At 47.4% G+C, this 70,451-nt stretch overlaps 3 protein-coding genes across 4 annotated transcripts in view; 1 reads left to right on the plus strand and 2 right to left on the minus strand.

The window, feature by feature from the left end:
- Nucleotides 1–32,158: 32,158 nt before the first annotated feature.
- dnd1 (DND microRNA-mediated repression inhibitor 1) lies at nt 32,159–42,863 on the plus strand (the record flags this gene model as incomplete). The annotated part of the gene is made up of 5 exons (XM_079249704.1): nt 32,159–32,179; nt 38,239–38,344; nt 39,635–39,960; nt 40,150–40,282; nt 42,379–42,863. 5 exons carry the CDS (start codon nt 32,159–32,161, stop codon nt 42,861–42,863), a joined length of 1,071 nt encoding a protein of 356 aa, XP_079105830.1.
- A 994-nt stretch (nt 42,864–43,857) lies between these two features.
- On the minus strand, nt 43,858–55,786 carry hars (histidyl-tRNA synthetase). Of its 2 annotated transcripts, XM_079249641.1 has the most exons (14): nt 55,625–55,761; nt 53,697–54,039; nt 53,526–53,615; nt 52,821–52,940; nt 52,646–52,741; nt 50,481–50,606; nt 50,303–50,410; nt 50,131–50,229; nt 48,129–48,222; nt 47,916–48,043; nt 47,570–47,842; nt 44,742–44,858; nt 44,268–44,414; nt 43,858–44,179 (listed from the first exon to the last, which is right to left on the minus strand). In XM_079249641.1, exons 2-14 carry the CDS (start codon nt 53,799–53,801, stop codon nt 44,120–44,122), a joined length of 1,563 nt encoding a protein of 520 aa, XP_079105767.1. In that variant the 5' UTR covers nt 53,802–54,039; nt 55,625–55,761; the 3' UTR covers nt 43,858–44,119. The 2 variants fall into 2 exon arrangements, with proteins under 2 accessions (XP_079105767.1, XP_079105768.1); XM_079249642.1 differs by lacking the exon at nt 53,697–54,039 and having other exon boundaries at nt 55,625–55,786.
- Nucleotides 55,787–62,497: 6,711 nt separating this feature from the next.
- Nucleotides 62,498–70,451, minus strand: part of LOC306763037 (protein-arginine deiminase type-2-like) — a gene marked incomplete at both ends in the record, with an annotated part of 11,524 nt that continues 3,570 nt past the window's right edge. The window contains 12 exons of the mRNA XM_079249705.1: nt 62,498–62,731; nt 62,826–62,963; nt 63,408–63,487; nt 63,585–63,678; nt 64,946–65,093; nt 65,190–65,341; nt 65,985–66,092; nt 66,402–66,513; nt 66,757–66,860; nt 68,327–68,514; nt 68,686–68,838; nt 69,216–69,333. Coding sequence (XP_079105831.1) covers nt 62,498–62,731; nt 62,826–62,963; nt 63,408–63,487; nt 63,585–63,678; nt 64,946–65,093; nt 65,190–65,341; nt 65,985–66,092; nt 66,402–66,513; nt 66,757–66,860; nt 68,327–68,514; nt 68,686–68,838; nt 69,216–69,333 — 1,629 coding nt within the window. The remainder of the gene's footprint in view (nt 62,732–62,825; nt 62,964–63,407; nt 63,488–63,584; nt 63,679–64,945; nt 65,094–65,189; nt 65,342–65,984; nt 66,093–66,401; nt 66,514–66,756; nt 66,861–68,326; nt 68,515–68,685; nt 68,839–69,215; nt 69,334–70,451) is intronic.

Here is a 70,451-nt window from a genome sequence, read left to right on the forward strand (position 1 = left end):
ACTTGAGGTTTTTATTGTGGCATCATGAAAGGGTTTGACATGTTTTGGAGGAGGCTCAAGTGTTTTGGACCATTTCCTTAGAAGCATGACCCTCAAACGTGGAAAAAAACACTTCCTGTTGTAAGTGGGCGGAGCTTAGGTCTAGACCAGCAATGGTCACATTAATCTGTTCAGGACTGATCCCTTATTAATCCCTATAAGTTTTAGGGTGATCAGATCAAAATTGACAATTTTATAGTGATTTATGATGTCACGCCGCCGCATGGAACTTCGCCATGGCGTCACGGGCACGCCGTGCAGCGTAGAGCAACGTCCTTTATCAGATCTCTTCACCAACATGTTTTGTGATGCCTGAGTGAATTTGGGCCATGTGGTGTCCACCAAGCCAGAGTTATGGGTGTGTGAGCAAAAAACAACACTTTTGACCTCCAGGGGGCGTGGCTATTTCATAATCAAAATATTGACATATAGAACTCTGTAGGAGGGGACTGCCATCATATCTAGCAAATGTGGTGCAGAAATGTTGCTTTATGTGGGAGTTATATCCGTTTAATTTTTCATGGCGAGACATCAAACTTTGAGGCCCCGCCCCTCGTAAACTAAGTCTCCTATTAGAAGAAATAACACAACATTTAATCACACATGCCTCCTGAACATCCTGAGCAATTTGTGGCTCAGTGGGATAAAAGCTCTAGGACGAGTTCGTTAAAATGCGAGGTGCTAAAACGCCAAAATATTGACTTTGACCTAAAATGGCCGCCTTCCTGTCGACATTTCACCATAACATTAAGAGGATTTTTTGTTTGTCCTGTCATGTAGATCATGTGTATGAATTTTCATAATGATTAACGACATGCAGTGGCGGGGCACCTAAAATAGGTGGCGCTCTCATTCAGTTTCGCCCAAACATTCTGGAGCACCTCAAAATATCAAATTTTTCGTATTCCCTTGGGGGGGTACGCAAAATTTGGTGAGTTTTCGAGCACGTTCAGGCCTCCAAAAAAGCACACGAAGTGTCCGAATAAAAATAATAAACACTGCAATTACAATAGGCCTTCGCACCGCCAAGGTGCTCGGGCCTAATTATTCTCCTCCATGAACATGTATGTCAAAGATCTCATATATTCCAGGCAGATTACTTCGCTCTCAGACTGCGGGTCTACTTTTGGTTCCAGAGTCTCAAAGTGTACAATGGGAGGCAGAGCCTTCAGCTACGAGACTCCTCTCTTATGGAACCAGATCCCAGTCTGGGTTCGCGAGGAAGACTCTTTCTCTACCTTCAAAATGAAGCTTAAAACCCTCCTTTTTGATAAATCTTACAGTTGGGGCGTCGAGTCATCCCGCAGTAATGCTGCCAGGCTTAGACTGCTGAGGGATGTCACATGATGCACTGAGCTCTACATCTCTCTGCTCCTCATCTTCCATGAAGAAACATGACAGTATCAGCATGATTAACATGTTTCTCCTCTTTCTGCAGGTCTTCCTGGATAAAAGCTGCAGTGCATACTGGTCACTCTTTCCTGCACTATCCAGCCCAACTGGTCCAGGCAGATGACCACCCTGCCAAGGCCCGGTTCTACTTCTTCCTGTTAAAAGAGGGTGTTTTTCTTTCCACTGTCACTCTTACAGCTCAAGATGGGGGATTGGATCGAAGTCAAGATTTGATGCAATCTGTTGGTTGTTCTTCGGCTCCTGATGATAAATTGTTACAAATTGATTCGGTTGAGCCTAATCCTGCCAAACCAGGGTCAATCTGTTATTGCTGTCAAAGCTACTCATACCGTTTCATATTTTATATAACAGAAAGCACATACATCAATAATACTGAAGGACATCAAATCAATTAATAAAAACAAAAAATGAATGTAGATATTTAAAAGATGAATAAAACACATTTTTTAGATAATATTTCTGTTAATATCTGTATTATTATCTGTATGAGTGGTAGTGGCTCAGGTGGTAGAGCTGCTTGTTTTGTGACCTGGTGGTTGGCTGTTTGGGTTCTGCTCCCCTACGCTGCTGCAGCCCTGAGAAGGATTGTTCTCTCTAAATGCAGAGGGTTGCATCAGAAACATGTGCCAATTCACCTGAGCAATGATTCACTGTGGCGACTCCTTCAAAGGGACAAGCTGGAAGAGAAACAACAACTTTATAAATATCTGTGTAAAATATTGAATTTGGTCCCCCAACAAAATCAATTCAAATAAAAATTAAAACCGCAGGCGGTGATATAGGCCCTCGCACCATGGCGCCGCTCGGCATCATGCCACCGCCTCCCCTGGCAACATCCTTCCCATGCCTCTCTCAACCTAAAGTGCAGCCAGACTGCACTTCAGACCATTTAGGTTTTATGAAGGGTCACTTCCTGTCACCAAAGGGCGGGGCTAACTTATCATCTAATTATTGACATGCACAAATGTGAAGGATATGACTGGCATCATCTGTAGCAAATTTGGTGCAGGTTGGTTGTTTTTTGGGGGATTTATGTCAGTTTTTCTTTTTGTTGCATCACATCTGCTTTGCTGCCCCGCCTCTTCTAAACGATATCCCCTATTAAAAGAAATAGCACAACTTTTAATCACACATGTCTCTTGAGCATCCTGACTCATTTGGGTTAAAGTTGGATAAAATTCTTGGGAGAAGTTCCTCAAAATGCATGGTAAAGAAAATGACAGAAATGACCCCAAAAATGGCACCTTTTTCAAAATGGCCGACTCCCTGTTTGATTTAGCCCATATGTCCAAGAGACTTTTTTGAAGGTACTGGGAGCGTCTACAAGTTTCCCGAATCATAACCATGTCAGTCAATGTAGTGGGCGGGGCTAATTAATTAAAATATTGTAGGGGGCGCTATGGAGCCATTTACTATCTTCTCCACTATATTGTAATTTTACTCTATTAAGGACTTTACTGTCATAAGTCATGGCAAGTATGGTGAAGATCAAAGGTTTCATGGCTTTGTTACAGGTACTTCCTGGTTCACGATATCAGACACTTGTTGTTGCCAAGGGGTGGGGCTAATTCATAGTCCCATTATTGCATTGTACATTTTGTTCATCATGGGACTGGCATCAAATGTGTCGATTCCTGTGCTGATATGTTGTTTTATGTGGGAGGTTTAGCAATAAGTCTTTGTTAATAAGACATCAAACTTTGAGGGCCCGCCCCTCCTAAACTAAATCTTCTATTAGAAGAAATAACACAACTTTAAATCACACATGCCTCCTGAGCATCCTGTGCAAGTTGGGTGTCAGTTGGACAATATCCCTAGGAGGAGTTGTTTAAAATGCATGGCAAAGAAATGACCCCAAAAATGGCGCCTTTTTCAAAATGGCCGACTTCCTGTTGAATTTAGCCCATATGTCCAAGAGACTTTTTTGAAGGTACTGGAAGGTTCTCCAACTGTGCTGAATTTTATCCATGTCGGTCCATGTAGTGGGCGGGGCTGATTGATTGAAATTTTGTAGGGGGCGCTATAGAGACATGCTCCATGTATTCCATTATGTTTCAATGGGGCTTAGTTCAGGGCCTTACTGTCATCAGTCATGGCAAGTATGGTTGCGGTCCAAGGTTCCATGGCTTGGTCACAGGTACTTCCTGTTTCATGGCGTTGGACCGCCATTCGCCATGTCCCGTTTAGCGTAGCGACTTGAGGTTTTTATTGTGGCATCATGAAAGGGTTTGACATGTTTTGGAGGAGGCTCAAGTGTTTTGGACCATTTGCTTAGAAGCATGACCCTCAAACGTGCAAAAAAACACTTCCTGTTGTAAGTGGGCGGAGTTTAGGTCTACACCAGCAATGGTCACAGTAATCTGTTCAGGACTGATCCCTTATTAATCCCTATAAGTTTTAGGGTGATCAGATCAAAATTGACAATTTTATAGTGATTTATGATGTCACGCCGCCGCATGGAACTTCGCCATGGCGTCACGGGCACGCCGTGCAGCGTAGAGCAACGTCCTTTATAAGATCTCTTCACCAACATGTTTTGTGATGCCTGAGTGAATTTGGGCCATGTGGTGTCCACCAAGCCAGAGTTATGGGTGTGTGAGCAAAAAACAACACTTTTGACCTCCAGGGGGCGTGGCTATTTCATAATCAAAATATTGACATATAGAACTCTGTAGGAGGGGACTGCCATCATATCTAGCAAATTTGGTGCAGAAATGTTGCTTTATGTGGGAGTTATATCCGTTTAATTTTTCATGGCGAGACATCAAACTTTGAGGCCCCGCCCCTCGTAAACTAAGTCTCCTATTAGAAGAAATAACACAACATTTAATCACACATGCCTCCTGAACATCCTCAGCAATTTGTGGCTCAGTGGGATAAAAGCTCTAGGACGAGTTCGTTAAAATGCGAGGTGCTAAAACGCCAAAATATTGACTTTGACCTAAAATGGCCGCCTTCCTGTCGACATTTCACCATGACATTAAGAGGATTTTTTGTTCGCCCTTGCATGTAGATCATGTGTATGAATTTTCATAAAGATTAACGACATGCAGTGGCGGGGCACCTAAAATAGGTGGCGCTCTCCTTCAGTTTCGCCCAAACATTCTGGAGCACCTCAAAATATCAAATTTTTCGTATTCCCTTGGGGGGGTACGCAAAATTTGGTGAGTTTTCGAGCACGTTCAGGCCTCCAAAAAAGCACGCGAAGTGTCCGAATAAAAATAATAATAATAATAATAATTAAAACCGCAAGCGGTGATATAGGCCCTCGCACCATGGCGCCGCTCGGCATAATGCCACCGCCTCCCCTGCAAACATCCTTCCCATGCCTCTCTCAACCTAAAGTGCAGCCAGACTGCACTTCAGGCTGTTAAGGCCTTATGAACGGTCACTTCCTGTCAACAAGGGACGGGGCAAACTAATAATCTAATTATTGACATACAGAAATGTGAAGGACATGACTGACATCATCTGTAGCGAATTTGGTGCATGTTGGTTGTTTTTTGTGGGAGTTATGTCAGTTTTCCTTTTCATTGCATCACATCTGCTTTGCTGCCCCGCCTCTCCTAAACGATATCCCCTATTAAAAGAAATAGCACAACTTTTAATCACACATACCTCTTGAGCATCCTGACTCATTTGAGTTAAAGTTAGATAAAATTCTTAGAAGGAACTTCTCAAAATGCATGACAAAGAAAATGACAGAAATGGCCCCAAAAATGGCACCTTTTTCAAAATGGCCGACTTCCTGTTGGATTTAGCCCATATGTCCAAGAGACTTTTTCGAAGGTACTGGGATGGTCTACAAGTGAGCTGAATTTGATCCATGTCAGTCAATGTAGTGGGCGGGGCTGATTGATTGAAATATTGTAGGGGGCGCTATGGAGCCATTTACTATCTTCTCCACTATATTTTAATTTTACTCTATTAAGGGCATAACTTTCATGACTCATGGCAAGTATGGTGAAGATCAAAGGTTTCATGGCTTTGTTACAGGTACTTCCTGGTTCATGATATCAGACACTTGTTGTTGCCAAGGGGTGGGGCTAATTCATTGTCCCATTATTGCATTGTAGATTTTGTTCATCATGGGACTGGCATCAAATGTGTCGATTCCTGTGCTGATATGTTGTTTTATGTGGGAGTTTTAGCAATAAGTCATTGTTAATGAGACATAAAACTTTGAGGGCCCGCCCCTCCTAAACTAAATCTTCTATTAGAAGAAATAACACAACTTTACATCACACATGCCTCCTGAGCATCCTGTGCAAGTTGGGTGTCAGTTGGACAATATCCCTAGGAGGAGTTGTTTAAAATGCATGGCAAAGAAATGACCCCAAAAATGGCACCTTTTTCAAAATGGCCGACTTCCTGTTGAATTTAGCCCATATGTCCAAGAGACTTTTTTGAAGGTACTGGCAGGTTCTCCAACTGTGCTGAATTTTATCCATGTCGGTCCATGTAGTGGGCGGGGCTGATTGATTGAAATTTTGTAGGGGGCGCTATAGAGACATGCTCCATGTATTCCATTATGTTTCAATGGGGCTTAGTTCAGGGCCTTACTGTCATCAGTCATGGCAAGTATGGTTGCGGTCCAAGGTTCCATGGCTTGGTCACAGGTACTTCCTGTTTCATGGCGTTGGACCGCCATTCGCCATGTCCCGTTTAGCGTAGCGACTTGAGGTTTTTATTGTGGCATCATGAAAGGGTTTGACATGTTTTGGAGGAGGCTCAAGTGTTTTGGACCATTTGCTTAGAAGCATGACCCTCAAACGTGCAAAAAAACACTTCCTGTTGTAAGTGGGCGGAGTTTAGGTCTACACCAGCAATGGTCACAGTAATCTGTTCAGGACTGATCCCTTATTAATCCCTATAAGTTTTAGGGTGATCAGATCAAAATTGACAATTTTATAGTGATTTATGATGTCACGCCGCCGCATGGAACTTCGCCATGGCATCACGGGCACGCCGTGCAGCGTAGAGCAACGTCCTTTATAAGATCTCTTCACCAACATGTTTTGTGATGCCTGAGTGAATTTGGGCCATGTGGTGTCCACCAAGCCAGAGTTATGGGTGTGTGAGCAAAAAACAACACTTTTGACCTCCAGGGGGCGTGGCTATTTCATAATCAAAATATTGACATATAGAACTCTGTAGGAGGGGACTGCCATCATATCTAGCAAATTTGGTGCAGAAATGTTGCTTTATGTGGGAGTTATATACGTTTAATTTTTCATGGCGAGACATCAAACTTTGAGGCCCCGCCCCTCGTAAACAAAGTCTCCTATTAGAAGAAATAACACAACATTTAATCACACATGCCTCCTGAACATCCTGAGCAATTTGTGGCTCAGTGGGATAAAAGCCCTAGGACGAGTTCGTTAAAATGCGAGGCGCTAAAACGCCAAAATATTGACTTTGACCTAAAATGGCCGCCTTCCTGTCAACATTTCACCATGACATTAAGAGGATTTTTTGTTCGCCCTAGCATGTAGATCATGTGTATGAATTTTCATAAAGATTAATGACATGCAGTGGCGGGGCACCTAAAATAGGTGGCGCTCTCATTCAGTTTCGCCCAAACATTCTGGAGCACCTCAAAATATCAAATTTTTCGTATTCCCTTGGGGGGGTACGCAAAATTTGGTGAGTTTTTGAGCACGTTCAGGCCTCCAAAAAAGCACGCGAAGTGTCCGAATAAAAATAATAATAATAATAATAATAATAATAATAATAATAATAATAATAAACACTGCAATTACAATAGGCCTTCGCACCGCCAAGGTGCTCGGGCCTAATAATAATAAACGCTGCAATTACAATAGGCCTTCGCACTGCCAAGGTGCTCGGGCCTAATAATAAACACTGCAATTACAATAGGCCTTCGCACTGCCAAGGTGCTCGGGCCTAAATATCGCTTTTTGGGCCAAATGTTACGTACGGTAATTAAAATGCAATTAATCATGATGATTTAATTACAAACCCTGTAATTAATTAGATTATTTTTAATTGAGTTCCACCCCTAGTAACTATATTAATTTGTAATCTATCAACCTGAGATCTCATGAGAATATTTGTGGGATGAATGAGGAAATTCATAAAAAAACATTTCACTTATCCAGCATTGCCATTTTGGAGCTGTTGGAGGAACTTAGGATGGAAATGGAGCCACGATGAGGAGTCACGCAGCGACACAAAACTGCTGATAAGTCTTCACTTTTTGCATCTGCGCCATTCCAGTGTGCAGTAGCTGTCATAGCTGGGATCCCCCAATCCTGGTTTTCAGCCAGATGGTTTCTGTGCACTCTGCCGTCAGTTACTGAGACCAAACAAGTTTCTTTTCGCAGCAACTGGATTTCCCAGAGAACCAGGAGCAAGGGATTGCATCCATATGCAACTTGTGCCCCCCACAGACGCTGAGCAAGTGCACAGAAATCGTAGACATGCGATAGCAAATTGTTCATTGTGTCTGAGATGCCAAAGGCATAATTGCCAATGTCGTGGCAAAATATCCCAGGTCAGCATATGATTCTTTTATTATGGAAAAACAAACAAGGAATGTCTAAGCTGTGAGCTGATGTTTTGAGATGGCTGGCCTGTAGGTTTATGTCAGTTCATGAAATCCTTAGAAAATAAAATAAATGAGGCCTACATTAGAAAAAAGAGACTGAGTCATATTCATACATGTTGTCTTTTTTAAGGTGACAGTAGATACACCCTACACCCCCAACTGTTTTTTTTTATTTTGTTCACCTTTTAATGTCTTTATACTGTCTTTTCACTTCATCCCCCTCCTCCTATTATTTTACAGACAGCATTAGTCTTTTCATAAATTTGCTTCCATACAGTGTTTCTTTGTGTGTCAGCCAGATTTTTCTGCTGTAGGTCATGTTTTCTCTCCAAACTCGCCATCCTGCAGACCACAAAATGTGCAAACCCTCATTGGGGAGTCTGCAACACGTTTTCACCTGCCGCCTATTTATGCAATCCCTCATGGTAAATCACTCTCAAACCAAGTTTCAGCCCCACTTGCAAATTTCTAGATTTCACATACAAATTACTGCTTGTGAATTGGGATTTTAGTAGATCATTATTTTTTGTGTTTGTTGCAGGAAATGAGTCTCAGCAACACAAATACTAAAGCACTAAATCAGATATAACATGATTGTATACACAGAGATACACTCTAAATACAAATAAAACATAAAATTGATAAAGCCCAAATGACACCATGGCCTTAGGTCAGAGGGCACCTTAGGTCTCAGGATGAAGACGTAACTGGGATTTTCCTGTTAGAACGAGTCAGAATGTTTCCTTTGAATAACGTGTGAGAGTTAGTTACAAAAAGCAAAATAACGTGTGTTTGTGGCTCGGCTGAACCTGAAATGTAAGCATGAAAGAATGTGCCCACAGACAGGCATATGAACACCTGCCAGCATTCTCCAAACCGCCTTTGTTGTGTCCCACTACACATTTCACCGTGACATACAAGAAACGCCCACAGACTCACAAGGTAGAAACAATAGCAGCCTTGCTTTCACAGCTTGAGAATATCCAGGCAAGAGAGGATTAAATGAGGAGCCCACATACCTCCCATCCTCCTCTTTCACACCATGACAGCATCTCTGGTGCAACTGGTCAGCAGGTTTGGATGTCAATCAAAGGTTCAAGATTACCGGGGGGTTGGGGGGGGCGATTACTAATTCTACTAAAAATAATTCAATGAAGGCATCAGACACCAGAACAACTTTATAAATGGTACTTAATACCAGTGAATTCCTGCTGGAGATAAGCAGGACATGGTGCCTCAATACCGCATATACTGTGGTCATGTTCAGCACCTAATGGCTGGTGGAATAACACTCATCAGATTATATCTGAAGTCCTGCACAAAAAGCTTCAAATCTCTGCAAAACTGTCCATCAACCATGGAGCTTCAGGACAATATACTTTTCATGTTTTCAGAAATAAATGGATTATTCTGGCTCTTTCGGCAGCCAGATGGAGCAACCATCCACCAAATCTGCTCTGTGCTGTTCATACAAAAAAATGACAAATAAGTCATCCCGAACAGTAACAGTAACAAGGGGGCTGCAGAAACAGTACCATAAACCTTGCTGTTGATCAGAGCAATACCATTGTGTTGGAAGATGCACCTTAAGAGCTCTTTGTTGCTCAAAATGTCACGCATGTTCATGACAGCAAACGAGTGTGCTAATACTAGTTTGAGAAGCATTGTTCAACAGACAGAATCAGCATCTGGTCTGTCTTACACCATGCCATCACAGCTGCAAAGCATTCAGAGTGACCATTACTACAGTCACAGGGTCTCCAAGAAGGAAAGCTACTGCTATAGAGGGAGCTTTGGTTGAAATTCCAGGAATGCAAGGAGAAGGACGGTAATAGTTTCTTTGTTGAGATCTGTGACAGAAGTTCTTCAGAGGAAACTTCTAACATCAACTGAATGTGCCTCTTCATGATAACATAGATGATGTTCCCAGAGAGGTGTTTCAGAAAATGAAAAAGAGAAGTTCAGTGTTTACTGAAAAGTTAAAGCAATTGGCAACTACACCGCACTTGTACGCTCTAAAGGCCTGTGACTATGTCTGAGAAACTTTCACATGGCTTTGCTGCATCCTCAGACCACTTGCAATGGTCCAGGATTGTCTCTGCAGATCCTGGTTTTACTGTTGCTTCGTTTATAGCTTTAAGAAGTTTGTTTGTTCTTTTTATGTTAGATTAAATGTACATTCATAATAAGTTTGATGGGTTCTAAGATCCATGGTTCTGTTAACATCAGTGCTGGAGAGATGGAAAATTTTGTGGAGATGCAAGCATTGGTCCTTGTGGTTGTTGGAATGAGTCTTGGAAGATCCTTATTGCTTACTTTCTTATCAACAGGGCAAGAGAGGGCTAACCTCATCTGACAAACTCTTAGGAGGCTTCATCAAATTGGAATTAGGGTTGTTTCTTGACATGTGATGGTCCCTCTCAATACATGGGAATGATCAGGGAGCTTGGTGCCAACCTGGACATCGTGGACATGAAATGTTCTCTTGGATCCATGTCACATGCTCAAACTTCTTCGCAATGTCTTTTCAAGCATTGGCGTTCTGGGAAGAGAAGACGGCCAGCAAATACAATAGCAGTACATTGAGGAGTTGTCCAAGCTTTGACAAAGGGAAGGATTGCGTCTTGGCAACAAACTTAAAATGGCACACATTCAGTGGCGAACTCAGAAATTAAAGGTCCGTAGCAGCATGCCTGCTGCCGAATACTGTGGTGTGTCTTCCTTAAGTAATTCAGTAGATGTGCAGCAACAGTTAGCTTCCTGCACACTTCCTGATGCTGTTTTTGATGTCCTTAACAGCCGCAATCCACCCGGTAAAAGACACAAAGTGCCCATGAAACCAAAAGCTAAAGAACATGCCATTGCTGTTTTAAAAGAAACAGCAATAGACAGATTTGTGAACAATATTTGAAGACTCAAAGGCTCTCTGAAGGTTCAAAATCCATGGAAAAGACAACAAAGACGCAGAAAAGGACTCCCGACTGGTTTAATTGCTTGCTGTAGAAGTGTGTCTGGCATCTATGAAGACTTTGTCGAGCAACCAGCTGCTGCTTGTAAACATCTTCTGACTTACAAACTCAGTCAGGATCACTTGGAGCTGTTCTTCTCTGCAATCAGAGCACATGGTGGTTATAACCCCGATGCAAGGCAGGTCTGAGGAGCATACAAGCTGTTAGTCTGAACACTTGGCTCTTAACATCTTTAAAATAATTATTTCTGGGAAAAGAAGGAGACCACACAATCTCGTTTCTACTTGCGCAAGGGGTTCACTGGGTCAGTCGCTGACAGATTAGCAAAGCCGGACCCTTCAAGCCCACTGCAACTTTTATTCAAAGAAGATATCATGTAACATTCATACAAGTTGATACAATACAATGGGTATTATGTACACAAAACGCGCATGTCCGTGTGTGTGTGTGTGTGTGTTCACTCAGTCCATGTGTGTATATTTTCTCAGTCTATGTGTGTGTGTGTTTAGTTGAGTCCAATGTTCAATGTGTGTGTGCTCTTTTCTGTAAGCAGTCCTGATAAGAACCAGATGTTTCCACTCTTGGTAAGACCACAATGTCCTTGGCAGGGCCGCTGGACTTTCCTGTTATTTGAACAGCTCTCAACTTTTTAACTTGTACATGAAGAATAATAAAGATTATGACAATATAATATTATTAAAAGATTATCATAAAATGAACTGAAAATAATATAAACATAAACTTAAAAAACCAACACAAGCGTCTCCAGGTAACTCTTCATCCATTCTTAATTCCTGCAACTGTGAACCTTGGTTGAATGTGGAGTCTGTGGAGGCCATGCACCTGAGGGTGACTCCATTTCTGACCTTCCACATGTCAACTACCTGTCTGGTACAAGGCAACAACAATCTCTTACATCACTGTGTCTTTTATCACATTGTGAAAAAGATGAAGCAGAAGATTACTTACACAGCTTGCTCAATGGCACTCACGGCAGCTGAGTCAGAATCATTGACTCTTGACATTGAAGGACCGAGGTGGGATACAGAAACCATCACAAGGTATCACTGCAGTTTGCCATGCAACAGAAATATGTTTTCAGCGGCTTCTAAATGCTAATGAGGGAATGGGCTCCATGTGGAAGAGGAACAACGGCGGCCATTGTCATCCAGGTTCCTTCTGAATGTTCAGAGAAAAATCTTTTCCCACAGCTGCACAACCACACGTTTAACATGTGTTGAAACTAATCATGTCCATATGCAAAATGTGATTAAAACATATACCACGGCAGGAGACAGAAAAGAAAAAGGAAGGTTAGATTGTCTGTAAAAAAAAACAAAAAAAAAACCTCAGAAAATTAACCCATTTCCATGGAGATTAGAGAAAAGTTGTTTTGGTTATTTATGTCTGTCATGTTGTGTGTATATGGTCTGAAACTGTGTCTGTTGTTTTGATGGACAGGTTGTACATGCCTATATCTATGTTTGTAATGTTTTTATGTTTACAGCTTTTAATGTGTTTCAGAATGTGGCTTATAAACATCTTTTTTCTGTGTTTTCCTGGAGCTAGAAGATGAAAAATGAAGAGCCTCACTTAATTGGACATCTTGAAATGTCACTTTGAGTTTGCATGAAAGGGCCCTCAGTAACATGCAGTGTATGCTGTAAATGCACAGAAATATGTAGAGCTGATCAACCTCCTTCTACTCTTACCGGAGAGTTAGAATAAAATGTTCAACATTTACTCAGAGCTGACATAAAGGGGGTATAAGTATACGCTGCAGAAGCACAGTAGTTAGTACAGCGAACCCTCACAAATAGCTGAGTGATTATCAGTTGGAGTCTGCATGATCAGGGCCAAACTGTGCAGGTTTCACTTGGTTCATAGTATTTATGTAAAATTCCAGGACCTTTGATGATTTATGTTTGGGTACAGCTTCCTCAGTTCTCATAGAGAACCCAAACTTGTTTTGATACCAATTTTAATTGTTCTGGTCTAAAGTGGAATCTTAGTTTCTTGTTTTCTTTACTGTTTTCCAGACTGTTGTGCATCATTTTCTAGCATAATTCTTTAGTTCCATTGTTAAAAGATACTTTTAAAAAATTTGATTATCAAGAAGAGCTTGTAGCCATGTATATCTTCTTGGCAAAGCAAATTTGCTCGGCTCAACACGGCAGCCACATCATCATTCTGGACAATATAAGATTGATTTTAAAAATTAGAAGACGAATACCACCCACTAATTTTTGCACTTTATAAATACATTTGAAGTTAGTTTGTTGTTCCTCATTTCTGTTTTGAAATGAAAAATCTCTGCAGTTCAGTAATGAAGTCATAACAGAGTTATTTGTTTATATGACATTGCAGAGTCTATTTGCAATGTCAGGTATTATGATGTTTAAACGATGCAGCAAAGTAAAAGCAGATAAATGATTTGACTGACGGATGATGCACCGATTGTAGAAACAACTCAGCACAACTGTTTACTCTCCATAAATAAACTTCTGACAGTATTGGCTTTATTAACTTGTATTTCTGTTGTCTCAGCAGGTCTCACAGACTGGGAGTGACAATTGACTTGTTTGACTTGTTGTGAATCCCTTGTTTATCTTTCTTCCCCATCCTCATGACCCCAACCAGTTCTTGAGTCGGGCTCTGCTGAGGTTTTCTTTCTGGTAAAAGGTTCTGGTTCCTTCCCACTGTCATCACCCACCCTGTGCTCGCTTATAGGAGATTGAATTGTAGGCAAGATATAATGCAGTCTGTTGGTTTCCTTATCAAGACTATTATGAAATGATGCAAAAAACAAAAAGTTAAATTGAAATGAATATTGCCTAACTCATCTTGTGCTATTCAAAAAAATATTATTGATTAAAAAGAAAACATTTACAAAAATCTTTATTTAAGAAATTATAATTTAAAAAATATAAAAAGTAAAATGCCTGCTTTTTGTGTAAATAAGCCCAGAGAGCTGCAGAGACAGGGGACAGGGGTTTAGGGAGGAAGAATAGGGTTATGAGCTGTGTCATGGTTACAGATGTAAAACACTTTACATCAGCTATACATTAGCCATAATAGTCAGGCCTGCCAATTAAAAATGACTCTTATAGGCTAAATTCAAAATCAGTGATCCTTTTGCTGCTTTTGGAGGAGGTCTTTAAGGAAATTTGCAATGGTTGTTGAAATAAATCATTTCCCCTACTTGTGGAATGAACTTTGACAAAAATAGCCCTGGACTGTCATGTCTGATGTGAGGATGCTCAACAATGGCACTATTTACACCAGCAATAAATGTAACCATAAGGTTGTTAACTAACTTCCTGGCCTTGTTAGTGTGGGTTGACACCGGTCCTCTGTTTTCGTCTTTGGGTGATGAAAAGGAAAATGATCTCATTATGATGATGCTAAAGGTGAAGCTGGTACAGGTCTCCTTCATCGTGTTCACCAGCTTCAAACTGCTGTCCACCCCCATGTCGTTCCCACCACAGTTGATGACCAGTAAATCAAGAACTGTTTTTCCTTGTAGGGAGTTAAAAAATAAAAAGGAGTAGAAGACCTTACTACCTACCCATCCAAGCCAGGACACCTCTCTTCAGGGAGGGTTAGGTTGCCTCTGATGGCCTCTGCAGCTCTCTGTGCACCACGCTGCATCTAGCTTTCTCCAGTTGTCCAAACGGTGTAGCTTTCTCCAGTTGTCCAAACGGTGTAGCTTTCTCCAGTTGTCCAAACGGTGTAGCTTTCTCCAGTTGTCCATTTGGTGTAGCTTTCTCCAGTTGTCCAAACGGTGTAGCTTTCTCCAGTTGTCCAAACGGTGTAGCTTTCTCCAGTTGTCCATTTGGTGTAGCTTTCTCCAGTTGTCCAAACGGGGTAGCTTTCTCCAGTTGTCCATTTGGTATAGCTTTCTCCAGTTGTCCAAACGGTGTAGCTTTCTCCAGTTGTCCATTTGGTGTAGCTTTCTCCAGTTGTCCAAACGGGGTAGCTTTCTCCAGTTGTCCATTTGGTGTAGCTTTCTCCAGTTGTCCATTTGGTGTAGCTTTCTCCAGTTGTCCATTTGGTGTAGCTTTCTCCAGTTGTCCATTTGGTATAGCTTTCTCCAGTCGTCCATTTGGTATAGCTTTCTCCAGTTGTACATTTGGTGTAGCTTTGTCCAGTTGTCCAAACGGTGTAGCTTTCTCCAGTTGTCCATTTGGTGTAGCTTTCTCCAGTTGTCCATTTGGTATAGCTTTCTCCAGTTGTCCATTTGGTGTAGCTTTCTCCAGTTGTCCATTTGGTATAGCTTTCTCCAGTTGTCCATTTGGTGTAGCTTTCTCCAGTTGTCCATTTGGTATAGCTTTCTCCAGTTGTCCATTTGGTATAGCTTTCTCCAGTTGTCCAAACGGTGTAGCTTTCTCCAGTTGTCCATTTGGTGTAGCTTTCTCCAGTTGTCCAAACGGGGTAGCTTTCTCCAGTTGTCCATTTGGTGTAGCTTTCTCCAGTTGTCCAAACGGTGTAGCTTTCTCCAGTTGTCCAAACGGTGTAGCTTTCTCCAGTTGTCCATTTGGTATAGCTTTCTCTAGTTGTCCAAACGGTGTAGCTTTCTCCAGTTGTCCAAACGGTGTAGCTTTCTCCAGTTGTCCAAACGGTGTAGCTTTCTCCAGTTGTCCAAACGGTGTAGCTTTCTCCAGTTGTCCAAACGGTGTAGCTTTCTCCAGTTGTCCATTTGGTGTAGCTTTCTCCAGTTGTCCATTTGGTATAGCTTTCTCTAGTTGTCCATTTGGTGTAGCTTTCTCCAGTTGTCCATTTGGTGTAGCTTTCTCCAGTTGTCCATTTGGTGTAGCTTTCTCCAGTTGTCCAAACGGTGTAGCTTTCTCCAGTTGTCCAAACGGGGTAGCTTTCTCCAGTTGTCCAAACGGTGTAGCTTTCTCCAGTTGTCCAAACGGTGTAGCTTTCTCCAGTTGTCCAAACGGTGTAGCTTTCTCCAGTTGTCCAAATGGTGTAGCTTTCTCCAGTCGTCCATTTGGTATAGCTTTCTCCAGTTGTCCATTTGGTGTAGCTTTCTCCAGTTGTCCAAACGGGGTAGCTTTCTCCAGTTGTCCATTTGGTGTAGCTTTCTCCAGTTGTCCAAACGGTGTAGCTTTCTCCAGTTGTCCATTTGGTGTAGCTTTCTCCAGTTGTCCAAACGGTGTAGCTTTCTCCAGTTGTCCAAACGGTGTAGCTTTCTCCAGTTGTCCAAACGGTGTAGCTTTCTCCAGTTGTCCAAACGGTGTAGCTTTCTCCAGTTGTCCATTTGGTATAGCTTTCTCTAGTTGTCCAAACGGTGTAGCTTTCTCCAGTTGTCCAAACGGTGTAGCTTTCTCCAGTTGTCCAAACGGTGTAGCTTTCTCCAGTTGTCCAAACGGTGTAGCTTTCTCCAGTTGTCCAAACGGTGTAGCTTTCTCCAGTTGTCCATTTGGTGTAGCTTTCTCCAGTTGTCCATTTGGTATAGCTTTCTCTAGTTGTCCATTTGGTGTAGCTTTCTCCAGTTGTCCATTTGGTGTAGCTTTCTCCAGTTGTCCATTTGGTGTAGCTTTCTCCAGTTGTCCAAACGGTGTAGCTTTCTCCAGTTGTCCAAACGGGGTAGCTTTCTCCAGTTGTCCAAACGGTGTAGCTTTCTCCAGTTGTCCAAACGGTGTAGCTTTCTCCAGTTGTCCAAACGGTGTAGCTTTCTCCAGTTGTCCAAATGGTGTAGCTTTCTCCAGTCGTCCATTTGGTATAGCTTTCTCCAGTTGTCCATTTGGTGTAGCTTTCTCCAGTTGTCCAAACGGGGTAGCTTTCTCCAGTTGTCCATTTGGTGTAGCTTTCTCCAGTTGTCCAAACGGTGTAGCTTTCTCCAGTTGTCCATTTGGTGTAGCTTTCTCCAGTTGTCCATTTGGTATAGCTTTCTCCAGTTGTCCATTTGGTGTAGCTTTCTCCAGTTGTCCATTTGGTATAGCTTTCTCCAGTTGTCCATTTGGTGTAGCTTTCTCCAGTTGTCCAAACGGTGTAGCTTTCTCCAGTCGTCCATTTGGTATAGCTTTCTCCAGTTGTCCATTTGGTGTAGCTTTCTCCAGTTGTACATTTGGTGTAGCTTTGTCCAGTTGTCCAAACGGTGTAGCTTTCTCCAGTTGTCCAAACGGTGTAGCTTTCTCCAGTTATCCAAACGGTGTAGCTTTCTCCAGTTGTCCAAACGGTGTAGCTTTGTCCAGTTGTCCAAACGGTGTAGCTTTCTCTAGTTGTCCAAACGGTGTAGCTTTCTCCAGTTATCCAAACGGTGTAGCTTTCTCCAGTTGTCCATTTGGTGTAGCTTTCTCCAGTTGTCCATTTGGTGTAGCTTTCTCCAGTTGTACATTTGGTGTAGCTTTGTCCAGTTGTCCAAACGGTGTAGCTTTCTCCAGTTATCCAAACGGTGTAGCTTTCTCCAGTTGTCCATTTGGTGTAGCTTTCTCCAGTTGTCCATTTGGTGTAGCTTTCTCCAGTTGTCCATTTGGTGTAGCTTTCTCCAGTTGTCCATTTGGTGTAGCTTTCTCCAGTCGTCCATTTGGTATAGCTTTCTCCAGTTGTACATTTGGTGTAGCTTTGTCCAGTTGTCCAAACGGTGTAGCTTTCTCCAGTTGTCCAAACGGTGTAGCTTTCTCCAGTTGTCCATTTGGTGTAGCTTTCTCCAGTTGTCCATTTGGTATAGCTTTCTCCAGTTGTCCATTTGGTGTAGCTTTCTCCAGTTGTCCATTTGGTATAGCTTTCTCCAGTTGTCCATTTGGTGTAGCTTTCTCCAGTTGTCCATTTGGTATAGCTTTCTCCAGTTGTCCATTTGGTATAGCTTTCTCCAGTTGTCCAAACGGTGTAGCTTTCTCCAGTTGTCCATTTGGTGTAGCTTTCTCCAGTTGTCCAAACGGGGTAGCTTTCTCCAGTTGTCCAAACGGGGTAGCTTTCTCCAGTTGTCCATTTGGTGTAGCTTTCTCCAGTTGTCCATTTGGTATAGCTTTCTCCAGTTGTCCAAATGGTGTAGCTTTCTCCAGTTGTCCAAATGGTGTAGCTTTCTCCAGTTGTCCATTTGGTGTAGCTTTCTCCAGTTGTCCAAACGGGGTAGCTTTCTCCAGTTGTCCATTTGGTGTAGCTTTCTCCAGTTGTCCATTTGGTGTAGCTTTCTCCAGTTGTCCATTTGGTGTAGCTTTCTCCAGTTGTCCAAACGGGGGTAGCTTTCTCCAGTTGTCCATTTGGTGTAGCTTTCTCCAGTTGTCCATTTGGTATAGCTTTCTCCAGTTGTCCATTTGGTATAGCTTTCTCCAGTTGTCCAAACGGTGTAGCTTTCTCCAGTTGTCCATTTGGTGTAGCTTTCTCCAGTTGTCCAAACGGGGTAGCTTTCTCCAGTTGTCCATTTGGTGTAGCTTTCTCCAGTTGTCCATTTGGTGTAGCTTTCTCCAGTTGTCCATTTGGTGTAGCTTTCTCCAGTTGTCCATTTGGTATAGCTTTCTCCAGTCGTCCATTTGGTATAGCTTTCTCCAGTTGTACATTTGGTGTAGCTTTGTCCAGTTGTCCAAACGGTGTAGCTTTCTCCAGTTGTCCATTTGGTGTAGCTTTCTCCAGTTGTCCATTTGGTATAGCTTTCTCCAGTTGTCCATTTGGTGTAGCTTTCTCCAGTTGTCCATTTGGTATAGCTTTCTCCAGTTGTCCATTTGGTGTAGCTTTCTCCAGTTGTCCATTTGGTATAGCTTTCTCCAGTTGTCCATTTGGTATAGCTTTCTCCAGTTGTCCAAACGGTGTAGCTTTCTCCAGTTGTCCATTTGGTGTAGCTTTCTCCAGTTGTCCAAACGGGGTAGCTTTCTCCAGTTGTCCATTTGGTGTAGCTTTCTCCAGTTGTCCAAACGGTGTAGCTTTCTCCAGTTGTCCAAACGGTGTAGCTTTCTCCAGTTGTCCATTTGGTGTAGCTTTCTCCAGTCGTCCATTTGGTATAGCTTTCTCCAGTTGTCCATTTGGTGTAGCTTTCTCCAGTTGTACATTTGGTGTAGCTTTCTCCAGTCGTCCAAACGGTGTAGCTTTCTCCAGTTGTCCATTTGGTGTAGCTTTCTCCAGTTATCCAAACGGTGTAGCTTTCTCCAGTTGTCCAAACGGTGTAGCTTTCTCCAGTTGTCCATTTGGTGTAGCTTTCTCCAGTTGTCCATTTGGTGTAGCTTTCTCCAGTTGTCCATTTGGTGTAGCTTTCTCCAGTTGTCCAAACGGTGTAGCTTTCTCCAGTTGTCCATTTGGTGTAGCTTTCTCCAGTTGTCCAAACGGTGTAGCTTTCTCCAGTTGTCCATTTGGTATAGCTTTCTCCAGTTGTCCATTTGGTGTAGCTTTCTCCAGTTGTCCAAATGGTGTAGCTTTCTCCAGTTGTCCATTTGGTGTAGCTTTCTCCAGTTGTCCATTTGGTGTAGCTTTCTCCAGTTGTCCAAACGGTGTAGCTTTCTCCAGTTATCCAAACGGTGTAGCTTTCTCCAGTTGTCCATTTGGTGTAGCTTTCTCCAGTTGTCCATTTGGTATAGCTTTCTCTAGTTGTCCATTTGGTGTAGCTTTCTCCAGTTGTCCAAACGGTGTAGCTTTCTCCAGTTGTCCATTTGGTGTAGCTTTCTCCAGTTGTCCATTTGGTGTCTACAGGGAGAAAAGAGCAGGTGGATTAGTTTAAAGTACTTTTAATATTCTACATCTGCAGGCCGACTGGGAAAAAGAGAGCAACAACACATAAAAAAATACACTTCCACTTGGAAGATGCAGTCTGAATTAGCCAAAACTAGTGCTTCCAGTTTCTGTTCTGTGTGACAGATGTGTTTGAGAATCCACTGACTGTATGGAGAAATCGCAGGCCGAACAATGAAGTCCTGCAGTTAATTTCACCAATATGTTAGTTTGTGTTTACAACACAACAGGTTCATGTTAGCCTGGGAATTTGGTAAACAATAGTCCGTCCTGACTGGAGTTTTAATGCTATACGTGCCATACGGTGCATGGTGGCTGCTTCGACTAGCCAGGACCGCCTCTGTTCATGTTGCCTGTATGAACTTTAATGGGATTTTCTCACAACAGTCCAAGAACAGCAGCAAAAACCTGATGCAGAAGCTTTCTGAGAGCACAAAAGGAGTCTGACAAGAACTCTCACCTGTCCAGGAGGTTTGTATGTCGAGACTAAATGAAGGAGAGCAGAGATTGGAGTGGAAGCAGGACTATTTGCATGCAGGCAGTGATGTTTCCAGGGAGTTAGCAGAGCTTAGAGGGAGAGCAGAATGAGATCTAAGTGTGAAAACGTCGTCTCACAAATAGAAAAACTCCTTGTCAGGTAAAGTCACTGATACAGCTCACTATTTCTGAACCCAGACAGTCACAAGACGTCTCCAGTTCGGTTTGCAGAACTGTTTTACATCTGGTCCGCATCCCTGCAACAACCACACATCCTGTGTAAATACTGAAAGCATGAATGAAATAAAACCAAGGACAGAGCAGATGTTAGTGATGAGGGAGCAGCTTTGAGTGCTGCATACCAACCTGAAAGAAAAGAACGGGCTCTGAAAGGTTGTACAGAGGAGCACCAGCGCCACCAACAAGAAACCTAACAAACACACACAAACAGGTCACATTCACTCATCAGCTAACCAACATCCACCCACCGCAGGAGGGAAATTACAGGCTCAGCACACAAAGCCTTTTCTCTGCTCATAAAAAGTGTTGATGTGGACCTGTGGCAGAGTTACTTAGCAACAAGCCGGTAAGAGCAGGAGTTAAATGCCACACAGAGCCACGGGAATCTGTATTAACTCCACAGGGAACCTTAGATGGTCAATAGAAATGCCCCGAGACCTTGATGCAGATCTGATTGTCCTGAAAGCAGCCGGGATGCTTATCAGCTGCATGGAGATAGGCCGCAGTAATTCAGTTAGCTCCCTTCAGATAAAAACCTCTGCTGGGAACACAACAACAAGACAGATGTGGCAGGAAGACGTTCTCCACTCAATCTTCCTCCTTCCCTTCTCCTTATCTGGCTTTGCGTCTCACGTCTCCTCCTGGAGTAGCATCTGACCCCCCCCCACTCCGTCCTGATTCCTCTCATCTGCAACCCAAGCAGAAACATCCTGCAGTGACGGCATTGTCCTAAAACATCTACAAAGTCACCAGTATTCTTCTTGTTTTTTTATTTCTGATGCTGCTGCTCCACCGGGCCTCGTCCCACCTGCAACCCCCCCCCTTCTCATGTAAACGGTTAAAGTCCAGACGCACACAGAGGAAGCGTGGTGTTCTGCTCACCTGGACATGAAAGATGTTTTTTACTCCGATGTTTAAAAAAACGTCTGGCAGGAAAAAGTTTGGAACGTAAAACACCAAGAAATATGTTTTCCATGAAACACCGAGCTCTGCTCTCCTGCAGATAAAACCACCTCGTGCTTTTTCCCTAACTCTGGTTCTGGTTCCGGTTCTGGTTCTGAGTCTGGTTCTGGGGTCTGGGTCTGGTTCTGGTTCTGGTTCTAGTTCTGGTTCTGGTTCCGGTTCTGGTTCTGGTTCTGAGTCTGGTTCTGGGGTCTGGGTCTGGTTCTGGTTCTGGTTCTGGCTCTGGTTCTGGTTCTGGGTCTGGGTCTGGTTCTGGTTCTGGCTCTGGTTCCGGTTCTGGTTCTGGTTCTGGTTCTGAGTCTGGTTCTGGCTCTGGTTCTGGTTCTGGGTCTGGGTCTGGTTCTGGTTCTGGCTCTGGTTCCGGTTCTGGTTCTAGTTCTGGGTCTGGGTCTGGCTCTGGTTCTGGTTCTGGTTCTGAGTCTGGGTCTGGTTCTGGCTCTGGTTCCGGTTCTGGTTCTAGTTCTGGGTATGGGTCTGGCTCTGGTTCTGGTTCTGGTTCTGAGTCTGGTTCTGGTTCTGGCTCTGGTTCCGGTTCTGGTTCTGTGCTGGGCTAATAGAACCGTGTGAATGGTGTTCTGGTGAGAAGGAATGGATGATTCTGGATGATGAGGAGCAACAAACGTGTTCAGTGAGACTGTCGAGCTGAAGGCTGTGTAGACCAGGGATCCCAGGTCCTGGAGGATCCAGGTCCAGGTCCAGGATGGCCAAACAAACCAGTCCACCTGACTGAGAGTGCAGATCTGAAGACTGGACCCAGACTGGCAACTTCTGTCCCATTGTGGCCGTTTTGTCTCCAGCCGTGCAAACAGTTGCCATGGTGTCATCCTGCAGAAGACAAACATCTGCTGGTGTAGCTGGGGGGGACGGGGGGGTTCTCCACCACCGTTTTGTTGCAGATACTTTAACATCCATGCATGTGTCGGTAAGCTCACAGTCCGTTGCTGCTCTAACTGCAGTGTGCAAAGAAACGAAGAGAATCCAAGTTTGCAGCCGGTCCTCACAAGGGTAGAAAAGCAGGAACACACAGGGGTTCCCAAACTTCCGCACACAGACGGCTCTTACTGAATAAAACATTTCAGACATAAACTGACTTTTCACCGGCTGAAAAGGAGCCTTCATGTGCAGACGTGACGCAGGAGACCTTGGTCTGACCTCACATGACCAGCTGGTCGTATCAGACAAGCAGCAGTAAATATCTGCAGAAAAACTTACTGGAGCTCTTCTAACTGCCTTTTCTAATTTCCTTCTCAGTCTACTCTACATTTCCTGCCAGCTGTTGTCTGTGTTATTAAAATGTTTGTTTTCACATCTGGTGTGACTTTCCTGGGCATGTTTACCTTTAAAGAGCCGCATGTCAACCTAGCAGGGCTGTGACTGCTGCGTTACTCATCCAGATAGAAACCATCAAGACGTCTGGACACAACTGGACATCTTAGCTGGTCCAGCCCAAGGCCAGGAGCTGCAGAAACCCAACAAGTCGCGGTTCATCGGCTCTCCAGACCTCTGCTGGTTACAGTCCAGAGTCTGCACCAGCACGGCTTGTGTGGAAGTTCTGTAGGAGAACAGCCGGCCGTGGCTTCATCTGAACAAACACTGCGACTGCTTCTCTTGCAGAACCTGAGCCTGGAGACTCGGTTTGGTTTCACCCTCCTGCATCTCCACACACACCTGACGACGTCTTCACACACGTCGCAGGAAGCACAACCAACCCTCGTCATGATTTATACTCCTAAAAACTAAAAGACGTCCAGAAATAAAGGCAGTGAAACTCCTTTGTGGTTCATTTCATGGTTCTAACAGAAAGGAAGAGCTTGTCTTCCAGAACTCTGACTGGTAGACAAGGTTCTGGTGGGGGTTCTGGTGGGGGTTCTGGTGGGGGTTCTGGTGGAGGTTCTGGTGGGGGTTCTGGTGGGGGTTCTGGTGGAGGTTCTGGTGGAGGTTCTGGTGGGGGTTCTGGTGGGAGTTCTGGTGGGGGTTCTGGTGGGAGTTCTGGTGGGGGTTCTGGTGGAGGTTCTGGTGGGGGTTCTGGTGGGGGTTCTGGTGGAGGTTCTGGTGGAGGTTCTGGTGGGGGTTCTGGTGGGAGTTCTGGTGGGAGTTCTGGTGGAGGTTCTGGTGGAGGTTCTGGTGGGAGTTCTGGTGGGAGTTCTGGTGGGGGTTCTGGTGGAGGTTCTGGTGGGGGTTCTGGTGGGAGTTCTGGTGGGAGTTCTGGTGGGGGTTCTGGTGGGGGTTCTGGTGGGAGTTCTGGTGGAGGTTCTGGTGGGGGTTCTGGTGGGGGTTCTGGTGGAGGTTCTGGTGGGAGTTCTGGTGGGAGTTCTGGTGGGGGTTCTGGTGGAGGTTCTGGTGGGGGTTCTGGTGGGGGTTCTGGTGGGAGTTCTGGTGGGGGTTCTGGTGGAGGTTCTGGTGGGGGTTCTGGTGGAGGTTCTGGTGGGGGTTCTGGTGGGAGTTCTGGTGGGAGTTCTGGTGGGGGTTCTGGTGGGGGTTCTGGTGGGGGTTCTGGTGGAGGTTCTGGTGGGGGTTCTGGTGGGAGTTCTGGTGGGAGTTCTGGTGGGGGTTCTGGTGGGGGTTCTGGTGGGGGTTCTTGTGGGGGTTCTGGTGGAGGTTCTGGTGGGGGTTCTGGTGGAGGTTCTGGTGGAGGTTCTGGTGGAGGTTCTGGTGGGGGTTCTGGTGGAGGTTCTGGTGGGAGTTCTGGTGGAGGTTCTGGTGGGGGTTCTGGTGGGGGTTCTGGTGGGAGTTCTGGTGGAGGTTCTGGTGGGAGTTCTGGTGGGGGTTCTGGTGGAGATTCTGGTGGGGGTTCTGGTGGAGGTTCTGGTGGGGGTTCTGGTGGGGGTTCTGGTGGAGGTTCTGGTGGAGGTTCTGGTGGGAGTTCTGGTGGAGGTTCTGGTGGGGGTTCTGGTGGAGGTTCTGGTGGGGGTTCTGGTGGGGGTTCTGGTGGAGATTCTGGTGGGAGTTCTGGTGGGGGTTCTGGTGGGAGTTCTGGTGGGGGTTCTGGTGGGGGTTCTGGTGGAGGTTCTGGTGGGAGTTCTGGTGGGGGTTCTGGTGGAGGTTCTGGTGGGAGTTCTGGTGGGAGTTCTGGTGGAGGTTCTGGTGGGGGTTCTGGTGGAGGTTCTGGTGGGGGTTCTGGTGGGGGTTCTGGTGGAGATTCTGGTGGGGGTTCTGGTGGAGGTTCTGGTGGGGGTTCTGGTGGAGGTTCTGGTGGGAGTTCTGGTGGGGGTTCTGGTGGAGATTCTGGTGGGGGTTCTGGTGGAGGTTCTGGTGGGAGTTCTGGTGGGGGTTCTGGTGGAGGTTCTGGTGGGGGTTCTGGTGGAGGTTCTGGTGGGGGTTCTGGTGGGGGTTCTGGTGGGAGTTCTGGTGGAGATTCTGGTGGGGGTTCTGGTGGAGGTTCTGGTGGGGGTTCTGGTGGAGATTCTGGTGGGGGTTCTGGTGGAGATTCTGGTGGGGGTTCTGGTGGAGGTTCTGGTGGGGGTTCTGGTGGAGATTCTGGTGGGGGTTCTGGTGGAGATTCTGGTGGGGGTTCTGGTGGAGGTTCTGGTGGGGGTTCTGGTGGGGGTTCTGGTGGAGGTTCTGGTGGGAGTTCTGGTGGAGATTCTGGTGGGGGTTCTGGTGGGGGTTCTGGTGGAGGTTCTGGTGGGGGTTTTGGTGGGGGTTCTGGTGGAGATTCTGGTGGGGGTTCTGGTGGAGGTTCTGGTGGGGGTTTTGGTGGGGGTTCTGGTGGAGGTTCTGGTGGGAGTTCTGGTGGGGGTTCTGGTGGAGATTCTGGTGGGGGTTCTGGTGGAGGTTCTGGTGGGGGTTCTGGTGGGGGTTCTGGTGGAGATTCTGGTGGGGGTTCTGGTGGAGGTTCTGGTGGGGGTTCTGGTGGAGGTTCTGGTGGAGGTTCTGGTGGGGGTTCTGGTGGGGGTTCTGGTGGAGATTCTGGTGGGGGTTCTGGTGGAGGTTCTGGTGGGGGCTCTGGTGGAGATTCTGGTGGAGGTTCTGGTGGAGGTTCTGGTGGGGGTTCTGGTGGGAGTTCTGGTGGAGGTTCTGGTGGGGGTTCTGGTGGAGGTTCTGGTGGGGGCTCTGGTGGAGATTCTGGTGGAGGTTCTGGTGGAGGTTCTGGTGGAGGTTCTGGTGGGAGTTCTGGTGGGGGTTCTGGTGGAGATTCTGGTGGGGGTTCTGGTGGAGGTTCTGGTGGAGGTGAACACCAGAACCGTCCATCCTGCCCTGATCCGGTTTTTACATCTTCTTATTGTTCTCCATCACAGATGACGGACCAGAACATTCTGATGATGAATTATAATGAATTAACATCGAATAGTCGGTGAAGGACTAAAGCTGGACGGCTCTTCTCAACAGTTTGGGTCAGAAGTGTGCATCTGGATGCCACCGAGGCCCGGAAGTTCCCGCCGTGCCGTTGTGTCTCTGCTCTGAGCACTATGTGGCTCCTTTAGCTTTAAATGCTTGCCAGGAGCTTGGAGAAATGTTGATGATCCCAGTGAAAGAATCAAACCAAGGGAACAAAGCCTCTCAGTAAAATCACGTTTCTACAAAAACTCCTGCAGTTTTTCTCTGTTTGCATAAAGAATATAATGTCTTCTCTGACAGAGGTAAAAACCACCTGAGACCAGTTGTGGACGTAAACAGAAGTCTTTATTTATGAGTTTATCTGTTTGTTTTTCCAACTTTTTTTAAACATCTTTTAATACAAACAAAAAGTATTCATGGACATTTCATGGACTTACTGTTTAGTCGTCTTCTTACATGATATTATTGTAGCTTTTTAAAAGAAAAAGGTTGAAAAATGGACCATTTTCTAGCAGAAGACAAATAAAACAATGAAAAATAATAAATAAACATCTCTCCTACGCGACTGACGGGAAAACTAAGCTATGCCTTCTTGGCATCACATACAGCCTACCTATCATGCCTCCCTCTGTGTGTTTCTCCTGCAGGGAAAGTGTGAATATGTTATCCATCAGTGGCAACGCTGCCGACTACCTCATGGCCAGGAGGTCAGACCAGGCCTGCCCCCTCCTCCTCCAGCCTTTCTGCTTGGGAGAATAAATGACTCTGCTGAAGATGGTCATCACTTATTCTGTGCTGTGGATAACCCTGCAAACAGAGTCAAGTGGCGCGGCAGTCTGTGGTTAACCTGAGGGCTCCACAGACAGACCAGTAAACTGTGACAAACGGCTCCATTTGTTGGCTTCAACAGGAAGGTTTGAGACAATCCGGCTGCTACACAACCAGGCTTTTGTCCTCCTGCTGGATCATTTCAGGTTATTCAGAATTACATATTCATACAGAGGAATACTATAATCATGTTTTTCATATCGGTTGTATCAGTCATGTTATTAAAGAGCAACCCAAACTAAGAAGTGCAAGGAGGACTACAGGAAGAAGTTAGAAAGTCAGCTCCAGCAGAATAACCTGAGGGATGTGTGGTCTGGAATGAAGAAGATCACCGGCTTCAAGTTAAAGGGGGACCAGCCTGATGGAGGTCTGGACAGAGCTAATGAGCTGAACATATTCTTCAGCAGGTTCAGTTCACCCCCTACCTCCAGCCCAACAGACCACACACCCTCCATAAGCCCACTGCTTTCCTGTCACGCCTCCAATCTGTCACCCTGCAGCTCAGTCATGGACCAGAACACAGCTTCATCTCCCTCCACATCAGGACATCCTGAGACCTCCACCTTGTTTGTCTCCTGCAATCAGGTCATGAAGCAACTTGAGAAACTGAACCAGAACAAGGCTGCAGGTCCAGATGGTGTCAGTCCCAGAGTTCTCAAGACCTGCTCAAAACAACTATGTCCGATTCTCCAGCACCTTTTCAACACCAGTCTGAGACAAAATAGAGTCCCAGTGCTGTGGAACACCTCCTGCCTTGTTCCAGTGCCTAAAAAAACACAACCAGCTGAACCAAGTGACTACAGACCAGTTGCCCTGACATCTCACATCATGAAAGTCCTGGAGAGACTCTTACTGGCTCACCTCAACAAGCAAGTAAACACCTTTCAGGATGAAGATGCCATCATATACCTGCTCCAGAGAGCACACTCTCATCTGGACCATTCAGGCAGCACTCTGAGGGTCATGTTCTTTCATTTCTCAGTGCTTTTAATACCATTCAGCCTGCTTTGTTATGTGAGAAGCTCCATAAATTCCAGGTGGATACCTCCACAACCACCTGGATCTATGACTACCTCACAAACAGACCACAGTTTGTGAGACTGAAAGGTTGTGTGTCTGAGATGGAGGTCAGCAGCACTGGTGCACCACAAGGAACTGTACTCTGGCCATTCCTCTTCACACTGTACACCTCAGATTTTACTAATTTAATTAATTCTTAATTAAATAAGTTTTGAAACGGAATCAAACTATGTGTATTTGCTCCGGTTGGAGTATCCTGAAGTCGGATCCTGGTCATGGAGAGCTTTATTTGTCAGGAAAATAATCCTAAGTTCCGTTGTTTAACAGGTGAAAAGAAGATCAAACTACTACTGCTACTTCTCACCAGAACCCTCTCTGCAGCATTCTGGACCAGATGGAGACTTCAGAACATTTGTGGGACCAACAACACTCAAAACTGTCTTCCTGCATCTCCTAGAGACAGGATCATCCTCATTCTGGGAATATTACAGAGGTGAAGGAACGTCTAGAAGCCTGTTTTATACGACAGATCCCGGTCCAGAATAACTCCATGGTTCCTCATCGTCTTATCGGTAGGTAAAACCATCCTTGGTAATTACATGAAGTTGGAAAGAGATCAACTGTATGCTGCGAATGTGTCCCTGAAGCTGGAAGTATGGAGGAAGGCTAACTGGATAAAGCAGAGGATGGTACACGTCGCTATGTTTCAGAAGCTGAGGAGACTCCTTGATGGTTGTTTTTGTGTGGAAATCAATACCAGATGAGAAAAAACCTGCAGGTCAGCAGGAATGTCTGACAAAGAAAACATTACCAGTATGCATGCTAACGGTAAAAGCTGCACAAGTTCAATTCCCACCATAAGTCAGACACCTGCGTAGATACATGCTGCCTCTCTTCAACATCTCCAGAAAGTTCTAGGGCTGCAGTGTACTAAGAAAGCAGCTTGACATCTTCTCATAAGGACTGGTCTGCATGGTCTAACCAAACTGCTGTCTGACTGGACAGGTCCGCTCGCTCTGAGCCTTTCTTACTAAAGCGTGAAGATCTGCATCAGTTCTGCCAGACAGAGTTGTCTGCTCTGAGTCAGCAGCAGAAGCATTTACAGAGCTGTGTGTCTGCATGATGGATCACTTAACACCACATGTACTGGATGGTGCTCTGCCTCCTCCGCGTGGTCACCGAGGGGAGTCGTCTTCCTGCCGTTGCTGAGCTCAACGGTCTGAGGTCGACTTGTGTCCACAACAACACGCTCCCTGCTCTTTTCTGTTTACCAACCAGTTCATCTGCACATCACATTTTATGGTCGGGACTCTTCAAGGTGCTTAGAATAAAACAAAAAGGGTTTCAGCACGGTGCAACAGAAACATTAACAATAAGAGAAATGAAATTAAAACAAAGATCTGTCTGTTTCACCTCCAGCATAAATCTCTTCACATGGATCTTCTCCCGCTTCATCATCACATCAGCTGCTTCTGTTCCTCTCAAAGGTCTGAACTCATCTTCGCTTCTGTGAATGATTTCATTCATGAACATCGCCTTTTACAGCCGTCAGGAGCAAGAGACCACTTCTGTGTTTAAGCCGTGTTGATGATCTGCTGCAGCTTTGTAGCCATGTAAATCCACTGGGCTGAAGAGCAGGTGACTGTGATGCTGGAGAAGACAACCTTCCATGACCTCTCCATTGTGTCGATGACTTAGAGGAAACTTCTCCGTCTTTCCCAGAAGTCTGGTCAGGTTTTTGTCATTAGCTTCTAGGTGATTTTCCTTCTTTTAAACTCTCCTGTTCTGTTTTCATATCATTTGTTCATAATGCTGTCATAATGATTTCAGACCCTCCCCTGTATCAGCTGATCATCCTTCTGCTCCTCCTGCCGGGAAGTTTAGCTTCTGATCCACTCCACCTGTTGCTGAAAACCACAAGATGTTCAGACTGTTTCTGGGTTCCAGGTGAAAAACTGAACCCTTTTAATATAATCAGGGGAGAAAAACTCCGGGTCAATCTGCATGAATGTCTCATGACTATTATGTTTTAGTAAAATGAATAATGTTTTGGCTGCACGGTGGCGCAGTGGTTAGCACTGTGGCCTCACAGCAAGAAGGTCACTGGTTCGATCCTTGGCTGCTTTGGTCAGTGGCCTTTCTGTGTGGAGTTTGCATGTTCTCCCCGTGTATGTGTGGGTTGTCTCAAGGTACTCCGGCTTCCTCCCACCATCCAAACACACGCATGATAGGTTAATTGGTCACTCTAAATTGCCCCTAGGAATGAGTATGAGTGGTTGTTTGTCTCTCTGTGTGTTCCTGCAATGGACTGGCGAGCTGTCCAGGGTGTACCCTGCCTGTCACCCAAAGCCAGCTGGGATAGGCTCCAGCTTCCCCACGACCCTGAATTGGAATAAGCGGTTCGGAAAATGAATGAATGAATAATGTTTCTTGGAACCTGTGTGTGTTGAATGAAGAGGATATAGTCATTTGTTTAGTATTGTTTATTCTTAGTTTAGTCTGCAGTAAGGCTTGTATACCATGACAGTTTGCTTTGTGTGGTTTTATCCACCACTGCCACCTGCTGTTTGTATTTAGACATTACACTCCCATCATGAGTCAGAAGGAAGACCTTTCATGTCTTCTGCTGGTGGGGGAATAATTCCTGCTGGGAGACCGTTGTAAATTCATCCACCGGCCTCAGACAACGTGTTGCTAAACCCTTTAAATGTATGAAATCGATTTTTCCTCAGAGGAACATTGTGTTTAAACATGAACTGCAGTTTCTGCCATTTGTTCTAAAAATTTGTAATTTTACTTAATTATCACAAAGATTATAAAGTCTACAGGAACACAACAGTAGATTGCATTTCAGCAGCTTCACGGGAACGCTAAAAACCTACCCAACGGCGTTTCACAGGAACGCGAAGAACCTACCCGACGGCGTTTCACGGGAACGCGAAGAACCTACCCGACGGCGTTTCACGGGAACGCGAAGAACCTACCCGACGGCGTTTCACGGGAACGCGAAGAACCTACCCGACGGCGTTTCACGGGAACGCGAAGAACCTACCCGACGGCGTTTCACGGGAACGCGAAGAACCTACCCTACGGCGTTTCACGGGAACGCGAAGAACCTACCCGACGGCGTTTCACGGGAACGCGAAGAACCTACCCGACGGCGTTTCACGGGAACGCAAAGAACCTACCCGACGGCGTTTCACGGGAACGCGAAGAACCTACCCGACGGCGTTTCACGGGAACGCGAAGAACCTACCCGACGGCGTTTCACGGGAACGCGAAGAACCTACCCGACGGCGTTTCACGGGAACGCGAAGAACCTACCCGACGGCGTTTCACGGGAACGCAAAGAACCCACCCAACGGCGTATCACGGGAACGTGAAGAACCTACCCGAAGGCATTTTAACAGAACAAGAACCTACCTGACAGCGTTTTACAGGAACATGAAGAACCGACCCGATGGCGTTTTAAGGGAACGTGAAGAACCTACTTGACGGCGTTTTAAGGGAACGTGAAGAACCTACCCGACGGTGTTTTAGGTGAACGTGAAGAACCTACCCGACGACATTTTAAGGGAACGTGAAGAACCTACTTGACGCCGTTTAAGGGAACAAGAACCTACCTGACAGCGTTTTACAGGAACATGCAGAACCTACCTGACGGCGTTTTAAGGGAACGTGAAGAACCTACCTGACGGTGTATTAAGGGAACGTGAAGAACCCACCCAACAGCGTATCACGGGAACGTGAAGAACCTACCCGAAGGCGTTTTAACAGAACAAGAACCTACCTGACAGCGTTTTACAGGAACATGAAGAACCGACCCGATGGCGTTTTAAGGGAACGTGAAGAACCTACTTGACGCCGTTTAAGGGAACAAGAACCTACCTGACAGCGTTTTACAGGAACATGAAGAACCTACTTGACGGCGTTTTAAGGGAACGTGAAGAACCTACCCGACGGTGTTTTAGGTGAACGTGAAGAACCTACCCGACGACATTTTAAGGGAACGTGAAGAACCTACTTGACGCCGTTTAAGGGAACAAGAACCTACCTGACAGCGTTTTAAAGGAACATGAAGCACCTACTTGACGGCGTTTTAAGGGAACGTGAAGAACCTACCCGACAGCGTTTTAAAGGAACATGAAGCACCTACTTGACGGCGTTTTAAGGGAATGTGAATAACCTACCTGACGGTGTTTTAAGGGAATGTGAATAACCTACCTGACGGCGTTTTAAGGGAACGTGAAGAACCTACCCGACGGCGTTTTAAGGGAATGTGAATAACCTACCTGACAGTGTTTTAAGGGAATGTGAATAACCTACCTGACGGCGTTTTAAGGGAACGTGAAGAACCTACCCGACGGCGTTTTAAGGGAATGTGAAGGACCTACCTGACAGCGTTTTACAGGAACATGAAGAACCTACCTGACAGACTTTTGCTAAACTTTAGGCTATTTTTTTTTTCTTCAGTTTGTAGAATAAATTTGTTTCCAGTAAAACCAGAATTTTCCTTAAAGAAGAAATGGAAACATTTCTGGATTTTCTAAGTTTGTTCAGCTTCGTTTGAAGGAGTCTTTTAGCAGCGGGTTAGGGTCTGTGAAGGCCCCACGTGGAGGCTTCTGGCCAATAGAAGAAGAGCTGCAGGTGAGTCCTCGCGCGCAGAGGCGTCAGAACCCGTCCAGACGAGAGCATGGAGAACAAGCTGTGTCAGGTAGGTTTCTTTGTGTTTCTGACCAAACTACAGCTGTCTGGGGGAGAAAACCCGCCGATGCGGTGGCGCGAGGCCAGTAATCAGGTCGCTGCCACGTGCAGATGGTCGCGTGGTGGAACTGCAGGTGTCCGGTTCTTCCCATGGACCCCAGGTGTCCGTGGTCTCTCTGAGGGGCGTAAATCTGCAGTGTTTGCCAGAGGAGCTCGTTTCCCCGCTGTTGGTGAAGGAAAAACGGCTTTCTGCTTCAGAACTGATCTGTTTTTACTGAGAAGCCACAAAAACGCGACAGTTTTCTACTAAACCAAACACAACCCAATGTTTGGTCGCACATAAGAGAACAGGTTGCTCTCTGGCTGAAGAGATAGCGTTTAAAGATGAGTTATTGTATTGTATCCATTCAGAGCAGCCATTAATCATCTGGGAGAGGTTTAAGATGGTGCAGGCTGTCAGGTGGAGGACACCACCAGAAGCATCTGGATACACTCTCTACCTGCTGAAAACTCAGTTTCTGTTCCTACAGACCTGTTTACCTTCCAAAGGACATGTTGTTCAGGTCACTGTGTTCAAAGCTACATTTTACCATGAAAACTAAAGGCTGTTTTTATTTTATTTATGTACACACACGTCAACATGCAGACATTATTTTCTACCACCAGAAGCAGAAATAACTCGCAGATCAACAGTAAACAAGACTTACATTTCATTACATATACAACAAGATGTAAAATATTTAAATATATGGACAAAGACATGGCAGAAACTATTTACATATCTGCAGTTTTCCTCATTTCTGCTACTATTTACCTTCTATCCTCACTAAACCACCTCCAGCTCAGCTGCGTTTGTGCCGCTTCCGTGTAGCAAAACATGAGGAAAACACACGATAACACTGATGACTGTATGAGCCGCCATAAATAACATGTCATGTTGCTTTTCTGTCTTCTCATACAGTTCTTACAGAGTTCTGTTTGCAAGGTATCATCTTTACTGGTGTCCTGCAGCATGAAAACTAGGAATGAAATAGAAAATAAACAGTTTTTATGAAACTTTGAAGCAGTTTCTCCAGTAACGTTGATAAATAATAACCAGCTCTGTGTTTTATATTCCAGTGTGGATTGTTGGATTTAGAAATCAGTCTAGTGAATCACTGCTTACATCCACAGTCCATCCTAAATGCTGCTTTCCGTGTCAGACGCAGATATTCAGGACATTAGGACTCGTTTCATGCGAAACACGCATCTGCTGGATTTGGCTGTAGCTGCTGTGGTTGTCCTGTAGGTGACAGGAGAGATTAAATGTGTCCCCAAGTGGTTTGCACAAGGATTCTGCTGGTCTTCATACTGTCTCACCTCTCTTCTAACCAAATCCATGTAGCCAGCATGGTGTTCTGTTCAGCTACCAGTTCCTCTGCATCTACATCCCGTCCTCTTGTTACCCTCCACCATCACAGCGCTGGGTCCATTTCTTCCACTGCTACATGCAGACTGTCATGTGGGCGATCACAGTTTAGGCAGTGTGACGATGTACTTTGTGCAGGCATTATATTTCAGCTTTATTTGCATAGCTGTCCTCTCGGGTCGCTTTACAGCTGGGCGGCTGTAGCTCAGGAGGAACAGCAGTCGTCTTTCACCTGGACAGTTGGGAGATCTTGGGATATATCGGGGAATGTAAGACGCTTTGGATAAGAGCGTCTGCTAGACTGACTGAAGACTAGACGCATTGTTTGAGTCAGTTCATAGTAAACATCCCAGTTAAGGAAACCAGCAGGTTGCAGATTCAGTCGTCCATCCTGAGCTGCATGAGGTGTCAGTGGAAGGGAAAAACTATATGAAGGTAAAGACTGTGCAGTCCTACCACAGAGCATCGCCAACTTCCTGGCTTTATTCCAGCCATAGAGGATCATTATTTTCCTGCTTTTCTCAACACTTGTTGATCTTTGGCTGCTCCTGATTGGACGTTACCGTCAGTTTAAGCTCTCTGATTGGTGGAAAGTCTGACAGGAAGTGTCTTCATCATCATGTCCAGGTGGAAATAGAGGTCTCTTAGCAACATGGTAGTGATGGTGATGAAGATGTGATAAATAATGGTGACCTTTTAGTAATATCCCGATATTTTTATGGCATGTCACGATATACGATATATATCTCAATATTTACCTCAGCCTTGAATGAATGCTTTGGTGCATACAATCACATCAGTAAGATGATTTTGTGTCTCCATTAAAACATAATTGTTCATACTGCATTAAGATATGCTGATTTTAAACATTCATGCCAAAAGGATGAAATTGTAACAAAGCAAACTGATCAAAACCGTATTTATTGAACAGTTAAAGCAGTGGCAGAAACATGTCATTTTAAAACAAAATAAAGTGCCTTTGCATGATGTAATAAATGCAACGTATGAAAATAGGTGCTCTAGGGGGGACTTTTCAAATGATGAACTATTATAAGGCTTTGCTTTATGGATACGTTTTTGAGTTGTCGTGTATTTTTTTAATCGCAGAGTTTAGCGTAGAAATCAGTCTTATAATCCAGGCAGAATGTCCTCGTATCGTCTCCAATAAACGGCTTCAGACAGTTTTTAATTCAGGGTTTGATTCCCACTGCTTTCTGTACTTTCTAGAGACATGAGGAGCTAGATAAATATGCTTGTGTCACACACAGTGGATGAGGTGAATAAGTGACAGAGGCTGTGAATGTAATCAAATAGAATGAATTATTTTTGCGTGACGTGAAAAACTTTGTAATTTACGTCCCACTCTGTAATCCAGAGCGGGATCAGTGGTGGATTTGGCTGTTCATTGTGACTGTAGGTGGAGTCGTGCAGGTGTCCTCTCTGCTCCTCTGACTGGCTGCAGCTGCAGCCGGAGCGACTGAGTGTTTTAGGACGGGGAGAGACTCTCCTTCTGACAATAACTTTACAATATGCGCTTTAAAGTCAGTCGCCAAAACACCAGGAAAGTCTCCAATAATTCCTGTAAAAGTTGCTAGATTTGTCGCTAGTCGCTTTTCACAAAAAAAGTCGCCAGATTTAACGAGAAAGTCGCCAATTTGGCAACAGTGGCTCCACGCTGCCTCTCATGACGTAGCACGTAGCTCACGTTATGTACGTAACGAGGTGCGCTTGCTTTAACTCTCTGTGCAAAGCGGTGCAGAGTCGAGGAGGAGGGAGGAAACCCCGCCCACAGCTAAAAACACCTGCGTGACAACAGGATACTCGAATATGACGAATATAGACATTTTCTATATCGCACAGGGGACTAGCCACGATATCTCCAGTATATTCGATATATCGCCCAGCCCTAACCCACACTCAACCCAGTCCAGGTTGAAAACTACCGGCCGGTCTCACTGGTGTCGTTCTTGTCAAAACTACTAGAGCGTGCAGTTTTCAGTCAGGTCTCACAGTTCCTCCATGATGAAAACCTTTTTGATCCATGTCAGTCTGGCTTTAGGCAGGACCATTCCACTGAAACTGATCTCCTGTCTGTTACTCGTTCCTTACGGCTTGCCAGATCCACTGGTCAAACCTCAGCCCTGATACTCCTAAACCTGTCTGCTGCTTCTGGCACAGTGAACTATCAGATTCTCCTCTCCACTCTCTGAGCTTGGCATCTCTGGATCTGTCCTGTCCTGGTTCTCGTCCTACCTCACAGGAAGATCCCTCAGAGTATCCTGGCGAGATACTCTGAGGGAGTATCACATGAGGTCCAGATCACATGAGGTGAAAACAGGGGTGCCTCAGGGATCGGTGCTCGGCCCTCTTCTCTTTTCAGTATGCACCTCACTCGGTGCAGTCATAAGCTCTCACGGCTTCTCCTATCACTGTTATGCTGATGACACTCAGCTTTTCCTTTCCTTCCCACGAGACGACACAACCGTCTCAATGAGAATATCAGCTTGCCTTGTTGATATCTCGGCATGAATGAAGGATTGTCGCCTTCAGCTCAATCTGTCCAAGACAGAACTCATTGTCTGCCCAGCCAATCCCTCCTTACATCCGTAATTAAGTGTGAAGCTCGACTCTGTCACACTTGTTCCTACGCTTGCTGCCCGGAATCTGGGTGTCATGGTCGATGAACAGTTGACCTTTAAGGTCCATGTTGCCTCGGTTGCCCGTACCTGCCGATTTGCTCTTTACAACATCAAGAGAATCGGACTGTACCTGACAGAACACACAACACAGTTTATGGTAATTTCACGCATCAATTACTGCAATTACCTACAGGCAGGTCTGCCTACAAGCTGGTTAAACCTCTGCAGATGATCCAGAATGTCTGGTCTTCAACCAACCCAAACAAGCTCATGTCACTCCGCTGCTAAATGCTCTTCACTGGCTTCCGGTCGCAGCACACATCAAATTGAAATGCTCTGCTTCTGGTTTACAACACAATAACTCAAACGGCTCCCGTCTACCTTCACTCCCTAATCTAGACCTACACTCCCTCTCCACAGCTACGTTCCACCAGTGAAAGATGCCTTGTGTTACCACCACAACGTGGGACTAAATCACTAGCTAGACTCTTTTCCTCTGTTGTTCCACGATGGTGGAATGATCTCCCAAACTCTGTCCGCTCTGCTGAAGACTCAGCTCTTCAAGGAGAACTTCAACACTTAGTTTAGCTGTAAATGTCAGAGGAGTTGGAGAACTTGGCCCAGTTATTTGCAACAAACATTATGGTATTAATTGTTTGTATTTTAACATACGTGATATTGTGGGGTGGGGAAAAAAATGCCTGTAGTAATTCATGTCAACACCTGCGTCCAACTGGACTCCAGCAGTCCACCAGCACCTTCCTATGATGTTCTCTACGGTTTGATTTTGTGCTTGTGTTGTTCTCACTCTCATACATAAGTCACTTTGAAGAAAAGTGTCTGCTAAATTACTACAAAATAGAATAGTTGAAACAAATATGTCTTTTGAATTTGTACTTTACACAGACTTTACTGCTGATGAGAAAAAAACATCCTATTTAACTCCATCCATCCGTTTTGGCCCGTTTATCTGAAATCGGGTTGCCGGGGCAGCTGTCTATGTAGGGAATCCCAGACCTCCCCCTCCCTGCCACATTCACCAGCTCATCCTAAGGGATCCCAGGCCAGTCAACAGGTGTAATCCCTCCAGTGTGTCCTGGGTCTTCCTTGGGGTGTCCTCCCGCAGGAGCATGCCCAGAACACCTCACCAGGGAGGCGTCCAGTAGGAATCCTGACCTCATTTGGCTGCTGTCGATGGGGAGGAGCAGCGGTTCTACTCTGACCGAGCTTCTGGAGACCCCGGCTACCCTGCACAGAACACTCATTTCAGACACTTGTATTCACGATCTCTTTCTTTCGGGCCGTCCTGTGGGTTCAGCACCTGCAGGAGGGCTTGTAGGAGTGTAGTGTGAGGCGGGGACCCTGGTGGTCTAATCCTCAGGTACAGAAACTAGCTCTAGGGACGTGGAAAGTCACAAATTGAACTTCATCATTGGTGTGTGATTATTGTCACATCTTAACCACAATTTACAAGTATTCCTGAATCGTAATTTTATCATTGGAGTGTTTGTGCGGTGGTGATGAAAGCCCCACAGCAGCATCCCCCAAAGTAAACAGTTATTGGAGGAAGATAGGTTATTGGTCGTTTGTTTACAAGTTTTTCTTCACATTTTCCCTCAGATGATCACGTTACTTGTAATAATGTCTTCAGAAAACACCTTAAAGGGAGATGCTCAGTCGCTCTGCCGGACCCCCCCCCCATCTCGCTAGCTGAGGTTAACCGGTTTGATTCCAATCCTGGTCCGTTTAACCAGAAGGTCCGCTTCGTTTGGGGTTATGTGCACAAAGGAATTCTGATTCGCATCATAGAAGCAGACTCGGCCCGCCTAGCGGTCCATTTCTTGCAGACCAAATACAGGAAGCGGACTACAAACAAAGTTTGCATTGTGGGTTCAGCGTACAGCAGGGTGGGCAAACGCAGTGAAAACACACACGTGGAGTGATCTGGACGGGAGGAATAGCTCATCGTCAGACAAGGATCCATTGGATATGACCAGGTTGTTCCACTCCTTGTCTCCTCAGGTTCTGGACATGGAGCGGGTCCAGGCTCTGGAAGCTTGGCTGAAAAGCACCAACACGAAGCTGACTCAGGTTAATGGCCAGAGGAAGTACGGAGGACCTCCTGAGGGTGAGGCTGATCCACATTTGGTCGACACTTTAGATATAGTGACAATGAAAAGTTTGGAGAAACATAAACACAGTTGTATATTTTTAATAAATATTTTTCTTTAGTTATTTACCGCCATCCACTGAAATCAGAAAATCTGTCAAAAAGTTCTGTTTCTACTGGAACACCATGTCTTACTTCACTGTACCGTAAGACTGGGCGATTAATCAGATTTTAATCTAAACTACGATCTGGGTTTCCAACGATGATAAAAATAAAAGGGTGTGATTATTTTTCTCTCTGCAGTTTCCTCTCCTGCTGTCTTCAGCTGCTAATCGAGCGTCTCTGGCGTTGCAGCGCTGTGCTGTAAACTCCTCCCACAGCCGCTTTGCTTTCATTCAGACACTGTTGCCAACTTGGAGACTTTCTCACTAAATCTGGAGACTTTTTCTGTTAAAAGCGACAAATCTAGCAGCTTTTACTGGAGTTATTAGAGACTTTTCTGGTGTTTTGGCGACTGACTTGAAGGCACATATTGTTCTGCAGTTACTGTAAGGAAGGAGCAGCGGGAGCCTCTCCCGTCCTAAAGCACTCCCAGGCGGCCAGTCTCAGTCGGCTCCGGCTGCAGGTCCATGTAGAATAACTGCAGTAGGTTGTGGAAGTTCACCTAAACATAGTTTATACCGTTGTCAGTGACAACTGGCTGCATTATTTTCCTATACATAGTTCGGCCAGTTAAACACTGTAATATCCCTCCGTTACGAGGCGTTACCATAGCAACGCGTTAACCAGCTGGTTCAGATCAGCCGTCTTTTAACAGGTGAACGAGAGAAACGCGCTGCAGCCTGACAGCGGTTGTTTGGCAAAAAATGTACATCCAGGCCAACGTAAAATAGTTCCTATATAAGCAGTAAAAGCGGATTAAACAACTCTGAACCGTACATTAGACGGTTATAATGTACGACACGGAGTCTAGAACACCACGACGCGCAGCGTTGTTTATAAATACTGGATAGTTGTGTTAAATAATCCAGATCTCAATTTCAGTCAAAATAATCCTGATTATAATTTATGTCATAATCGAGCAGCCATACTGTACCGTACTGTGCTGTACTATATTAAATCACATAATACAGTACCGTACCATATCGTACTATACTGTTTAACAAAACTGGTTTCATGTTTCAGCATTGCAGAAATGTGGAATTTTAAGGGGTATGAATATATCCGCTGTACGTGTGTGATTGTCTGATGATGTTGACAGTTTCCGGTCAGTATAAAAGATCAAGCCCCGTCTTCTCTCCTGCTCAGTGTGGGACGGCCCGACCCCAGGAACCCGATGTGAGGTCTTCATCAGTAAGATCCCGCGGGATGCCTACGAGGACCTCCTGATCCCCTTGTTCAGCTCTGTGGGGAAGCTGTGGGAGTTCCGGCTCATGATGAACTTCAGCGGTCAGAACCGCGGCTTCGCCTACGCCAAATACGCCACAGCAGCCATGGCGTCCAACGCCATCCGCCAGCTGCACGGTTTCATGCTGGAGCCCGGGTCTCCCCTCAGCGTCCGACGCAGCATGGAGAAAAGGAACCTCTTCATCGGAGATCTGCCGGCTGTCACCAGACAGGAGGAGCTGCTGCAGGTAGCGCTGCTTAGCTGGTCTGGATGAACATGTTTGTTTGTTTTCATGATCATTTGGGGTCAAATATGGCGGCATTTCCTTTGCAATGTGTCGGATGCGGCTTTAAATGAGAACTGTCATGTTGCTACTTCTGTTACAGACGTGTCTCTACGTGTCTCAGGACGTCTTGCTGCCTCTGTTTGCTTGCAGGTGCTGCGTGTGCTGGTGGAGGGGGTGGAGAGGGTCTCCCTGAAGGCTGGGCAGGGTATAGAGGGGGTGTCCGCCATCGTGGCCTTCACCTCCCACCACACTGCTTCCATGGCCAAGAAGGTTCTGATGGAAGGTAGGAGAACCAGAACTTGGCTCCGTATTCAGCTCAGCTTTTGGAGGATTTTCTCCTTGACTAGAAAAGTTCACCTAAAATATTCCAAATAAAATATTTAGATCTGATTATATTATATAATATTAATATTCTGAGAGAGAAACCAGTGAAACGTGTCTGCATGATGTCAGAATGAAGCTCCTCTCTGACCTCCGACTTCCTGCATTCATGATATAGAATCTATGTAGCGCCAACTTTTCATACTTTCTGTAAAATTCAGCCGAAAGTTCAACATCCTGAACTTTATATGTTAACAAGGACTGAACAGCAGTCTGGGACTCTGCCGGTCCCCCTGAGACTCTGCCGGTCCCCCTGAGACTCTGCCGGTCCACCTGAGACTCTGCCGGTCCACCTGAGACTCTGCCGGTCCACCTGAGACTCTGCCGGTCCACCTGGGACTCTGCCGGTCCCCCTGAGACTCTGCCGGTCCCCCTGGGTCTCTGCCGGTCCCCCTGGGTCTCTGCCGGTCCCCCTGGGACTCTGCCGGTCCCCCTGGGACTCTGCCGGTCCCCCTGAGACTCTGCCGGTCCCCCTGGGTCTCTGCCGGTCCCCCTGGGTCTCTGCCGGTCCCCCTGGGACTCTGCCTGTCCCCCTGGGACTCTGCCTGTCCCCCTGGGACTCTGCCGGTCCCCCTGAGACTCTGCCGGTCCACCTGGGACTCTGCCGGTCCACCTGGGACTCTGCCGGTCCCCCTGGGACTCTGCCGGTCGCCCTGGGTCTCTGCCGGTCCCCCTGGGACTCTGCCGGTCCCCCTGGGTCTCTGCCGGTCCCCCTGGGTCTCTGCCGGTCCCCCTGGGTCTCTGCCGGTCGCCCTGGGACTCTGCCGGTCGCCCTGGGACTCTGCCGGTCGCCCTGGGTCTCTGCCGGTCGCCCTGGGTCTCTGCCGGTCGCCCTGGGACTCTGCCGGTCCCCCTGAGACTCTGCCGGTCCCCCTGGGTCTGTGCCGGTCCCCCTGGGTCTGTGCCGGTCCGCCTGGGACTCTGCCGGTCCCCCTGGGTCTCTGCCGGTCCCCCTGGGTCCGTGCCGGTCCCCCTGGGTCCGTGCCGGTCCCCCTGGGACTCTGCCGGTCCCCCTGGGTCTGTGCCGGTCCCCCTGGGACTCTGCCGGTCCCCCTGAGACTCTGCCGGTCCCCCTGGGTCTGTGCCGGTCCCCCTGGGTCTGTGCCGGTCCCCCTGGGACTCTGCCGGTCCCCCTGGGTCCGTGCCGGTCCCCCTGGGTCTCTGCCGGTCCCCCTGGGTCTGTGCCGGTCCCCCTGAGACTCTGCCGGTCCCCCTGGGTCTCTGCCGGTCCCCCTGGGTCTCTGCCGGTCCCCCTGGGACTCTGCCGGTCCCCCTGAGACTCTGCCGGTCCCCCTGGGACTCTGCCGGTCCACCTGGGACTCTGCCGGTCGCCCTGAGACTCTGCCGGTCGCCCTGGGACTCTGCCGGTCCACCTGGGTCTCTGCCGGTCCACCTGGGACTCTGCCGGTCCACCTGGGACTCTGCCGGTCGCCCTGGGACTCTGCCGGTCCACCTGGGACTCTGCCGGTCCCCCTGGGTCTGTGCCGGTCCCCCTGAGACTCTGCCGGTCCCCCTGGGACTCTGCCGGTCCCCCTGGGTCTCTGCCGGTCCCCCTGGGACTCTGCCGGTCCCCCTGGGTCTCTGCCGGTCCCCCTGGGTCTGTGCCGGTCCCCCTGAGACTCTGCCGGTCCCCCTGGGACTCTGCCGGTCCCCCTGGGTCTCTGCCGGTCCCCCTGGGACTCTGCCGGTCCCCCTGGGTCTCTGCCGGTCCCCCTGGGTCTGTGCCGGTCCCCCTGAGACTCTGCCGGTCCGCCTGGGACTCTGCCGGTCGCCCTGAGACTCTGCCGGTCCCCCTGGGACTCTGCCGGTCCCCCTGGGACTCTGCCGGTCCCCCTGGGTCTCTGCCGGTCCCCCTGGGACTCTGCCAGTCCCCCTGGTACTCTGCCGGTCCCCCTGGGACTCTGCCGGTCCAGGCGAGGCTCAAACCAGCGAGCTTCTGCTGTGCCGCTGACCGCTACTCCACCGACTCAGCCTGAAATGTTTGCGTTCTGTTTCCAGAGTTTAAGAAGCAGTTTTCCCTCAACGTGTCCATCAAGTGGCACTCGGTGGAGAAGATGAACCTGGAGGACCAGCAGAAACCCCCCCGGCTCCCTCCGTCCCTGAAGCCGCCCTCAGCCCTGCCTCCACGCCTCGTCCCCCCCCCGTCTGTCCGGCCAGGCTTCTGCAGGGCGGTGGGGGGGCCCGCGGCCCACCAGCAGCCTCAGAGTGACGGGCAGAGCGGCGGCGTGATGCGGGCTGGATCTCCGGTTCTGCTGCTCCAGAAGATGTGCGAGGCGAACGGGTTTGGCCGACCGGTGTACGAGGTGTTCTACAGCCACGCCCGATCCGATGGATTCCTCTACTTCACCTACAAGCTGCACGTCCCCGGGGCCCCCACCGTCTTCAAGGGGCTGGTGATGATCCTCCCGGGGCCCAGCGCCGGCGCCATGCTGGAGGAGGCGGAGCGGGCGGCGGCCCAGCAGGTCCTGCAGCTGGTGGCCTGAAAACCGTTCCACACCTCCATCCTGCTTTCTGTTCTGTTCAACCTAAAAGATGTTTATTCTGCCTGTTTGTGTTTACTTCTGCATGTTTTTATTCGCGTTGTGGTGGACTTGTTTGGACTTCGGCTGTTTGTTTTATGCATGCTTTTTATTGTGTTCCTCATTTTAAGTAAATGAGATCTGAAAACAATCGATGGCGTTTTCCTCTGAACTGGGACCAGTTTAAAGCAGAAATCAGCTCCGATCCTTCAGATGGTTAGGTGTAGCGCGCAGGTTCATGTGTTCAGCCCAATCACACACACACACACACACCCCTCTACAAGCCTAACAAACAAACAACCTTTTGGTTTTCGTACACGGTGTTTACGTTGAATGATCTCCTCCTTCAGAGCCGTGCTTCCAACCTGGAGCCCTCCATGAGCACAGCGGTCCTGAGACGGATCGGTGAGTCAAGATGGTGTCTGCTTATTTTATTAAAGGAACAGGGAGGTCAGAGCCTGAAGCGTGTCAGAAACACCAGGTCACATGATTCGTCTTTAGTTATAAAAACAGGGATAAATGTTCAGAATTAAACTTTTTTTGTTAAAGGAGTCACTCTGAATGTAAAAGCACTGAGAAGCAACCTGCAGCCTTCTCCTTCAGTCAGCCTCTGACTCATGGCTGCACAGCTGTTCCGCTCCACTCCGTTAAAATACCCGACATTCTCCACGCTTCAGGTTTTCAATAAGGAATCAGTTCTAAACCCAGTTTTACTGGTTTTTCATCTCCTTAGAGGTTTTCTGTTCCATGTTCTGACACTGAAACCATGAACGTCTACAACCAGAAGATGCAGCTGCTTCAGAATCAGAACATTCAGCAGGAATCAGGCTTCACAACACTGCTGGACATCCCATAACCAGCAGGTGGCAGTCCTCACACCTGAGCTGTTTAATGTGCTGAACATGAGGCGACAGGGAAGACTGGACACATAAACGGGTCTTCATCACACCGTCGGGTCAGAATGAGTTTATTTGAGCAGCGCTGGTGATGCAGGTGATGAGTCCTGCACACACCAGCTTCATGGACTACAGACATGACAGGTTGAATGAACGTATGATGTGGAGAGCAGACACCTTCAGAGAGAAGCTCACAGATCCTGCAAACATTCCTACAGGAGGAACCAGCAGCTGCTTGGGTCCCTCATGGCGGCAGATGGCGGGAAGGGATTCTGTACAAGCCTCTGCAGAGAGGAACAGATGAAGCACATGGAGCTGGAGGTGTTAGACGTCAGACGTCCTCCTCTTTATCTCCTGGATGAGATCAGCCCTGGGTATGTCCACCTGCAGAGACGACAGCGATGTAGGTTTAGGAAGACTGGAAAGGTTCAGCAGCTGCTTCGGCCTGGAGGTGAGGTCCAGCCAGACGTACCTCCTCTCTGGAAGCCACCATGCGGAGTTTCACCACCCCGTCTTTCAGCTCCTGTTCTCCCAGGATGGCCACCATGGGGATCCCAGACTCCTCGCAGTGCTGCAGCTGACTCAGCAGTTTGGGGTTCTTCTTGTACATCACCTCCGCCTGACAGCAGAAACATGAAGGGTTCATCAGGTTCCCTGGTTTCCATGGTGATCTGGTTTTCAGCCGCTTCAGTACGACAGGAATCCAGACTCACATAAAAGTATTTAGAACGAAATTTATCCGGACAGAAACTTCCAGAAAAGGAGGCAAAAAATATTCCAAAAGTAAATAAACGTGACTTTAAAGACGTTTCCAGGAGAAACGGCAGGAATTATGGGATGTTATGTTCCTGCTCCGACGTCTTCACCTGGAATAAAAAACATGAATCTCCTCCAGAGCAGAGAAGAAGTCTGGGATCGGACCCCTCCATCCCGTTCTAAGCCTCACCTTGATGTCGGCGTTCCACAGCTCCGTGACGAGCTTCAGCCTCTCCTCCAGCAGGTTCTTCTGAGCCGACGCTACCAGGACTTGGACCTCTGTGGTCCGGACCTTCTCCGCTGCAGCCTGACGAGGAAAAACATTCAGTCTGAGCGTCACGGTCGGAATCGGATCAGAGTCCAGCTCGCGTCTCTGAATCGGATCCGGTCCGAGTGTCTCGTCTCTGAATCGGATCCGGTCCGAGCGTCTCTGAATCGGATCCGGTCCGAGCGCGTCTGAATCGGATCCGGTCCGAGCGTCTCGTCTCTGAATCGGATCCGGTCCGAGCGTCTCGTCTCTGAATCGGATCCGGTCCGAGCGTCGCGTCTCTGAATCGGATCCGGTCCGAGCCTCTCGTCTCTGAATCGGATCCGGTCCGAGCCTCTCTGAATCGGATCCGGTCCGAGCGTCTCTGAATCGGATCCGGTCCGAGCGTCGCGTCTCGCCGTCGGATCCGGTCCGAGCGTCGCGTCTCGCCGTCGGATCCGGTCCGAGCGTCGCGTCTCTGAATCGGATCCGGTCCGAGCCTCTCGTCTCTGAATCGGATCCGGTCCGAGCCTCTCGTCTCTGAATCGGATCCGGTCCGAGCGTCGCGTCTCTGAATCGGATCCGGTCCGAGCCTCGCGTCTCTGAATCGGATCCGGTCCGAGCGTCGCGTCTCTGAATCGGATCCGGTCCGAGCCTCGCGTCTCTGAATCGGATCCGGTCCGAGCGTCGCGTCTCTGAATCGGATCCGGTCCGAGCCTCTCGTCTCTGAATCGGATCCGGTCCGAGCGTCTCGTCTCTGAATCGGATCCGGTCCGAGCCTCTCGTCTCTGAATCGGATCCGGTCCGAGCGTCGCGTCTCTGAATCGGATCCGGTCCGAGCCTCTCTGAATCGGATCCGGTCCGAGCGTCTCTGAATCGGATCCGGTCCGAGCGTCGCGTCTCGCCGTCGGATCCGGTCCGAGCGTCGCGTCTCTGAATCGGATCCGGTCCGAGCCTCTCGTCTCTGAATCGGATCCGGTCCGAGCGTCTCGTCTCTGAATCGGATCCGGTCCGAGCCTCGCGTCTCTGAATCGGATCCGGTCCGAGCCTCGCGTCTCTGAATCGGATCCGGTCCGAGCCTCGCGTCTCTGAATCGGATCCGGTCCGAGCGTCGCGTCTCTGAATCGGATCCGGTCCGAGCCTCGCGTCTCTGAATCGGATCCGGTCCGAGCGTCGCGTCTCTGAATCGGATCCGGTCCGAGCCTCTCGTCTCTGAATCGGATCCGGTCCGAGCGTCTCGTCTCTGAATCGGATCCGGTCCGAGCGTCTCGTCTCTGAATCGGATCCGGTCCGAGCCTCTCGTCTCTGAATCGGATCCGGTCCGAGCCTCTCTGAATCGGATCCGGTCCGAGCGTCGCGTCTCTGAATCGGATCCGGTCCGAGCGTCTCGTCTCTGAATCGGATCCGGTCCGAGTGTCTCGTCTCTGAATCGGATCCGGTCCGAGCCTCTCTGAATCGGATCCGGTCCGAGCCTCGCGTCTCTGAATCGGATCCGGTCCGAGCGTCGCGTCTCTGAATCGGATCCGGTCCGAGCCTCTCGTCTCTGAATCGGATCCGGTCCGAGCGTCGCGTCTCTGAATCGGATCCGGTCCGAGCGTCGCGTCTCTGAATCGGATCCGGTCCGAGCCTCGCGTCTCTGAATCGGATCCGGTCCGAGTGTCTCGTCTCTGAATCGGATCCGGTCCGAGCCTCGCGTCTCTGAATCGGATCCGGTCCGAGCGTCGCGTCTCTGAATCGGATCCGGTCCGAGCGTCGCGTCTCTGAATCGGATCCGGTCCGAGCCTCGCGTCTCTGAATCGGATCCGGTCCGAGCGTCGCGTCTCTGAATCGGATCCGGTCCGAGCCTCGCGTCTCTGAATCGGATCCGGTCCGAGCCTCGCGTCTCTGAATCGGATCCGGTCCGAGCCTCGCGTCTCTGAATCGGATCCGGTCCGAGCCTCGCGTCTCTGAATCGGATCCGGTCCGAGCGTCGCGTCTCTGAATCGGATCCGGTCCGAGCCTCGCGTCTCTGAATCGGATCCGGTCCGAGCCTCGCGTCTCTGAATCGGATCCAGTCCGAGCGTCTCGTCTCTGAATCGGATCCGGTCCGAGCCTCGCGTCTCTGAATCGGATCCGGTCCGAGCCTCGCGTCTCGCCGTCGGATCCGGTCCGAGCGTCGCGTCTCTGAATCGGATCCGGTCCGAGCGTCGCGTCTCTGAATCGGATCCGGTCCGAGCGTCGCGTCTCTGAATCGGATCCGGTCCGAGCGTCGCGTCTCTGAATCGGATCCGGTCCGAGCGTCTCGTCTCTGAATCGGATCCGGTCCGAGCCTCGCGTCTCTGAATCGGATCCGGTCCGAGCCTCGCGTCTCTGAATCGGATCCAGTCCGAGCGTCTCGTCTCTGAATCGGATCCGGTCCGAGCGTCGCGTCTCGCCGTCGGATCCGGTCCGAGCGTCGCGTCTCTGAATCGGATCCGGTCCGAGCGTCGCGTCTCTGAATCGGATCCGGTCCGAGCGTCTCGTCTCTGAATCGGATCCGGTCCGAGCCTCTCGTCTCTGAATCGGATCCGGTCCGAGCGTCGCGTCTCTGAATCGGATCCGGTCCGAGCGTCGCGTCTCTGAATCGGATCCGGTCCGAGCCTCGCGTCTCTGAATCGGATCCGGTCCGAGCCTCTCGTCTCTGAATCGGATCCGGTCCGAGCGTCGCGTCTCTGAATCGGATCCGGTCCGAGCGTCGCGTCTCTGAATCGGATCAGCACCAGATCAACGTGTTCAGTAAAACGAGTCGTCACCTCGGCCTTCTGTTCCATGATGGAGAAGATCCTCTCGATGCCGATGCTGACACCCACACACGGGACTTTCCGGCCCTTGGGATCAAACATGCCCACCAGACCGTCGTATCGCCCCCCTCCGGCCACACTGCCCACGCTGACGCTCTCGTCGGCGTTGGCCCCGTTCTGGGCATCGTTGGGCCCCGGGGCCACGCCGGCCTGGGTCAGCACCGCCTCATAGATGACGGCGGTGTAGTAGTCCAGGCCTCGGGCCAGACTGAGGTCAAACACCACCTGAGGACGGCATCGGCGTGTCAGAGAGGAACAGGAGGGACGGGGGGACCATGAGGACGATCACGTCCCTCACCTTGTCTGTGACCTGGAAGAGCTGCAGGAAGCTGAGGAGAAGCTTAATGTCAGACAGACCGGCGCACGCCTGCTTACTCTGAGACAGCCTGGGGTCCAGCAGGAGGCGCTCCGCCAGATCCATTCCTCCTGCAGGAGACGTCACACACATGTCCAACACTACTGCGCCAAACCTTCTGCCTCCATGTTCTCTGAAACAGAGATGAGGTCTCACCCTGCATGCTGACGTACTCCCCAATCAGGTCGGCCGCCTCCTCCGACAAGCCCTTCTCACTCACCATCTCCTTCCTCACATCCTCCCAGGGCAGCTGGAGGAGAAGAGAGCAGAAGTCAGCTACAGACGAGGAGAAACACACCAGAGAAGAAGAGGGGCGGCGGCGACCACGTGAAGATCTGTAAATGTTTACTGCGTTTCATCCTCATCACATGAAAACGTTGTGATGTGAAGAACCAGTCTGGAAACAGGAAATGTTAAATTATCTTCTGCAGCCTGCATGATCAATAACTTTATTAATTCCATTGCAGACACCAAGATGTGGAGGGATAAAACATCGACCTGGTTACCAGAACGCTCTGGAAGATCACGACTTTCCCACAACCATGAGTTATTTACAGCAAACAGCAGGTCCACTGGGACCAGTCGGACCAGTATGCCACGCCCACACAACCAGCATGTGACCAGTATGCCACGCCCACACAACCAGCATGTGACCAGTATGCCACGCCCACACAAACCAGCATGTGACCAGTATGCCACGCCCACACAACCCAGCATGTGACCAGTATGCCACGCCCACACAACCAGCATGTGACCAGTATGCCACGCCCACACAACCAGCATGTGACCAGTATGCCACGCCCACACAACCAGCATGTGACCAGTATGCCACGCCCACACAACCCAGCATGTGACCAGTATGCCACGCCCACACAACCCAGCATGTGACCAGTATGCCACGCCCACACAACCAGCATGTGACCAGTATGCCACGCCCACACAAACCAGCATGTGACCAGTATGCCACGCCCACACAAACCAGCATGTGACCAGTATGCCACGCCCACACAACCAGCATGTGACCAGTATGCCACGCCCACACAACCCGCATGTGACCAGTATGCCACGCCCACACACCCAGCATGTGACCAGTATGCCACGCCCACACACCCAGCATGTGGCCAGTATGCCACGCCCACACACCCAGCATGTGACCAGTATGCCACGCCCACACACCCAGCATGTGACCAGTATGCCACGCCCACACACCCAGCATGTGACCAGTATGCCACGCCCACACACCCAGCATGTGGCCAGTATGCCACGCCCACACACCCAGCATGTGGCCAGTATGCCACGCCCACACACCCAGCATGTGGCCAGTATGCCACGCCCACACACCCAGCATGTGGCCAGTATGCCACGCCCACACACCCAGCATGTGGCCAGTATGCCACGCCCACACAACCAGCATGTGGCCAGTATGCCACGCCCACACAACCAGCATGTGGCCAGTATGCCACGCCCACACACCCAGCATGTGGCCAGTATGCCACGCCCACACACCCAGCATGTGGCCAGTATGCCACGCCCACACACCCAGCATGTGGCCAGTATGCCACGGTTCTGGTTCTGATGGAGGGTTTCCAGCCCGGTTCTGGTTCTGGTGGCGGTTTTCCAGCCCGGTTCTGGTTCTGATGGAGGGTTTTCCAGCCCGGTTCTGGTTCTGATGGAGGGTTTCCCGCCCGGTTCTGGTTCTGATGGAGGGTTTCCCGCCCGGTTCTGGTTCTGATGGAGGGTTTCTCGCCCGGTTCTGGTTCTATTTTCTGACTATTTCCTACAAACTGGACTGATTTGGGTCACAGAACGGGTCTGTTTTAGATGGACTGAGATGCATCATCATCATTCTCCTTCTCCTCCTCCTCCTCCTCCTCATCATCATCATCATGTTCCCCATCATCATCATCATGTTCCACATCATCATCATCATCCTCATGTTCCACATCATCATCATGTTCCACATCATCATCATCCTCATGTTCCATCATTATCATGTTCCTCATCATCCTCATGTTCCACATCATCATCATGTTCCACATCATCATCCTCATGTTCCACATCATCATCATCATCATGTTCCCCATCATTATCATGTTCCTCATCCTCATCATCTTCCTCATCATCATGTTCCTCATCACCATCATCATCTTCCTCCTACCTTATCCAGTTTATCCACCGTTGAACAGATGGTGCGGAACTTGTCGTCCGGAACGCCGCAGACTGCAAACATCCCGTCCAGGATGCGTCTATCGTTGACCTGGAAACACAAGGAGCAGTTAGGAAGTGATGCGGACTCCGGTCTGACCGCTGACCCCGACGGAGCGACGGACCTTGATCCGGAAGTCTCCCAGATCCAACTCATTGAGGATTTCGTGAACGATCTTCAGGCACTCTGCGTCTGGGATCATGGCGTCGTACTGACCCGCGATGTCGAAATCCTGAAAGACGCAGATTCCCAGGTGGAGCAGGCAGATTTCTGACCATCAACAGAATGATCTGGTGACTTACGCATTGGTAAAACTCTCTGTAGCGTCCACGGGTCATGGCTGGGTTGTCACGGCGATAGACTTTAGCGATGTGGTAGCGCTTGATGTTGGATATCTTGTTCATGGCCAGGTAGCGTGCGAAGGGAACCTGAATACGAGTCAAGGAGACAGGCGGCGTGGAAATGTGGTTATGTCATTCAACAAGACGGTGCCGCAGGCTTTAGACAGCGCTGCACGCCTCAAACGGCGCCGCAGGCTTCAAACAACGCTGCACGCCTGAAACGGCGCCGCAGGCTTTAGACAGTGCTGCACGCCTCAAACGGCGCCGCAGGCTTTAGACAGCGCTGCACGCCTCAAACGGCGCGGCAGGCTTTAGACAGCGCTGCACGCCTCAAACGGCGCCGCAGGCTTTAGATAGCGCTGCACGCCTCAAACGGCGCCGCAGGCTTCAAACAACGCTGCACGCCTCAAACGGCGCCGCAGGCTTTAGATAGCGCTGCACGCCTCAAACGGCGCGGCAGGCTTCAAACAACGCTGCACGCCTCAAACGGCGCCGCAGGCTTCAAACAACGCTGCACGCCTCAAACAGCGCCGCAGGCTTCAAACAACGCTGCACGCCTCAAACGGCGCCGCAGGCTTCAAACAACGCTGCACGCCTCAAACGGCGCCGCAGGCTTTAGACAGCGCTGCACGCCTCAAACGGCGCCGCAGGCTTTAGACAGCGCTGCACGCCTCAAACGGCGCCGCAGGCTTTAGACAGCGCTGCACGCCTCAAACGGCGCCGCAGGCTTCAAACAACGCTGCACGCCTCAAACGGCGCCGCAGGCTTTAGATAGCGCTGCACGCCTCAAACGGCGCCGCAGGCTTTAGACAGCGCTGCACGCCTCAAACGGCGCCGCAGGCTTTAGACAGCGCTGCACGCCTCAAACGGCGCCGCAGGCTTTAGACAGCGCTGCACGCCTCAAACGGCGCCGCAGGCTTTAGACAGCGCTGCACGCCTCAAACGGCACCGCAGGCTTTAGATAGCGCTGCACGCCTCAAACGCCGCCGCAGGCTTTAGATAGCGCTGCACGCCTCAAACGGCGCCGCAGGCTTTAGACAGCGCTGCACGCCTCAAACGGCGCCGCAGGCTTTAGACAGCGCTGCACGCCTCAAACGGCGCCGCAGGCTTTAGACAGCGCTGCACGCCTCAAACGCCGCCGCAGGCTTTAGATAGCGCTGCACGCCTCAAACGGCGCCGCAGGCTTTAGACAGCGCTGCACGCCTCAAACGGCGCCGCAGGCTTTAGATAGCGCTGCACGCCTCAAACGGCGCCGCAGGCTTTAGATAGCGCTGCACGCCTCAAACGGCACCGCAGGCTTTAGATAGCGCTGCACGCCTCAAACGCCGCCGCAGGCTTCAAACAACGCTGCACGCCTCAAACGCCGCCGCAGGCTTCAAACAACGCTGCACGCCTCAAACGCCGCCGCAGGCTTTAGATAGCGCTGCACGCCTCAAACGGCGCCGCAGGCTTTAGACAGCGCTGCACGCCTCAAACGGCGCCGCAGGCTTTAGATAGCGCTGCACGCCTCAAACGGCGCCGCAGGCTTTAGATAGCGCTGCACGCCTCAAACGGCGCCGCAGGCTTTAGATAGCGCTGCACGCCTCAAACGGCACCGCAGGCTTTAGATAGCGCTGCACGCCTCAAACGCCGCCGCAGGCTTCAAACAACGCTGCACGCCTCAAACGGCGCCGCAGGCTTTAGATAGCGCTGCACGCCTCAAACGGCGCCGCAGGCTTTAGATAGCGCTGCACGCCTCAAACGGCGCCGCAGGCTTTAGACAGCGCTGCACGCCTCAAACGGCGCCGCAGGCTTTAGACAGCGCTGCACGCCTCAAACGGCGCCGCAGGCTTTAGACAGCGCTGCACGCCTCAAACGGCGCCGCAGGCTTTAGACAGCGCTGCACGCCTCAAACGGCGCCGCAGGCTTTAGACAGCGCTGCACGCCTCAAACGGCGCGGCAGGCTTTAGACAGCGCTGCACGCCTCAAACGGCGCGGCAGGCTTCAAACAACGCTGCGCCGCTTCAAACAGTGCCGCATGCCTCAAACAACGCATGCAGGCTGCAGACGACGACGCTGGAGGCGTCAGATGGCGCCGCGCCGCTTCAGACGGCACCGCACGCCGCCAGGCGTCCAGCTGAGGATACGGTGAGGTCGTATCGCAGCGACAGCAGCTCCCCGCCCTGGTCCTTCAGGTCGTAGATGAGCTTGGAGTCCTCACCGTACTTCCCCGTCAACGTTTCCTGAGAAAAACGAGACGTTTAAGTTCCACGTCTGGCAACAGGATTGGCGGGAAAACAGAACAACTGGGAGAACTGGTACCTTCAGCTCGAACACGGGCGTGTCGATGGTCTCGGCGCCGTGGCGTTTAAAGCAGCTGGTGATGATGCTGAAGACCTTCTCTCTGATGGCCATCTGCTTGGGGCTGTAGTCCCTCGTTCCCTGCCGACACATGACCTCCATCTCATCCTCGTTTTATTTATTTTAACCCACTCCTGGATTTTCGCATCAAGTTCTTATCAATAAATATATTAAAATCTCTTATTAAACATGAAACGCTAAACCTTTATTATTAATAATTATAATAATATTCAACACTTATCTATTATTGTCGTAAGTTTGCTTTGTGGAGACACAGAAATAAAAATATCAGTGAAATCATAAAATAATTTATTATTAATAATGATAGTAAAATTACACCGTCCACACCGCGCCCATCCTGGGCTTGATGTAAATGTTTCTGCAAACTTCAGGCTGATTTCGAAGTTGCTTTTTTTTTATCTAAAGCCTTGGAAAGAATCATTTATAATCAGATAATTGTCCACCTACAGGAGCATGATGTTCTTGAGACTTTCCAGTCAGGTTTTAAAGCAATGCACAGGACTGAATCAGCACTTCTGAGAGTTTTAATGATTTTCTTTTATCATGTGACTCCGGTGACTGTGTGATCCTTACTTTACTGAACTGCTGCATTTGATACGGCTGATCAGCATCATTCCTCTGAAAGCAGCCCGTGTGGCTTCTTACCTTTGCTGTTTTAAGGACAAACTGGTGTTTTCCGTCATCTCCTCCAAGCTGAGCCTTTAGCTCCAGCAGTCTGGCGACCTCTTCATCAATCTGCAACGACACAAAGCCAATCACAAGCGTTTCGTCATCAATACTGTCCCAGAACCTCTGTCCTTCTGCAAACAGGCCTACCTGAGCCACGGTGAGACCGGGAGCGCCATGCAGAGGTCGGACCCGTGTTGCGGTGCGGACAGCCGCCAGCCCAGAGCAGACACGAACACAAGACATGGCCAGCATGATATCCAGCGAAACGAAGAGCGGGAATTAAAAAATAATAATAATTCCAGAGATCCGTCCAGTAAAAGTTCAGGAGTTCATCACCGGCGTTGTCCGGGGACACGGCAGCCAATCAGAGCGGGAGAGAGTCAGTCCAGCAGGGATGGCGAGGTAGACAGTGAAGATGAAGAGTAACCAGAGCGGCGTCATCCAGGGCCAGGCGGGGAGAACAGGAGAAAAGTGGTAAGCTACCCTGTCACTAGGAGGGCGGGGCATCATCATCATCATCATCATCACAGCGTGGAGGACAGAACATGAAATGTTTCCAGTCAATGACAGCTGTCAGCCCAGCACAGCCACAGACCCCCCCCCCCCATAACCCAAACAGAAGCACACCCCACAGACACACAACCCGATCTCACAGAACTTCCATAAATTATATCCACAGTCATCAATACACATGATCGGGTAAAACTGCGAGAGAAAAGGTGCCGTTTCTGCGCCACTTCCTGCCAGAGCGCCTTCAGAGGGCGACAGGAACCAGGTGGCGCCTGTCGGCGAGGTCCAGGAGGGGCTCTTACCAAACGTCTATGATCATTTTATCAACACTTTGCTCGGGTATCTATACATAAAAACCTACAAAATCCAGTAAATACAACAATATTTAATATAAATAATAAATCATTCAGTTAATCAATAATCTATGTAATAAAACCAGGTGACAAATAATAATTAGTCACTGATAATACGAACGTTATTTGTATCATTAATCAAATATTTTGTCTACTAATTCAAAATTAATTCTTTAGTAACATTTTAATTAAAAGACAATATAATAGAAATGTATCAACATTTATTAAGCTATCGGAACACAGTGATCAATAAACACATCATCATCATCATCATCATCATGGCATCTGACACAAGATAATGACATCAAAGCTTCACTTAATTTTGCCTAAAACTAACAAATGGAGTTAAATGAAAAATAACTAATTTATATTTTATATATATTTATGTATTTTTAATCATTATTCTCAGAAGCAACAAGTTATTATTTTAAATTTTATATGAAAACTTTAATTTTCTGGTAAATCTTGTATTAATACATTTTTTTAATTCACATTGTAATAAAAACACGTTTTTACTTTATTTATAATTGCTTTACTTTTAAAGAATTCTTTAGCTTAAGGTAAAGATTTATTCTGTGTATTTTTGGGTCGACATTTAATTCTAAAAACACAACGTGGTTTTGTTTTTCTGATTCATAATCTTCAATCATTTAAATAAAAAGTTGACCTACTTATGTAGCGGATTTATTTATTTATTTTTGTGATTTAAAAAAAAAAAAAACTTTTCTGAGTTTAAAAAAGGTGAATAAAAGTATTCAGTGGTTCTTGCCAAGCAGTGATGTTTAGCAACTGTCATTTATTGCATCATCGGTTCTCATTCATTCATAAACACCTGAAATTGACTTTAAGATTTCCTTCACATCCGTCCAAACCAACTATTTATATAAGAAACTAAGTTTATTGTGCTTCTGTGTCCAGTAATATAAACAACATTAAGTTCAGTTAGCTTGAGTTGGCTAACACTGATCTGAATGAGTTAGCCGCTTAGCTTAGCACTTAGCTTTGCGTTAGCAGCTAATGTAGCTAAAAGGAAATGACACATTTAGGACATGACAGTTTCTGACATAACCTAAATGTGTTATATTTCCACATTTAGTCCTGAAATTACTGTTTAATGACCATAATGTTTAGTGTTTTATTCTGATTTAACGGCTTCTGTCTATCTGTTGGGATCATCACGTTGCTGATAACATTTATACAGGATAAACTGACCTGCTCTTTGCTCGCCTTCTCGGATTTTAGTTTCCGGACTACTTCTCCTTGGATTTTAATGGCTTCTTGTATCTGAGCCTTGTCTTCCATGGCTTCAGATCAAAGTGTCTCTGCTGCTCCACACACCGCTAGCGGCGACCTGCAGTGTGGACAGAGGGACGGAACCACAGCGGCTGTCAGGGTGATGGGAGGGACCCATAGAGGGGGCACCAGTCGGAAACGGAAGTCCGTCATGATTTCAGTTCTATACGTTCAAAATGAAGGACTTCTTTTGCTGTAGCGCGAGCTGGTTCAGCAGGAATGGATGGAAAATCATAGACCGTATATGAAAGATGGACGGAGCCTTCGGTGGTAAAAAGTTAAGCCTATGCAGACGTGCATAAAATTGCAGTTCCCCTTCATCCACTAGGGGCTGCAAAACACAGCAAATCCCCAAAGACTCCCATGTTAAAAAGACCAACTTCACAGCAGAAATTAAACATGTATACAGCGTGGTTCAAAAATCCATTTTAGGTTTAATAGGTCAGGTTTACCTTCATGACAACTGTGGGGGGGAGTGAACTTTTTTCTAACTTGCCCGTTTAAAAGTAATTTAATCTCTAAAATCGGCTAATTCAGGGGCGTGTCCTTTTGATTGACACGCCCCTAAATTTGAGACAGATCTCCCACTTCAAGTATGAAGAATGTAGAACAACCACAGTTTTTACCCGGTTAATTATGTGACTTAGCTTTAGCCCGCTTACCTCCGTTAGCTGGTTAGCTCCTGTTATCTCCGGGTTAGCTCAGTTAGCTCTTAGCTACAGAAAGCTAGGAGTTCGCTTGATGTCAATCACCCACCATGACGAACATTGACTGAATTGAGAAATATGCAGTTTATTTTTAACATACTAATTCGATCCGTGTCCAGCCACATTCCCTACATTACTTCCATGCAAAGCTCAGAAACGCTGCAGTATGGATGAAGTCGTTGTAGCTACCCAACACTTCTCACTGGATTACAAAGAAGTGTGTGAGTGACAGGCTTCTTCAGGTCCGCTGTAAGACTGAAAGATACAGATTATTCCTGCCAGCCGCCATCAGCCTCTGGAACAAGACTTCCTCTAGTTAATTATTTGCTACAATATTGAATTTTCCTTTTGGGATTAATAAAGTATTTTTCATTTCATTTCATTAACACTGCTCAAAAACAGATTGGCTGTGCTTTTCCTTCTCTTGAGAACAATTACAACTCGTGATGTCTCAGGAAAGCCTGGAGTACCATAAGAGACTCCTCCCACCCTGGTCATGATCTTTTTGAAATGTTGCGCTTGTATAGATACCCAAGCAAGGTGTTGATAAAATTTATTTATTGATGTATTAAGATTCTTTTTTAAATATAAAACATTTTGTTGTACTATTTTTCTCCCAATCAATCTAAAGCAGAGGTGTCCAGCTCCGGTCCTCGAGGGCCAGAATCCTGCAGGTTTTCTATGTATCCCTGCTCAGACACACCTGATTCAAATTAATTAGTAGTAGAGCTTAATCAGTTGTGCACGTCATTGGCTGTTTGATCCATTTAGTGGAAGCTAGATGTGTTGGAACAGGAATACATGGGAAACCTGCAGGACAACGGCCCTCGAGGACCGACTTTGGACACCCCTGATCTAAAGCATTAGACCAAGTAGGGCTGAAAGACCCCTAAGACAAGTAAAATCTTGGATTTGCCCTTGGAGCGGAGTTGGACTTAGCCAAAAAGGGTAACATTAGCCCCCTTCCTGTGAGCTCATCACCTGTTGGAGGGCCCATAAAGGCTGGGTGCAGTGTCAGCTGTGCAGCAGGTGAATGCAGGAACCCTGGCAGCCTGATCCACGGCTACAGAAACTAGCTTTAGAGAAAGTGGAACGTCACCTCTCTGGCGGGGAAGGAGCCGGATCTGGTACGCAAGGTTGAGCACTTCCAGCTAAATATTGTTTGACTCACCTTGACACACGGCTTGGGCTCCGGAAGCAGTGTCATCAAGAAGGGCTGGACCCTCTTCCACTCTTGAATTGCTCCCAGTGAGAGATACTGAGAGGGCTGCACGGTGGCGCAGTGGTTAGCACTGTGGCCTCACAGCAAGAAGGTTGCTGGTTTGATCCTTGGCTGGTTTGGTCAGTGGCCTTTCTGTGTGGAGTTTGCATGTTCTCCCCGTGTATGCGTGGGTTCTCTCCGGGTACTCTGGCTTCCTCCCACCTTCCAAAACACATGCATGATAGGTGAATTGGTCACTCTAAATTGCCCCTAGGAGTGAGTGTGAGCGTGAGTGGTTGTTCGTCTCTCTGTGTGTGGCCCTGCGATGGACTGGCGAGCTGTACAGGGTGTACCCTGCCTGTCGCCCAAAGCCGGCTGGGATAGGCTCCAGCTTCCCCGCGACCCTGAATTGGAATAAGCAGTTCAGAAAATGAATGAATGAATGAGAGATACTGAGCTGGTGTTATCTTACTCATTTCCCCACAACTTTATACATGTACATTTGGGTTCACCTTTGTGGATTAGAGGGCAGCCTCCCTCTGCCTTCTGGTGGGGGAAAGGGTCCTGACTGGTGTTTATGCTTAAATGGCACCCTTGTTGGAGTCCTTGGAGGGAGTGTTAGAGGGAATTACCACAGGGACTCCCTTGTTTTATCTGGGGGACTTCGATGCTCACATGGACAATGACAGTAAGACCTGGAGGGGTGTGATTAAGAGGAATGTATCCCCCCTCATCTGAACCCAAGTTGTGTCTGGACTTCATCACAGATTAATGAACACCAGTTCGTTGTCCATATGTGCACTTGGTCCCAGGATACAGTTTGATAATTGACTTTGTATACTTTGTAGTCATATCATCGGACTTGTGGCTTCATGTGTTGAACACTCAGGTGAAGAGAGGAGCGGAGTTGTCAACTGATCACCACCTGGTGGTGAGTTGGCTCAGATGGTGGGGAAGAATTTCAATCAGATCTGGCTGGCTCAAACGTGTTGTGAGGGTCTGCTGGAAACATCTGGCAGAGTGCCCCGTCAGAGAGAGCTTCAACCCCCACCTCTGGCAAAGCTTCAACGATGTCCAGAGTGATGCAGGGGATATTGAGTCCAAGTTGACTCTGTCCCTCTATTTTTAAGCCCAAGCTGCGGCCTTAAGGTAGTTGGTGCCTGTCATGGCTTTAATCCCAGAATCTCATTGGTGGACACCAGTGTGAAGGATGCCATCAAGCTAAAGAAGGACTCCTATCAGCTGTTTTTGGCAACTGATGGTTGGCGGCAGGCTAAGTGGAATTCAGCTTTGGTGGTTACTGAGGCAAGAACTTGGGCATGGGAAGAGTCCGGCAAGGCCATGGAAAACAACTTCTGGATGCCTTCAATGAAATTCTGGTCCACTATTTGGCAACTTAGGAGAGGGAAGCAGTGTTCTGTCAACACTGTGTACAGTGGGATGGGACACTGCTGACGTTGACTCACGACGTTGTGGGTTGGTGGAAGGAATACGTCAAAGACTTCCTCAATCTGACCAACACGTCTTCTGATGTGGAAGCAGAGCTGGGATACTCGGTGTAATGTTCAGATCAAGCCATCAGACTGAGCCAGTTATTAGTGGTGGTCGTAAGATGGCGCAGAGGTTTTACGTCATCACGTTGGTGTGGTCGCGAGAGAAAGGCATGTTTGGTTGTAAAAAAAAAAAAAGAGGAGTACAAGTTTTTCCAGAATAAAGAGAACTTACGTGAAGCTCCGTCTCTCGATTCATTTCAAGTTTAGCAGACAACCTAACAAAATGTCACACTTGGGTAGGTTTTCCTTTCTTCAGAGGTAAGGTTGCTTAGGTGGTTATGAAGCTTCTTGGCGGCAAGGCCCTGGGAATGGATGAGATCTGCCCATAGTGAAGGTAGACATGTTAACAGTCCATATTTAGTGGGACCAAATACAAATGGCAGAAAGGCGTGGTTTACTGTCTTTAGCCAATAGGTGCAGATGTGCTATGGAAGTGGGCGTGGTTTATTATCTTTAACCAATGGGAGCAGATACAATGTACAGGTTACTTACTGGTTTCCGCCAATGGGACTGGATGCAGTCTTCAGGGATGCATGGTGTGCTATTCTAAACCAATTTTTTCACCATTTTTTTCTTTCAAAACAAACTGATACATGGACTCATTTTCAGTGGTTTGATGATGAAGGTTTTTATTGCCGTTAGTTCATGATAGCATTTACATTTTGTAAAAGTACAAATAGTTTGACACTGAGCAATGTAAACAAAGAATCGAATAATTCTTATGATGGTAAAGATGAATAAATGGACAGTTTTAGTCATTATAAAACAAGTTTTACAGTCTTTTCAAATCGTGTGTTGAAGGGAAAAAATACTTCAAACTGCAAGATAAGACATGGAAACTGGAGCAGTCTGCCCTCTTGTTGTTTGTTGTTATTATTGAACAATTATTGAACATATTATTCCTTTATTTGTGTGTAAATTGTTTGCCAGTGACCAAGAGTCACCACAAAACTCCATTTAATCCATATGCTCATTTCGAATGATTGTATTTGTTTGCCTTAAAAATTTTACTAAAGTATTGTTTGTCATTTTCATCTTTGTTTGTAAATAAAGCCAAAAAATGTTTAATAAAGATGAAGAAGCTCCAACCCAGGCCTGATTACCGCAGATAAAATCTGGATTATGATTCTACAAGGAATTTATTTAAAAACGATGAGAGAAATATTTGGTAAAGCTTTGACGGCAAAGTAAACCTCTTCTGTTGTATTCAAGTGTCTAAAACAATCTTGTCATATGAAAATCCTCCACCTGCCTAATTAGGGTCCGAGCCATTTTCCAAATGTTTATTCTATATTATTCTTCTCAGCATAACTCGGCCATTTTTGACCCCCTTAGCCCCCGTGAAAACTTGCGAAACTTGGCACACACCTCAAGCCCGGCGAAAATAGCAATATTCTGGGGTCTGCGTACACGCCAATGCAAAAATGCCTCGACAGCGCCCCCTACAAACGCCAAAAATGGCCCCTAGAATGGGGTCAAAAAACTTTAGTTTGACGAAGGACGACGAAATTCGGTACACGTCTACCACCTCAAGACGACCAAAACAGTCAATTGTCATGGCAACAGGCTGTCCACAATCTTGGGGTTTATGACCATATTTTTGCCCGTTTTTGTCAATTTGGGCGCATCGTATTTGAACAAACTAGTCTGAGGGGATTCATGCTATTGGCTCCACATTCGCCATGGAGCTTCATGACAAGATGGGGACCAAAAGTTATTCATATCTTTCTGATAGGTGAAAGCGTGTTACCGTGGCAACCCATGGAAAAAAGCGTTCTCGCCAGGAAACACGGTTCACTCATATCTTCGCAGAAATACATCCGATCTGCACCAGAATTAAAATCAATAATATTTGGTAGGTCCTTAACGCACTGTAATATGTATTGTGGGGGGGGCACATTTGGGGGGGGGGGGGCCCCTAGGGGCCCGATCGTCTACTTTGACCTAGGGCTATGAAATTCGGCACATATGTGTATCAACCCTAGACAAGCAAAAAACTCAATTAAGCACCTGTTACCATGGCAACGGGCTGTCAGCCATCTTGGACAAAAACCTTCTCGCCATGACACATGGTTTGCTTATATCTTTGCACAAATTCATGCGATGTGCACCAAAACTGTAACTATTCATATTTGGTAGGTCCTTAACACATTGTAATATGTATTGTGTGTGTGTGTGTGTGTGGGGGGGGGGGGGGTCCCGAGGGTCCCAAACATCTACTTTGAGCTAGGGCTACGAAATTCGGCACACGTGTAACATCCCTAGACAAGCAAAAAAGTGCATTGACCACCTGTTACCATGGCAACTGGGTGTCCGCCATCTTGGCATTCAGTCCCATTTAGCACCGTGTGTGAATTGTTTCCATACAAACTAGTGTGGGATTCGTACCATTGACTTCACATCCACCCGGAAGCTTTGTGACGAGTTCGGGTGGAGGTTTCGGCATGAGGTGAGGACTCGATGGATGCCGCTTACGGCTTTAATTTAAATTGGAATTCTTAAGATCTTTATGATTTCCATTTCAGTTCTTGTTTATATTTGGCTTTGTTCAGCAATAACTAACTCAGTGGATCAACATTTTGCAGCAGCAATTTCAGCCTCATTTATTAATGAGGAACCAAGAAAACCTGTAATCTCTCTTTGCAGATCACTTACACTTGTCATGAGTGATGGTAAGAGTTGCTGATACACCGATCAGTTCCTGTTGCTGCGGGTTTGGATGAGACTTGTTCAAGTACTTAAACAAGGAGTTGCTCTGACTTTGAAGGAAGGACAAAGCAGCTGATGCCTCTGCTTTGTAGACTGAAAATTGTGATGTAACATTTCACAAAGGTCATTTCATCAAGAGTTTGGTATAGTTTTTAATGTTTTGGTGCCAATAGTTTTATGAGTCACCTAACTGTAGGGACTATCACTGTGGGAGCCTTGATAGTGTATTTTTAATATTCACAAGGTGGCACAGCTGACTCAGCATCAGCATCTAGGCGGTGGATGGGTCAATGTGGGTGTGTTGTGTGCGTGTCACAAAGTTAGAAAGGTACCAACTCACTGGTGTTGAGATGAATGAATGAGTAAGTGGGGTGAGCTCGGTGTTTGTCAAACTTTTAGTTGATAACACATTTTGTAGGAAGTCTGTTTTAGTTAGTATCCCGTTTATTCATTTGTTGGATCTGATTTGGAACTGTGGATGGAAACAATAAAGGTATCGCTGCTGATACAGAAGTGCTTTGGAGCATTATTGGAACGTCAAGCAGAGAGCCCTGAGTTTACCCCGCAGCGGCCCTCAGACTATCTTTTGCCTCAACAATCACAATAACCCCTTAGTTTTGGTTTAAAACTCCACATTCCACCACTTGAAGTCAAATGGTTTCCTGCGGACGTTTGAGCCACAGTGCACCTCTCCCAGCAGTTTGTGGTAAGAGGCGAAGTCATCGATGAACGTGCAGCAGAGGCCCAGACCCTCCATCAGGGAGCACATCTCAGCCTCCAGGGCACACCGTCCATTCACCTTGGGGCCGAATGGCTTTGGGATACCGAGGTTTTTCCCCAAGACAATCATGTTCACCTGGACAAACAGAAGTGACACATTTTCTTTTATGTTTTATTTAACTTGGGGAGCTTTAATGCCTCCTTAAATGGAAAAGAAAAGCTGAACGTACCATGTCGGGGTAGTAAGCCACTGCTCTGTAGTCTTCCTTTTCCGCTACCAACTTGAAGAGGATTGGCAAGTCAATGATATCCTCATCATCCAGTCCAAGCTCTCTCTTTAGTACATCCCTGTTCCAGTCGATGCAGCTCTGACGGGGCGACAAAAAGACACCATGTGTGTAAGTTAACTCTTACAACTTGTTAACTTAAAACACAATATACGACATTGTAAATATAAATGTAGATATCAAACAACATTAAGCCCCCACCAGAAAGCAAAATTAACAGCAAATGTCAGGATCAGCAGTGAAGATCAGGATTTTTCATAATGTGTGACAAGTAGGATTGATCTGAGGTTGTAAAGGGGTTAGGGGTTCAATCATCATTTAAATGATTAATTGTGACAAAATCCTGTATTTCTACATGATGCTGGTTTTATTTTAGATGCAGGGAAAAGCTGGCGGGATGCCTGGTTGTGTCGGACATCAGCAGATGTGCTTTAACAAAACGCTGGTGAGCGTGAGGTGGAAAACATTTCTGCAGCCAAGTTGGAACTTCTCGTGGACAACCTTCCCATAGAGGTTACTACCCACCTGTACATAGTTATTTTCAGCCTGGAGACCTTTATCATTTAGTATCTCCTCCACTGTCACTGGTTCCTCACCTTTCAGACCTTTTGGAAACATTGCACAGTATGAACACAGTATGAACACAGTTAGATGTGTTATTTCATATCATTTAGAATATTGGTATCAGTCCGTTTACCGTACCATCAAAGAGTTTGGCTTGTCCATGTCCGTCCCTTTGTAAGCCTCTGAACAGTTTGTAGCCTGCATCTGGGCTGGCCAGCAGCAGGCGGAACCCCTGTGACCAGGAGCAGAGGCAAAGATAACACTGGTGCTGCCATATCCAGAGAGATTATACAATCCCACAGCGGCTGCATGCAGGGCAGCTCTAACCAGGAAGCTACTTTTAAAAAGACAAGTGAGAAGTTAAAGGAAACGATCTACAGTGATCTGATCGGCTGAATCTTATGCTGGAGGTGCATTTCACTGATGTAGTTTGCAAACAGTTTTTCAATGAGAGGTATTGGGAATAGCATTTTGTGCATCTCTTTCCATTCAAGGAATATCGTGTGACTTTTGGCCACTAGGGGGCCTAAACCTGCAATGGACCATACGACTGTCAGAAAATCAAACCATGTCCATGCGTGACCTTCACTATAAAAACATTCATGCAAAGTAAAAAAAAAAAAAAAAACTGCCCAAAAACATTACTATCAATTATAGTTCTGAGTATCAAATGAAGCAGTAACCTATGGGACATAATAGCAATGCTGCTTCCTATTGAGCCATAAAACTAAACCTGAACAGTTGCTAAGCGTTCTTTTACTTCTTTTATATCTACATGAATTATAGGAAATTCATTTACTACATGCAAACCAGTCCGACTTAGTCCAAATGTTTATGGGTCATGTTAGCTTTGGTTTGTCGTCGATTAGCTTCAACTTGCCGCATTTAGCTTTCACCAAACAGCACGTGTACCGCAACATTCTGCAGCTCATCAGACAATTACTGCCATTGTTTTGAATAAACGCAGCTGAAAGGTGAGAAAAAGTTTATTACATTTTGCTTCACCTGCACAACATGCAAAGAGCTAACTTAGCAGTCGGACTCCAACCAGACAATTCTTCACTGAGGTGGAGCGATCCCTTTCCCGCTTCCTCTTTCTGGCCTCCTCAGACACGTTTCACCTTCTCACTTCTTTCAGCCATGACAAACTTAGGCTGAAAGAGGAGGAAAAGGTAGCACAAAGCAGAGACCTCTGTGTCTAAAGAGGGTGGGGGCGCGTGGAGCAAAGCACTCCAGTTCACATGATTCCACAAGAGACAAATCCACTCCTGAAAAGTTACAGTCTAGTTTATAAAGAGGGCAGTCCTCTCTGAAGCGCTATATATTCTATGATTACTCACATTAGGCTGATGTTTGGGTCAGAAGTTACACGGTGTCCCTTCAGCTGAGATCCACACATTCACACATCTCAGGCCCATCAGAGCTGATTGTACATGGAGGCCCAGATGACACTGTAAGCTCTATCACTACATATTTCTGCAGTTTTCTTGAGTATTTACCTTTCTGTCTTTTGCAGGAACAAAAGTCATGAACTCGTCTACGTGGCCGACAAGGAGCCAGTCAGAAAATAAGGCAATGGGCTCCTGAACCTTCTGAGCCCACAGGAAGTCTTGAACTACTTTGGTCATGTTTCGTCCTTTGGTTGCCCTTATGAACAGAAAAAAAGAATTTATTTTCACAACTTCTGCACCTGCTCTTCTTACTGCTCTGCGTCCAGAAGATGATCTGTGGCCTGTCACTCACGTAGGGAAGGCAACCCCAATGATGATTCTGCCCAGAGGGAAATTTTTTCCATTTACAGTGACAGGAGGGCTGACCTCCAGATTACCAAATGAGTCGAGGCTGCTCACATCTTTCCTCTCTGTGACCCTCGTCACATAGCCAAAGTCAGGACCCTGGGGACACAAACTGGTTTCAGGATCTTTACAAGACAAGCAACTGTCAGAAATACGCTCGGCTTGCTGCATTCATGTAGCATTTTGATCACATCTAAAACAAATGAAAAAAAATAAGAAACTGAGTAAAAACTCCTCCAGGAGAACCTCAATACATTCCCATCCAAGAGACATAGTCCCTCCAGTGGGTCCTGGACTTCCCAGGACCGCCCCCATGGTGGGTCGTTCCCAGAAAACCTTCCTACGGTAGCAGCCCAAAACCTCCAAGCCAAGAAAGGCATTGCACCCTTCTCCAAGTCCACAAAGCACATGTAAAGCTGGGCATGTAAACCTGTTGGGCAAACTTCTCCCATTTGAGGCCCATCCTGTGGATCTCGTCCAGCCCTGAGACTCTGTCGCCGAGGAGCTTTTCGCCATCTCAGAGACGACTGCTTCCCTTTCATTTCTGGCTGTAAACATATTTCTGAAATAAAATCTTCCACTGGAAAGTGAAAATGTAAACAGCATTTATGGGAAAAAGTCGGGGACAAATTTTCTGTAGTTTCTTTTTTTTTGTTTTTAGGATCAAAATCAAACAACATGAGAGCTTGAAGATTTACAAAAAGCACTCAGTATGTGTAAACTTTTCATGTTTTACTCTCACCAGCAGCTCCTCAAATGGAAAGTCAAGAAGGTCTCCATCTCTTGGGGAATCCAAAACAACAGGAAACCAGTGATGGGGCGAATCAATGTATCCAAATTCCAGTTCATCCTGAAAACCAGAAGAGTTACGTTACTGCCGTCCTCGTGTTTCAGGTGTTTTTCTGCTGTTTTCTGCTTTTCTTGCTTCGATTGTAATAAAAGTCACTGGTTTTCCAGATCTGATGAGTATCTGTAGCTGCAGTTTGATTTAAGCCTCCTACGACTCGTCTTTGTTCTACAATCTGAATTTCAGAAGAATTTAGCTGATTTAAAATGTTTTCATATTATGTTTCGAAAAGCAGTGCAAGTGAAAAACTGCTCTGAATCTACGTTACAGAAAGAAGACAGAAACCCAGACGTCTTGATGAGTTCGGCACACCTGCATCCAGCGGTCTCCTCTGTTCGCGTACTCTTGGCATATCTTCACTTTGCAGCCACTCTTCACCACAACGTTCTTCATTCCTTTCAGGAACGGATAGTTATCAGATGTACTGAAACCACGAGGCAGACAAGAGGTTCAAAAACAGAAATTCATCTTTTGTTCTGGTATGAACCAAAATTGAATTATAGTTTGAGACATCCTTCACATTAAACATTCAAGCTTCTAAAGAACCTGCAAAAAAAGTACCAGTACAGGCAAGTTCACGCACAGCCTTGTTAGAAGTACGAGTCAACGTTAAAAAGAATCTGTTACTGTTGACGTTTCAAAATCATATTCATCAGTCCAGTCTAACCTGCAGACAAACACCTCCAGGGGCTGCAGGGTGTTGGGGGTCATGATCCATGGAGCCACTCTGAAGACAACTTTGTCGGTGAAAATGGGCGTCTCAGGAAGACCCTGTTAGACGATGAGAAAGGATGATGAGTACTCCTAGTTTCTCCTGTTTCTCCTGTTTTTCATGCACTGTGGCCAAATGTCAAATCAAGTTTAATTATGTTGCCCTTTGAAAGAAAATATTCAGTCTTGATGCATGGGGTGTTACTAAGACGCACCCAGGTGTTCATGGTGTTAGTCTGAATAAATCTTACAATACATGGATCCTTGATCGTTGGCATGCAGCAGATTTTTTTCTTCCTTTACTCAGGTTGTGCTGCTCACATTAAAAACAGACCGTTCGACTCCCCATACTCGCCAATAATCTTGATTCTTCCGTCTTCTTGAGCTACCACCTTGTCATGGTGGAGGGACTGTGTGGCCTAGTGAGCTTGATGCGATTGGCTCTGGTAGGGTATTCCGTCTCGGTGAGGCAAAGACCAGATCAGAAAGATCTCCTTTAATATCAACACATTAGATTTTACTGTCCCTCTGGACACTGGTCCCTGGGCTCCAGTCCTCCTGGGTAAAGAGAGGGCAGAGCTGGTTACTGATCACTAACTAGTGGGGCTCAGATGGTGCGGTAGGACACCAGTCATGAGTAACCAAAGGTACTGTGAACTGGTGGGTAGGTCTGCCAGAGACCCTGTCAGAAGGAGATTCAGGCACAGTCTGAACTGGCCATGTTTCAAGCATTCATTGTCCAGATGACCAACCAAAGCTGTGGTTGTTTGGTAGTCAGAGCCTGTCACGGTGGTAACCAGCCGTATGGAATTTCATCAAGCTGAAGGAAGAATCCTACGGCGCCTTTTTGGCCTGTGGGACTCTGGAGGAACCTAACAGAAACCAGTAGACCAACTGGACTGCAGATTGATCAGGCCGTGATCTTCAGCTCTTTCTGGAGAGGTTTGCAGCCAAGTATGACATTGCTGGGAGGATCAGTATCTTGCATTTTGGGGTCTTGTTCACAATGAGTGGTAGGATTGTTTCACAGGTTGTCTGGGTTCTGCAGAGACCTTAGAGATAGGTTGAGAAACCCAGTCACCCAGCTCAGAGTAGAGCTACTGGTCCTCCATCTTCAGGGAAAGCATCTGGTTGGGAAATCCTAAGGATATCTTCCTGGTGAAGTGTTCTGGGACATCTTCCCCTGGAAGTGCTGGAAGAAGTGGTAAGGGAGAGAAAGACATGGCTTTCTGTCCAGCTGCTGCCCTGCTACTCTGCCTCGGATAAGCAGCAGAAGGTGTGGATGGATGAACGAACAATTCATTCTGATTCACAGCAAAAACCTTCCTGGGACGAAGTAGCTGCTTTTAACAACCAGACAAGAGTTGTGATATGACTTTCAAATCATTCTACACCTACAAATGGACCCTGATTTGAGATTTCTTTCAAACAATGTTTTCGTTTTAAACTATTTAATCAAAAGCAAAACTAGTTCTACGTGGATGGAAGGATGCATTAAATCGCGAGTGTCATGCTGCAGGTCTTACAGCAGAGATGGGTTCCAGCAGACTGAGGCTGATGCTGACGAGTCCATCAAAGTCTTTGTCAGGAAATCTGAGACCTTCCACATAAAAGTTCATCTCCGCTATGCCTCCGAGGTAAGGCACTTCCTGGGACAGAAGCTCACTGCTCAGCACCAGCGGATAGTCCTTCACAAAGCTGCTGTAGTGTTGCCCTGCTAAATGAAGAATTTTACAACAAACAGCTGCTTCATTGGGAAAAAAATACGTGAGTGCAAAGGGTTTGAAGTACACCAAGGACGTCGTTGAAGCCTGATCACACTGGCTGAACTACAGGCACATTACAGCATCTGCTCTGTGGCTCCAACGCAGTCATTCTAACTCACGCTGGGTACTCTGCAGTCCTCCAGGAGATTTAGATCTGAAGACTCGAAGGCTTTCTGCGTCTCCCTGAGAGATGTGCATGGTGAGTTTGTAGCCGCCTGGGAGTCGGGCAGGGCCTCTGGTCCGAAGCACCATGAGTGACATGTCCTGAAGATCTGCAGAATCACAGAAAGTCACAGACAAATGTGAAACTTAGATGCAACTCATGATGCACTGTGCACTTGTTTGAGAATTTAAGCTTTTTACTCCTGACTACATGCAAGTATCAGTATGATAACAGTTCTCATACTTTAGCCTGTCGTTCACATAAAACAACTCAGCTTTTATTCTCATATTCCAGCTTAGCTGGTTTGTTCTGCAGAAAGCAATATGATACTCCTTTCGAACCCGCCCTCATTACCCAGACAGCAGAAGACTTGGCTTCATCAGGCTGACTTTCTTTTTAAGCACAGAAGAAGCTGATTGGTTATATGAATGATACCGAGAATGAAAAGGTGTTACTGGTGAGTATTAACAGCTCGTGTTGGTTTACCAGACACTTTGGAGATGTAGTCATCCTGACTGTCTGGTTTCTTCCGATAGGTCCTCTCTGAGTCACAGTTAACCAGAAGGATGGCTCCATGTCCACTGGAACCCCACTTCCAAGATCCCTAACAGATTGTCAACACAGCAAAAGGCTGAATTACAGGATTCAGGGGTTGCTGAAAATGTAAAACCACATGTTTCAAGTAAAATCCATCCATTCACCCATCGTAGGAGTGTTTTGTGAAACTGCTTCCACAGTTTTATTTCTGGATTCATTTTTACAGGAGGTAGTTAGCTTGCAGGAGCTACTGCAGGTTCTGGATATCAGGGTCTTTTCTGATGCCATGGTTTGTCAATTTCACACGGAGATTCAGGAAAAACCCTGTGGAGTGACAGATAAACCCTGTAGGGTGGACCATCAACCTCAGGCTGAGGAGGAGTAGTGTGGGTTTCATTCAGGCCATGGACAGTGGACCGTTGCAGAGTTGCTGATGGGTTCACAAAGGTTTCACCATTCAGTCCATCTATTTTCTAGACAAGAATGGATGGAGACTAGGATTCTGTGGGAATACAGGCTGCCAAAGTCACTGTGGCAGACTATTGGGTTCCTGTGTGGCCAAATCTGTTGCCTCATTCACAGATAAGAATGTGGATGGATGGATGGATGGATGGATGGATGGATGGATGGATGGATTGATGGACGGATGGATGGATGGATTGATGGATGGATGGATGGATGGATGGATGGATGATGGATTGATGGACAGATGGATGGATGGATGATGGATGGATGGATGGATGGACAGATGGACTGATGGATGGATGGATGGATTGATGGACGGATGGATGGATGGATGGATGGATTGATGGATGGATGGATGGATGGATGGATGGATGATGGATTGATGGACAGATGGATGGATGGATGATGGATGGATGGATGGATTGATGGACAGATGGATGGATGGATGGATGGATTGATGGATGGATGGATGGATGGATGGATGGATGATGGATTGATGGACAGATGGATGGATGGATGATGGATGGATGGATGGATTGATGGACAGATGGATGGATGGATGATGGATGGATGGATGGATGATAGATGGACTGATGGATGGATGGATGGATGGATGGATGGATGGATGGATGATAGATGGACTGATGGATGATAGATGGACTGATGGATGGATGGATGATAGATGGACTGATGGATGGACTGATGGATGGATGGATGATA

This window comes from Telmatherina bonti (assembly GCF_933228915.1).
Source record: "Telmatherina bonti genome assembly, chromosome: 12".
Classification (NCBI taxonomy): Eukaryota; Metazoa; Chordata; class Actinopteri; order Atheriniformes; family Telmatherinidae; genus Telmatherina; species Telmatherina bonti.

Coding starts and splice junctions, on each gene's coding strand:
- hars (XM_079249641.1), bottom strand. CDS start 53,801: ATGCTGGCCATGTCTTGTGTTCGTGTCTGCTCTGGGCTGGCGGCTGTC. Junction 52,941..53,525: donor TTGTCCTTAAAACAGCAAAG/GTAAGAAGCCAC, acceptor ATGTGTCGGCAG/GGAACGAGGGACTACAGCCC. Junction 47,843..47,915: donor TCTTCCAGGTCACAGACAAG/GTGAGGGACGTG, acceptor TGCCGTCCTCAG/GTGGTGTTTGACCTCAGTCT.